Source organism: Bufo bufo, chromosome 6, assembly GCF_905171765.1.
Source record: "Bufo bufo chromosome 6, aBufBuf1.1, whole genome shotgun sequence".
NCBI lineage: Eukaryota > Metazoa > Chordata > Amphibia > Anura > Bufonidae > Bufo > Bufo bufo.
The window spans coordinates 100,117,325-100,189,413 of NC_053394.1; the positions used below are offsets into that span (position 1 = coordinate 100,117,325).

At 46.0% G+C, this 72,089-nt stretch overlaps 1 protein-coding gene across 1 annotated transcript; it reads left to right on the forward strand.

Moving 5' to 3' along the window:
* The first annotated feature begins 26,348 nt into the window (after positions 1–26,348).
* Positions 26,349–47,967, forward strand: NRBF2 (nuclear receptor binding factor 2). The gene is made up of 4 exons (XM_040437140.1): positions 26,349–26,556; positions 39,860–39,944; positions 41,969–42,009; positions 46,672–47,967. Exons 1-4 carry the CDS (start codon positions 26,527–26,529, stop codon positions 47,410–47,412), a joined length of 897 nt encoding a protein of 298 aa, XP_040293074.1. The 5' UTR covers positions 26,349–26,526; the 3' UTR covers positions 47,413–47,967.
* Positions 47,968–72,089: the final 24,122 nt, after the last annotated feature.

A 72,089-nucleotide genomic window follows, 5' to 3' on the forward strand; every position in this document is an offset into this window, starting at 1 on the left:
GCATATATGGTATCACCTTAGACAAGCCCAGGATCCTACCTTCAGAAACACAACAGTTTGTTAACAATCTGACTGTCATGATGTGGTGGACATCACGTCACTAAGATGTCGTCATCGATGTGACGATATGTGATGTTAAAGAGGACCTGTCGCCTCTCCTGACATGCCTTTTTTAATGGCTTCATGAAGTCCCCATGTAATAACAATTCTGGAGCATTTATTCTTATGGCTCGAAGTTGCGCCATTCCTTTATTATTTCTACTAAAAGTTTTGAATGAATTGCTAGCAGTCTGCAGTAAGGGTACAGAGGGGTGGTAACTAGTTGGGGGTGTGTACCTGCACAGACTGACAATGGCAACACTGATTGGATAGAGTTAGTGTGTGCAGGTACACCCCCCCCCCCCCCCCTAACTTGTTACCACCCCTCTGTACCCTTACTGCAGACTGATATCAATTCATTCATAACTTCTAGTAGAAACAATAAAGGAATAGCACAACATAGAGCCATAAGAATAGATGCTCCAGAATTGGTATTACATGGGGAATGCATGACGCTATTAAACCAGGCATGTCAGGAGTGGGGACAGGTCCTCTTTAAAGATCTGCACTAGCAAAGTTTCTAAAAATTTAAAGTACTGATTGGTTATTTCCCTATTTCCCTTTTAATTATGTTCCCTTTTCATCTTATTTTCTATATTGTATGTAATTATAGATAACATATACAAGGGGCGTGGCCTGGTGCTCTAGTGAATGGACGCTGGAAACTCTGCTCCTCTGACAAAACCCAATCTACGGAGATCCAGTGCCTGAAAAACCCATCATACCTTGAAAAATACAGATAAAAAAATAATGGCTGCACACATATATAAGCAGTAAAGCTGAGAAATGGGGATCATTCTCAATTAAAGTGGTATTATACCTACTATAAATGGATCAATGGAAGCTCTTAGCGCACATTTTGATCAAACTTGTGTCGGGCCCATCTACCAAGCGTCAAGGTGACACAAGTTTGATCAAAATGTGCGCTAAGAGCCTCCAATGATCCATTTATAGTAGGTATACTACCACTTTAGTTTCAATAGATTTTTATTGTCAGAGTAAATGCTCATGTCATAAAATTACATTTTACAGACAGTAAGGTATATTGTTGGGCATGAAACTCCATTTCTTTCTTTAAAGTGCTTAAACAAATAAAGCATAATTTCACAAATTATCGTACTAAAATCATAATGTACAAACAAAGCAAAACAAAACCAAAGTCTAGGTCGTGTCTTCTACTCATCATTAAGATACATATAGTCAACAGAGACAATCGAGGTTATGCATGTACAATCCAATCCAATCTAACCCCACACACCCCTTTCCCCCGAGCAGTTATTCACTCCACCCCATCCTCTCCGGAACTGCTGGACTCAGACCTCCCCATGATTCCCATAACCGAATATGACGGCTTACTTGGAAAGTTTAATGGGCCATCATGTATTCGTATGATTTTGTTGTATCTACCATTCCGATAATTGTTAGATTTTACTAGTCTATGACGTAAAGTCATGATTTTATGAAAGACACGGAGGCGAGTATTGATTAATCTTCCTTTACTGACAACCACAGCAGCAAAGAAAAAATGAACATATTAACATATTGCCATAGCAACCGTCCCTCCCCACACAGTAGACCCTATATAATGTCCACCAGTCCTCATAACTTCCTCTTTCTTGGCGAATGCCACCTCTACCGGAACAGATCCTGGATACTTTCAAACGGAGACCTCAGGAAAACTGCAAACCCGCAGAATTGGAAAACCGGAGGGACCACAACCAAATCCTTCCTCGGAACAGACGGAAACAAGGGAGTCCTCCTGCGAATACGTAACTGCCGAACTGGAACAGGCAGAAGACACCCCATAGGAACACCTGGATGTAAATCATCATTCTATTCAACCTGCAAGAGAATAAAAATGCATGAAAGGAAACGTTCCATCCGTATCAAAAATCTGCAACATGTTAATCAATCAAACGACAGTAACATTAATCATCCAAAATGACACTGTACATAATAAATAAGCAATAACCCAAGGGAGGGAAAAATACAAAGGGAGGGCAATACTCGCCTTCGTGTCTTTCATAAAATCATGACTTTACGTCATAGACTAGTAAAATCCAACAATTTTATTTCAAGACACGGAGGCTCCTACTGCAAGTTCAAAGCTGCACAACAACAGAAGAAAATGCATGACGAGCAGGTCGAAAGTAAAATTCCTTAAAAGTCGAAACTCGAGACCAGTCGGCAATCTTCATAATGTCCTCCAAACGAGCCCCAGACACCAACATAGAGGTGGAAGCTGCACTCCTAGTTGAATGAGCCGTGAACACCGAGGTATCCACTCCTGCCAAAGACATACACCATTTAACCCAATGAGCCAGCGTGGGAGTCGCAACCGGAGCAAAAGGACGCCGATAAGAGAGAAACAACTGAAAACTTTCAGTCGACCTATGCAAAGAGGTTCGAGCCTCATACTCTTGGAGACAAGCAACCGGGCAAAGGTTTGGAATGGTCGGAAAACTGGGATAAGAGACCAAGCGAATATGCGTCTTTGTTCGGCGAGAAATATTGAAAGTGACCCCATCCGGGGAAAAGGACCTGGCATCGAAACCCAATGCCCTGACATCGGAAACCCTCTTGCAAGATACCAGGCAAAAGAGGGTAACCAGCTTGGCAGAGAGCTGGCGTAGAGAAAGCAGAGAGTTAGACGGCCAAGCCGTGAAAAGATCCAAGACCAAGGAAACATCCCAGGTGGAAGAAAAACGCGGCCGAGGGGGCCGCGACAAACGCGAACCTTTAAGGAGACGACAAACCAGAGGATGTTGCCCCGCAGGACGACCCTCAAAACCCTGATGGAAGGAAGAAATTGCGGACCGAAAGAGGTTGATGGTACGGTACGCCTTACCCTCCTCGAATAAAGAAGTCAAAAACTCTAAAACGTCTGAAACAGGAGCTGAAAGGGGATCCACACTCTGTGCAACGCACCAACTAGTCCACGATCCCCAGGCCGCTCTATAGGCCCTTCTGGTGCCAGGAGCCCACGACTGCTCCAAGAGTCTTCTAGCAGCGTCCGAAAGCTCCTCGCCTTGTCCGAAACGCCTGATATTCTGCATGCCAACAGACGGAGAGATCCCTCCAGCAATAGCGGGTGTTGTGCGCCTCCGGCGTCTAAGAGAAGCTCTGGAAGATCTGGTAGGAGCAACGGTGGCAGGATGAGAAGGTCCAGCAGGTGAGGGAACCATGACTGAGAGGTCCAAAACGGCACAATCAACACTAACTCCGCTTGCTGCCAGCGCACCTGGGTCAGGACCCGTGGAAGCATCGCAAACGGTGGAAATGCGTAAAGTAGAGGTCCGTGCCAATCCTGCAGGAATGCGTCCACAGCCTCTGCGTCTGGATCCGGGCGCCAACTGAAGAAGCGTGGCAACTGAGTGTTTAACCGAGAGGCAAACAGGTCGATACAGAACGGACCCCAGAGGGAGGAGATGTGAGAGAACACCAGACCATCTAACTTCCAATCGCTGCCATCCCTGAGATACCGAGAGTTCCAGTCCGCCTGGACGTTCTGCAGACCAGGGAGATACTCCGCCACCACGGTAACCTGCTGGTTGAGACAGAAGGACCAGAACTCCTTGGCCAAGTGAGATAACATGCTCGAATGGGTACCTCCCATGGAGTTGACATATCGGACAGCCGACACGTTGTCCATGCGTAGGCGAATGCAGGCACTGGCACTGTGCTTGGCAAAACTGCGGATGGCAAAAGATCCGGCCAGGAGCTCCAGGGCGTTGATATGGAGTGAGGCCTCCTCCTGAGACCAGGAACCTCCAGTGGAAACTCCGCCGCAGTGGGCCCCCCACCCGAGTAGGCTGGCGTCGGAGTCGATGGTGAAATCCGGACGAAGACCGCAAATCGCCTTCCCATTCCACGCCTGAAGGTTCGAGATCCACCAACGCAACTCGTCCCGAGTCTCGGGATCCAGCGAGATCGTATCCGCATACGAAGCCCCGGTCTGAAGGTGAGCGTGCTTCAAGCGCTGAAGAGCCCGGTAATGGAGAGGAGCCGGAAACACCGCTTGAATGGAGGAGGAGAAGAGTCCTATAATCCGCGCCAGGTGGAGAAGCGTAATCCGAGGAGCAGTCAGCGTCTTGCGTAGTTCCTTGCGTATGGACCGGAGTTTCGCCAGAGGGAGGCTGAGAGTCTCTGAGACGGAATCCACTGAGAAGCCGAGGAATTCCATAACTCTGGAGGGGTCCAGGGAAGACTTCTCGTAGTTGATGAGGAAACCTAATCGGGATAGGAGGTTCATAGTTACCTGTAACTGCGAGCGGAGAACAGCGGGGTCCTGGGCCATAAAAAGGAGGTCGTCCAGGTAGATGATCAGCCTGATCCCGCGACTGCGGAGCCAAGCTACCACCGGGCGCATGATCTTGGTAAAGCACCAGGGAGCTGAGGACAGGCCGAAGGGGAGACAAGTGAAACGCCAAACCTGATCCTTCCACAGGAAACGGAAGAGATCTCTGGATGGCATCGAAACCGGGACAGTCAGATAGGCATCCTTCAGATCTAACTTCACCATCCAATCCCCTTGAAGAAGGAGATCTCTGAGTAGGTGAATACCCTCCATTTTGAAGTGCCTGTAACGAACAAACCTGTTTAGAGGTTTGAGGTTTATGACGGGGCGCATCTGCCCCCCTTTCTTTCGTACAAGGAAAATACTGCTGAGCAGACCCTCCGAAGGGTACGGAACCAGCTCGATTGCGCTCTTGAGGAAGAGGTCTGTGAGTTCCTTGTCTATGGCTAGCGACGCAGCCCCGGAAGCTGGAATAGGTGGGGGAGCAGGAAGATGATAAGGGGACTGAACTAGTTCTATCTGGAAACCCTGGATAGTGGCTAACACCCAGCCGTCCGACGTGATTGATTGCCAAGCATGAGAAAAAAGTCGGAGTCTGCCCCCTACACAAACTGGAAAAGAAAGAAGACGAGGAACACTTACCAAGGGGACGACGGAACCCGGAGCTTCCTCTGAACGGCCTTCGGCTAGGAGCACCTCGGGATGGGAAGAAACTCTGTGATTGCCTTGCGTCCTGGAAGGAGGATCGTTGATTAAAGGGTCTTTGACCGTAGGAACCTCTGCCCGAGCCCCGGGCATGGAAGGAGGAGCGGCCGGCAGAACGGCCCCTGAAGTTGCCGGCCCTTGAGGAAAAACGGCCCTGGAATACCTTCCTCATGGAAGATTGAGCCTTGTCAAGAGCCGTAAAGGCTCCAACGAATTTTCCCATGTCCTTAATAAAGGAATCCCCAAACAGGAGACCCTGAACATCACTTCCGGCCTCAGTGAGGGACAAGTTCACTAATTTGGGCTCAATCTTAAATAAAATAGCCTTACGGCGTTCAATAGACAGGGAATTATTCACGTTGCCTGCTATACAGATGGCCCTTTGGATCCACCCACGGAGTTCCTCCGGATCCACAGATGTATTGGACTCTCTGGCGATCTCAGCCATCTCAAAGATTTTGGCCAGTGGGCCGAAAACGTCCAGGAGTTTGTCCTGGCACGCTTTTAAGGCCGAGTCCAGGCCCCTTCTGGGGTTCCACCCTGACTTAGATAAGAATTGGATCATTTTAGGATCCACCGACGGGGTCTCACAAACCTTATTCGCCACAATGTGTCTAGGGCATTCTGCTTTCATTTTATTGCGAGCCTCTTTAGACAGAGGGCAACGAACCCGAGCCTCCAGGTATTGTGCCACATGGTCAAGGGGAAGCCATTCGGCAGATCTAGGGTGATGGAGACTGTCAGGGTCAAAGAGGGGTTCTCCAAGAGGGCCGGTTAGGACGCCAGAAGGCCCCTGTATAGCGTCCGAGGACGAAGCGCCCAGAGGCGTAGGGGTGGGTGCCGAAATGAGGTCGGCAGGGGCAGAATCGGACAGCTCGTCCTCAGGGAAAACCATGTCCTCAAATCTCACCTCCTCATCAGAGTCGAACTCAAAGTCGATCTCAAACTCAGGGTGTGCTCTCGCACACTTCCAATTCCGCGCCCGTTCTGCCTGGCGGGATGAGGCTCTTTTACGCGATAACGCGCTCTCTTGGGTGGCATTGGACTCACCAATCAAAGTGGTTCTGGAGGCGTGAGGCACAGGTAATTCAGCTTGTATTGTGTCACTAGAAACACTAGGGCGTGCTGAAAGGGCGTCAGAAATGGACCTAGTGAGGGTGTTGGTAACGGACCCCATAGCAGCCATGATGGCTTCAGACACAGACCGCTGGAAGGCTTCCGCAGAGAATGCGGTGCCAGCAGCTGCAGGTGCAGGAGAAGAGACCTGTGCGTCTCTCCCTGTCTCAACCACTTGTGAGGGATGCCCAGTATGAGACATGATTGGCAGAATGATATATATATATGCCCAGGAAGACAGTGGCCAGCAAAGAACACCAGATGAGTCAAGCTACACTAAAGGCAGGCAAGCACAAAGGGGGAAAACCGCCTAACAGCTTAACTGAAACTTGGGACAGGAGGCACACAGAGGGTAGTCACCCAGCTAGTGCGTACGTAGGAAAAACAGTCAGAACGGAACGAGCACAGGGCGGAAGTGGGCGTGGCTACAGACGGAAGAGAACAAGCCGCGCTAGAGGGAAGAACTGAACAGGAGAGGCGCCGGAAGAAAAAGGCCACAAGAAAATGGCCGCCGAAAGATCGCAGGCGGCCGAAGTCCCGCGAGATTGCGGCCACAGCACCAGACACCGGCGGTAAACGGGGAGAGACAAAGCGGTAAGCGATACTAAAGTCCGGGGCGCTTGGCCCCCACCAGGAATAGAGGGGAGACGGGGGCAAGCAGGGAGACCGCGCAGGGGAGAAAAAAGGACAAAAAATTAACCCCTTCGTCCTCCGAACCCGCTCCCAGAAGGGAGACAGGAGCGAGAAGGAACAGGGAACAAAAGGTGAATAAACGGCCAGAAAAAACCTAGGAAAGAAACCTACCTAGGTATATCTCAATATAAATAAATGTTCCCCCCCCCTCCCCCGCAATAACAGGATAATGGAGAATAAACAAGCACAAAACGAATTAAAACACTTTAAACAGATGCTGCAAGATCAGAGTATACTTAGCTTGTGGCAGCAGCAAAGAAAGAGGAAGTTATGAGGACTGGTGGACATTATATAGGGTCTACTGTGTGGGGAGGAACGGTTGCTATGGCAATATGTTAATATGTTCATTTTTTCTTTGCTGCTGTGGTTGTCAGTAAAGGAAGATTAAGCAATAGGAGCCTCCGTGTCTTGAAATAAAATCTCCTGTAGATCAGGGATATTGTTGCTTTTCCAATTCCTTGTGATTGCTAGCTTGGTGGCAAGCAATAGGTGCAAAATGATAACTCTAGACTTAAGTGGAATTTTATCCAGATCTATCAATAGCAGGGCAAGGGCTGGGTCTGGAGAAATCTGATATCCAGCAATCCCAGATAATTTAGTGAATACTCTCGTCCAAAGAGAATATATCCCTGGGCAAGCCCAAAGTATGTGTAACAATGTCCCATTGCAACCGCAACCTCTCCAACACTTCACACTTGTGTTCGGGAAGAACGCATGTAGCCTGACCGGGGTATAGTACCATCGAAGTGTAGTTTTGATGTAAGCTTCTAGGTGCGAGGAGCATTTGAGAGTGGAAATAGCGAGCTTGTTTGCAGCTGACCATTGTGCTGGAGTAAATGTTTGTCTTAGATTTGCCTCCCATGCTAGTAGTGGAGCTGTTTTAATAAACCGGTCTTTATCTCCTAAGTACATGTATAGGAATCTGATCCCTGTGTGCACAGAGTTCGTCGCAGACCACCGGATTAACATCTGAATGTGACCTTTAAAAGTGAAAGATGGATTATTCCCCAGCGTATGTCTAATTTTAAGATAAGAGAATGCTTCTTTTGGGGGGATATTAAAGGTTTGCATAATAGTATCAAAGGGTTTCAAGTCTGAGCCTGACACTGGGTCAGCTACTGTCCTAATACCTCTGTTTCTCCACAACCTGAGGTTCAGATCCGGGGACAGATATTGGAGAGATTCAATTGGGGCGAGATGCACCATTGATATAGGTGTATCTCGTCCTTTTTCATGGAATGTTTTCCACAAAGCTAGAGATTTGGAAACATAATATGCGGGTTGAAGGCCTATATAGCAATCATGCAATGCGGCCATGAGTAGGGCACGTAAGTTGCGGCCTGGTATTTGCGACTGCTCTATATGCACCCAATGTTTCCCCGTATCTCCTTTCCACCACTCCTTTAGCTGATTGATTCTGGAAGCTAGGTAGTAGTCATAAAGATTGGGCAAACCTAAGCCCCCGCTTCTTTTATGTCTATACATAATACTTCTAGCAACTCTCGGTCTGGCCTTATTCCAAATGAAGGCGTTTAACATTTTATTGGCTAAATAAAAAAATGACACCGGAACTGGAATGGGGATAGTACGAAATAGATATAATAACTTTGGGAGTGTATGTTGTTGAAAAGCTGCAATACGTCCCAGCCAGGATAATTCTGATTTGGCCATATTATTAAGCTCTGGTTGGAGAGACTGCAAGAGGGGGGGGGGAGTTGGCTTTGTATATTTCTTGAGGGGTGGCTGTCACTTTAAAACCTAGGTATTGAACTGTGAATTTCTGCCAGTCTAGTGAGAATTCCTCTTTCATCTGGGATAAGATTGTTTCTGGGATCCCCAGTGGGAGGGCTTGGGATTTACTTTAGTTAATTTTGTAATATGAAAGAGCCCCGTAAGAACGAATTACGTCCATTACTACCTTCAAGGACACCCGGGAGTTCGTTAAGGACAAAATTATGTTGTCCGCGTACATAGATATGCAATGTTGTCTATCTCCAATTCATACTCCCTCCACACCGTTCGAATGACGGATTGCTTGCGCCAGTGGTTCTAGGGATAATATAAATATTAGGGGCGACAGGGGGCATCCCTGTCTTGTGCCATTAGACAGTGCAAACGGATCAGACAATACCCCATTTGCTAACACTCTGGCGAAGGGTCGGAGTAAAGAACCCGTATGGCTTGTAATATGGACTCTGGAAAACCCATCCTGTGGAGTACAGAGAAGACAAACGACCAGTTAACTCGGTCGAAAGCCTTCTCCACGTGCAGTGTGACCAACACCGTCGGTGTTCTGGTTCGATTAACAAAGTCGATCAAGTTCAGTACTCTCCTTGAGTTATCCGTAATTTGGCGCCCCTTCACAAACCCCACTTGATCTGGGGCCACTAGGGTGGGGATAATATCAGCTAATCGGGTTGCTAAAATCTTTGCATAGATCTTAAGATCTGTGTTAAGTAAGGAGATGGGGCGGAAGTTTTGTGGAGTTGAAGGATCTTTCCCGGGTTTGGGCAGAGTCACAATAACCGCCTCTAGCTTTTCCTTAGGCATTTTCCCCGTTGTCATGGCACGAGACAGGGCTGCATGAAGATGCGGGAGCAGACAATCAGAGAAAATTTTGTAGTAGGAGTTTGGGAGCCCATCTGTGGCAAGCCAGCTATTACTCTAGAGATTTCCTCCTGAGAAATGGGAGCACAGAGGGATTCGCTTTGGGCTTTATCCAAGGAGGGAATTGTTAATGAACTCAGAAAGTTATCTATATCACCGGGGGAAGCGGGAATAAAACCTGGTTCCTCCTTTAAATTACATAGTTGGGAGTAGTAAGACATGAATCTGTTAGCTATAGCCTTCGGGTGATATAATTTGTATGATTTAGAGGGGTCCCAAAGAAATGCTATCTTTGATTTTAAAGCCCTTGCTTTTACCCGGTTTGCTAGCAACCTCCCTGCTTTATTGGCCTGTGAATATTATCTGGCTTTTGTCTTTTTAAGAGAGAGCTCATATAGTAACATAGTAACATAGTACATAAGGCCGAAAAAAGACATTTGTCCATCCAGTTCGGCCTGTTATCCTGCAAGTTGATCCAGAGGAAGGCAAAAAACCCTGTGAGGTAGAAGCCAATTTTATCCACTTTAGGCCTCATGCACACGACCGTTGTGTGCACCCGTGGCCGTTGTTCCGTTTGACGTGATTTTCTGCGGTCCCATTGACTTTCAATGGGTCTGCTGAAAACTCGGCTACTGCACCGTTTTGTCACCCGCGCCCGTGACCCGTGTTTCCTGCCGTGAAAAAAATATAACCTGTCCTATTTTTTTCACGGTCAACGGTTCGCGGACCCATTCAAGTCAATGGGGCCGTGAAAAATCACGGATGCACACAAGATTGTCAGCCGCGTCCGTGATCCGTGTCCGTGATCCGTGTCCGTTTTCCCTATCATTTTCAATGCAAACTTGTCTTAGTTTTTTTTTGCACTTTTCATGTCCGTGGATCCTCCAAAAATCAAGGAAGACCCACGGACGAAAACACGGTCATAGATCACGGACCAACGGAACCCCGTTTTGCGGACCGTGAAAAAATACTGTCGTGTGCATGAGGCCTAAGGGGAATAAAAAATTTCTTCCCGACTCCAATCAGAATAACTCCCTGGATCAACGACCCCTCTCTAGTAGCTATAGCCTGTAATATTATTAAGCTCCAGAAATACATCCAGGCCCCTCTTGAATTCCTTTATTGTACTCACCATCACCACCTCCTCAGGCAGAGAGTTCCATAGTCTCACTGCTCTTACCGTAAAGAATCCTCTTCTATGTTTGTGTACAAACCTTCTTTCCTCCAGACGCAGAGGATGTCCCCTCGTCACAGTCACAGTCCTGGGGATAAATAGCTGATGGGATAGATCTCTGTACTGACCCCTGATATATTTATACATATTAATTAGATCTCCCCTCAGTCGTCTTTTTTCTAAAGTGAATAACCCTAATTTTGATAATCTTTCAGGGTACTGTAGTTGCCCCATTCCAGTTATTACTTTAGTTGCCCTCCTCTGAACCCTCTCTAGCTCTGCTATGTCTGCCTTGTTTACAGGAGCCCAGAACTGTACACAGTACTCCATGTGTGGTCTGACTAGCGATTTGTAAAGTGGTAGGACTATGTTCATATCACGGGAATCTATGCCCCTTTTGATGCAACCCATTATCTTGTTGGCCTTGGCAGCAGCTGCCTGACACTGTTTTTTGCTGTTTAGTTTGCTCTTTATTAAAATTCCTAGATCCTTTTCCATGTCAGTGTTACCGAGTGTTTTACCATTTAGTATGTACGGGTGACTTGCATTTTTCCTTCCCATGTGCATAACCTTACATTTATCAGTGTTAAACCTCATCTGCCACTTATCTGCCCAAGCCTCCAATCTATCCAGATCCCTCTGTAGTAGTATACTGTCCTCTTCAGTGTAAATTACTTTACACAGTTTAGTGTCATCTGCGAAAATTGATACTTTACTATGCAAGCCTTCTACAAGATCATTAATAAATATATTGAAGAGAATAGGGCCCAATACTGACCCCTGAGGTACCCCACTAGTGACAGTGACCCAATCTGAATGTGTACCGTTAATAACCACCCTCTGTTTTCTATCACTCAGCCAGTTACTTACCCACATACAGATGTTTTCTCCCAGTCCGAGCATTCTCATTTTATATACTAACCTTTTATGCGGTACAGTGTCAAATGCTTTGGAGAAGTCCAGATATATGACATCCATTGATTCGCCGCTGTCAAGTCTAGAACTTACCTCCTCATAGAAACTGATTAAATTAGTTTGACATGACCGATCCCTCACGAAGCCATGCTGATATGGCGTTATTTGCTTATTTCCGTTGAGATGCTCTAATATAGCATCTCTCAGAAAACCTTCAAACAGTTTACCCACAACAGATGTTAAACTTACCGGCCTATAGTTTCCAGGCTCTGTTTTTGGCCCCTTTTTGAATATTGGCACCACATATGCCACGCGCCAATCCTGTGGGACATTCCCTGTCAGTATAGAGTCTGCAAATATCAGAAATAAGGGTCTGGCTATGACATTACTTAATTCCTTTAGGATACGGGGGTGTATGCCATCCGGTCCTGGCGATTTGTCTATTTTAATCTTTTTAAGCCGCTGATGTACTTCTTCCTGGGTCAGACAGGACACTTTTAATGGGGAATTTATTTTTGCATTCTGCATGTCATCTGACAATTTATTTTCCTCAGTGAATACATTGGAGAAAAAAATATTTAACAGCTTTGCTTTCTCCTCGTCGCTCTCTGCGACTCCCCCCTCATTACTCTTTAAAGGGCCAACACCTTCAGCTTTATACTTTTTAACATTTATATAATTGAAGAACATTTTAGGGTTGGTTTTACTCTCTTTGGCAATTAATCTCTCGGTCTCTAGTTTGGCCGCTTTTATTTGTTTTTTACATGTTCTATTTTTTTCCTTATAGTTTTTCAGTGCTTCCGTGCAACCCTCCTGTTTTAGTGTTTTATATGCTTTCTTTTTGTCATTTATTGCTTTCTTTACAGTTCTATTTATCCACATTGGTTTCTTTTTGTTCCTTAACCTTTTATTACCATACGGTATGTACCTCTGACAATGAGTTTTTAGGATGTTTTTAAAGATATCCCATTTTGTGTCTGTATTTGTGAGGACTTTGTCCCAGTTAGTTTGGCCTATGGCCTCTCTTAGTTGGCTAAATTTAGCTTTTTTGAAGTTTGGTATTTTTGTTCCTCCCTGTAGAAACGCTCTTTTGAATGATAATTGGAAGGTTATTACTTTATGGTCACTATTTCCCAGGTGTCCCCCGACCTGCACGTCTGTTGTTCTGTCAGGTCTATTGGTTAATACTAAGTCCAGTATGGCCGTCCCTCTAGTCGGGTCCTGAACCAGTTGGGAGAGGTAATTGTTTTTGGTTATAGCCACGAACCTGTTTCCCTTATGAGATATACAAGTTTCAGTTTCCCAGTCTATATCTGGGTAGTTGAAGTCCCCCATAATAACCACCTCATTATGATTTGCCGCCTCGTCTATCTCGTTTAGTAGTAGATTTTCTGTGGACTCTGGTATATTAGGTGGTTTATAGTAAACTCCTATTAGTAATTTATTGTTGTTTTTAGCTCCATGTATCGCTACCCATAGTGACTCCACATGTTCATGTCCCTCACTTATATCTTCTCGGACTGTGGGCTTTAGACAGGACTTTATATAAAGGCAGACCCCTCCCCCTCTCCGGTTTTGACGATCCTTTCTAAACAGACTGTAACCTTGTACATTAACTGCCCAGTCATAGCTATCATCCAGCCATGTCTCAGTTATTCCCACTATGTCATAGTCCTCCTCACACATCACTAATTCCAGTTCACCAGTTTTCTTAGTCAGGCTTCTGGCATTAGTATACATACATTTGAGAGGTTTATGTATATTTTTTACCCTACACCTTTCCTTCTGAATTGTTCTAGTCCCTCCTTCCATTCCTCCCCCATTCTTATTACCTTGCCCCCGGTCTCTATCTGCACTATCTTCCCCTCCTATAACGTAATTACCCTCCCCCCCAGTCCCTAGTTTAAACACTCCTCCAACCTTCTAGCCATCTTTCTCCCCAGCACAGCTGCCCCTTCCCCATTGAGGTGCAGCCCGTCCCTACGATAGAGCCTGTTGCCGATAGAAAAATCGGCCCAGTTCTCCAGGAACCCAAACCCCTCCATCCTACACCAGTTCTTGAGCCACTTGTTAATCTCCCTAATCTCCCATTGCCTTTCTTGTGTGGCTCGTGGTACAGGCAGTATTTCGGAAAATACTACCTTAGAGGTCCTTGCCCTCAGCTTTTGACCTAAATCCCTGAAATCATTTTTAAGGACTCTCCACCTACCTCTAACTTTGTCATTGGTTCCGATATGGACCATGACCGCTGGATCGTCTCCAGCCCCTCCCAGTAATCTGTCAACCCGATCCGCGATGTGTCGAACTCTAGCGCCAGGAAGACAGCACACTGTTCGGCGATCACGGTCTTTCTGACAGATTTCCCTATCTGTTCCCCTAATAATGGAGTCTCCCACTACCAGCACCTGTCTGGCCTGCCCTGCTCTCCTGGTTCCCTGCTTACTGGAGCTGACATTCCCCTGACTGGCAGAGGAAGTGTCTGGCTGCAGCAGTGCCGTCCCCGGACTGACATCCCCCTCATCTGCCAAACGTGCAAACTTGTTGGGGTGTGTCAGATCAGGGCTAGCCTCCCTGGCACTCTTCCCTCTACCCCGCTTTCTAACTTTTACCCAGCTAGCTACCTCACTTTCCTCAGCCTCCTCTCTGTCACCCTCCCCCTCATCTACCCCAAAGAGTGCTTGCTCGGTGAGAAGCAAACTCTTTTGCAAATTATCAATGCCTCTCAGTGTTGCAACTTGCCCATTTAGAGACTCGATCTGCGATTCCAAACGGGTAATTTGCTCACATCTAGAACAAAGATATACACCCTCGAACGGCTGTTCCAGGACTGCATACATCATGCAAGATGTGCACTGGACTGCGTTGTAAATTGTGCAACACATACTAAATGGGGATTACAACAGTAAAAAAGTAAAACAGTATAAATGATTTAGATTTAGACCCTGTCTGCTGTAGTTGAAGGACCACGTAAAATTAAGCCAACAACACACAAGGAAATTATATCCAACCTTAGTTTCCAAACTCCTTTTCTTAAACTCCTTATTTTTTAACTCCACTTAATAAGAAGCCACTTAGTAGAGCAAGCCTCAGAAAGAGCAGGCTCTGAAGAGTATAAGTGGCTCAATTTATAGCACTTGGTTGCCCCAGGCACTCGCCTTAATTAAGCAGAGAAAAAAAAAAAAAAAAAAAAAAAAAAAACGATTTTAAATGCAAGTACAAAAATACAAACACTTAACTTTCAATGATCTCTGCTGCAATCCACACTCAGCCACCTGCAATCACTCCCACAAAACCACACACAGCTCTAGAACTCCTTATTTTTTAACTCTACTTAATAAGAAGCCACTTAGTAGAGCAAGCCTCAGAAAGAGCAGGCTCTGAAGAGTATAAGTGGCTCAATTTATAGCACCTGGTTGCCCCAGGCACTCGCCTTAATTAAGCAGAGAAAAAAAAAAAAAAAAAAAAAACGATTTTAAATGCAAGTACAAAAATACAAACACTTGACTTTCAATGATCTCTGCTGCAATCCACACTCAGCCACCTGCAATCACTCCCACAAAACCACAAGCAGCTCTAGAACTTGTGCAAAAAACTTTCTCTAAGTTGAAGTCTAAGGAGTCTGAGCTTTTCAGAAAGTTCTAACGACGGGGAAGTCTTATTTTGTGCTTCTGCAGTTTGAATTTGCGTTAAAAGGTCGGTCTGGTGTTTCTCCCTCAATTTTTTGTGCCTATGACTCAACTTCAGTAAGATGCCCCTAATATACGCCTTATGAGCTGTCCATTTTATGGTGGAATCTGGCACAGAGTCAGCGTTAAATTTAAAGTATTCCGTCAAGGCAGCAGACACCTCCGATTGATACTTGGCATTAGCCAGTATGAATTTGTTAGCCCTCCATATTGGGTTTGGAGGGGTGACAAACTCCTCTGCCAATTCTATCGACACTGGGGCATGATCCGACCAAGTAATTGTCCCAATAGAGGAACGTACAGATGCTTCCAGGGAAACCCCATCTACAAGGATCAAATCAATGCGGGAGTAGGATTGATTTGCAGGTGAGTAGTATGAAAAATCCCTTTCGGATTCATGGTGAATGCGCCAGACATCAAACAGGGAGTTAGCTAATAATGACGGAGAAAATGAAGTAGAACAAGTTCTCGCGACAGAGGAGGAGTCTTGATATGGGTCAGGAACCATAAAAATCCCCACAGATGATAACTCTGCCTTCCTTCAGGGACTGTACTCTTTTAAAGAGCTTGTTTAGAAACCGCATAGGCCGGATATTCGGGGCATATACTCCCACTAGTGTGCAAATGACATTATTTATAGAGCATACGTGTATAATATAACGTCCCCCGGCATCTACAACTGTAGTCTTCTCTGCGTGTGTCACTGAATTTCGAATCGCTAAAAGCACTCCTTTCTTTTTGCCTAAACCGTGGGAATGAATCAAGGTCGGGAAAGCTGGGTGTTTTAACCTCCCTACGTCTGCCTCCACTATGTGTGTCTCTTGTGCACAAAAAACATCACATTTGATCGAAAGAGCTTCCCTCCACATCATCCGTCTCTTGAATGGACTGTTTAAGCCCCGCCTAGGTCTCTGCTTCGCCGGACTTGTAGTAGGGGACCGCAGCGCCGCAGGGTTACCCGGGGATGCACTATTGTGCCCCGTCTTGTCTCCTTTAGTGTTAAACATGCTCTCACCCATCTGGGTATGTCGCGGGGAACCTCGAGGGCTCTGTTGTTGCGAGCTTCCATCTTCTGAGGCTCGAGGAGAGCAGACACTTGCCGAGAATGTCGGGCTGGAGGAGGGCTCTGCATGCAGGTTTCGTATGCCGGCGCCATCTTTGTCCCGATCTTGGCCAAAGAAAAATTCCAGCTTCCCCTGCTTCTTCATGCTTCGTTTTCCTCTAGTAATCATCAGGGATGGTTCCGGTACCAGTTGGCACCGAGAGGTAAAGTTAGAGAGCGAATATAGGGTTCTGCTAGACTGGAACGCTTTGCTGGAGCAGGAGCTCTGAATTCAAGCGGCCATACTCCACTTTAATTGAGAATGATCCCCATTTCTCAGCTTTACTGCTTATATGTGTGTGCAGCCATTATTTTTTTATCAACTATGTTTGCTTTATGGATATGCACCTATGACTATGAATAAGAAGTTGCCAGTCTAAATTTTCTTGTAGTATTAAAAAATCCCGACACAGCAGCCGAAGACTGGCCTGTCCGCTTTCTGCCATTTCTAAAAGCCACATAACTGGGTTGCGGCCTACCACCTGGCTGAAGCCCCGACCTTAAGTACCGGCGGCGACCAGCGCACCTGTCAGAGTTCGAGCGCATTCGCCCCGAGGAAGAAACCCCTGGGACCCGGACCCGTCTGGATTCTGAGGTTCCTTTGGTGGACAGAGCTAAAGCGGGAGGTCCAGAGGCAGAACACAGGAAGAAAGAGTGGAGAGTGGGCCCGGAAGGCGGCGCAAGCTCCCACAGCTGCAGATGCAGCAACTGGTCAGCTCGGTCTGGAAGGGGGGAATTCAGGCACACGGGGCACTAAGTCTGCATGCACCATATTTTCCCTGCGACAATATTTGCACTCAGTGGACAAAACGCTGGGAGACATGCTGTACGCCAGACCATCGTGCTGGTGGCGAGGCCCAAGGCCCGTAGGCCCCTGAGTACTAGAGAGATCCGCTGGAGCGACACCTCTGTGACCACCACACAATAGGAGAGGAGGGAGAAACTCTCAGCCAGGCCACAAAGCTGAAAACTACGCCACTCTTTAGGCGCAATAGCCACCCGCACACATCACCACAGCAAGTCTAACAAGGACTTTTGCAACAAGTCCCCCAACTAGGAGCACCACGCTATCAAATAACCTCCTCTACTACCCTCTACCTCACTCTTCCCATCTGACCCCTATTACATATAGAGAAGAAGCTGAACAAAAGCCCTTTCTTCTTGAATCCTAGGGATCAAATACAATGTGATCCTCTCATCAGTCCAAAGGGGGACCTCAGTCACGCTCCTAACCTACAGGAGATCAATATAGTGAAAATTGGCCGTAAAACACCTGGAATTGAACAAGAGATAACTACAGCGTCTACCAACTCTGAAATGGATAAATTCCAAAAGATGCCAATGCATCAGACTCAGAACAAGCAAGTGATGACAGCGGTGAACATTCTGAAAATAACAAACCAATCTCCAGAGCATTTCTCGCCCGCCTCCTAACCTCCTCCCTAGCCCCTTTACTAATGATATATCTGAGATCAAGCAAGACCTCCAGTATCTGGGACATAGGATTGATACGCTTGAACAAACACAGACATCTATCATAAGCCACTCAGCCGCAGTTGCTTGAAATCTCCAAATACAAGAGGCGCACATCAACAAGTTATATGCCACAATAGAAGATTTAGAAAACCGCAAGAGACGCAATAACTTGAGAGCGAGAGGGGTACCAGAATCCATCGAAGCCACACATTACAACTACCTTAACAGACATATTCTCAGGACTACTTGAAGACTCTGAAAAACAGTCACTAATCATTGAAAGAGCACACAGAGCTTTGAGACCAAAACCCAAACCTTCTGAACCCCCCAGAGACATAGTCTGCAAACTATTGGACTTTGGCATAAAAGAAAAAATCCTTCAGAATGCTATATCTTCAGATTCCCTCTCCTATAACAACAACCAAATAACCATATTCCAGGACTGGCGCCATCTACACTGGCAAAACGAAGATTACTCAAGCCACTAACAGATGTACTACGCCAGAGACAATTCGCGTTTCGCTGGCTATTCCCGTTTGGCATCTCCATCTCGGCCAATGGAAAACGCTACACAGCTCACACATCAGTGAAGAAGAAGTGGTAGCGGTGGCGACAGACCTAGACATCCCACTGGACCCGCCACCAGTGCTAGAAACAGCACATTCGACTATCGACATACAACCTCTACCTGTGTTGTTACCATGGGAAACAGACGAAAAGCCGAAGACTCAAAGAACCAAGAAGTCCCAAAGAACTTAGACTTCACTAAGACGTCTGGAACTGCGTGAGCTGCAGAGACAATCTCCTGAAAGACTGCTACTAACATGATGAGTATCATACCGAACCTTCTTTTACAGGTTCTCACTAGTTAATGTTACTCAGTTCTAAGAGTGTGACTGACAGTACACCCTCTACTATGTTACAAACATTACAAGATTTTTAATTTTATGTTTTTAGGCATAATATACATAAAACCACTTCCAACCACCCCAAAAGTGCTACATACCCCACCTCAACAGTTGACTCCTCAACCTGTACCTCTCCTACCATACGGATTTCTCGTCCGAGTCCATGTCCACAGCACAAACCATTGATCACTACATCCACAGATGGTCACTGACACACAAGACATGACCTTCATCTAATACAGTGTAAGAGGCTTTAACTCGCCCGTCAAAAGATCACAGATTCTTGCACATCTTAAAACGTTACTACAAGAAACACACTTAATCCAATCCAAATCCCCCAATTTCCCCAAATTCTTCTATAATCAGTGGCACCATTCATACTCAACATCTAGGAAGTCTAGAGGAGTGGCTATAGCTCTTAACAAACATGTGCCCTACCAACACCAAGATCTCGCTGACGACCAGGGTCACTATGTTTTCATTAAAGGTAAAATAGCCAACACAAACACATTAGTAACTATAGGAAACCTATATGCTCCAAACAAGAATCAAGACACCTGGATTGCACGCACCATGAGAGAATTCAAGCCATTTATAGAAGGAACTTTCCTTTTGGGAGGAGACCTAAATACAGCTATACACCCACATATGGACACGTCCACAGGACGCTCAATGCTGTCCAAGAAGGCGCTTAACAGAATACATAAAACATTACACTCTGCCCAATTAGTAGATACTTGGAGACATATCTATCCAACAGAAAGAGATTACACTCACTTTTCCCCGTGCAACATTCGTACGGACGCATAGACTACCTATTCCTTCCCCTCCCATAGCTTCTGACTATCAGAGAAATAAACATAATACCTAGTGTGCATTCAGATCACTCAGTTGTACTGTTACGCACTTCACTTGGCAACAGTGCAAAATCCTTGATGACTTGGAGATTGAATAAATCCATTCTCTCTAACCAACAATATAAAAGCCGCATAGAAAACTCCCTAACAGATTACTTTAATCGGAACATTGATGACAAACTGCCCTTTACAACAATTTGGGAAGCCCATAAAACAGTCATTCGAGGCGAATTTATTTCAATAGCTTCACATCTCAATAAATCTAGACAAGAAACGGTAAAAAAACTATATAGTGGGATCCAACAACTAGAACTCGCACACACAAATCAACTATCTCTAGAGTTGGGAATGGTTGGTGATATTAACTTCCTGTTTGTGGCACATTAGTATATGTGAGGGAGGAAACTTTTCAAGATGGGTGGTGACCATGGCGGCCATTTTGAAGTCGGCCATTTTGAATCCAACTTTTGTTTTTTCAATAGGAAGAGGGTCATGTGACACATCAAACTTATTGGGAATTTCACAAGAAAAACAATGGAAGCCTGTGCTAGCTACAGTGAGAGACCTGCCAAAGCTATACACTGCACAACGACGCCTGGATTCCCCAGACCGCTTACACGCCATAGACATACCACTAGAAAACATAATGGAAAATGGAACTGTGAAATCTCTCGCCAACATAAATAACTTAACAAAAGAAAAACCACTAAACTTCCTGGAATATAATAAACTCAAGATGGCACTTCACTCCTATATATCATATGGACAATTGGACAGACAACTGACACAATTCGAAACCCTAATGGCACAATGTAACACACCGGTCAAGGTGCTATCAAAACTCTACAACCTTCTCCTCACTAGGTCTGTCCCACAAAAACGGGCCTATATAGGCCTCTGGGAAAGAGATTTAGGACTTACACTGTAATTTATCACCCACCGCAATCTCCAACATTTACAAATACTCCTATGGACCATCCTCTTATATAATACAAGAAAATTCATACAAGATACTGTCCCGATGGTATATAACCCTGGTTAAAACTAATACTTGGTATCCAAGGGACATATTTGCACATCTGGTGGTCCTGCTCGAAACTAAAAACGTTCTGGAACTCTGTCTTAGAGATTACCAAGAACATCTGTTCATTGAAAACTATACCTTCACCCACTTTGATATTCTTAGGTTGGAATGCAGAGAGCCAAAATGTGCAATATAAATCCCTCCTCTCATTCCTGCTGGCAGCCACTAAACTTCTAATCCCCCCGCTGTGGAGAACGACAACTTGTCCCACAATATCCAAGTGGTTACATAAAGTGAACCAAATTTACGGTATTGAAGAGATTGTCGCATTAACTCAACATACCCAGAGTAGATTTGTGACACTTTGGGCCCCATGGGTTACTTATCGTAATTCAACTCCTTTCCTTAACCACATGTCAGAAGAAATTAAACGCAAACGGTTGCCAATAGAGATATATGAGACGAAATAGCCAATAGTGACAACATTCTCACTTTTTACACCTCCATGTATATTATACAGTGTTCGTGGTCTCGGGCTCACCCCGCCCCCCCCCCTTTTTTTCTATCCCCCTTGTCCCACACATACATACTACACATTTATCATTTTGTTATTCACTAGTTCTCCTATGCATACAAGGCAGTTCATTTAGTTATTAATGTTGCTTCTCGGAAGTCTATAAATACAGGACAAGAGTAAACAAGAACTGTCCCAGACTGCACGAGTCGACGTCCTTTGAAATCCAACATCAAGTCCAGGACTGCAATATTATACTCATAGTCTACTAATGCTAAGGGTTTGACTGTTTGTTATGTAATATTCATCCAAACAATGTAGATTGTACTGTACCGCCTTCTCAGTATAATGCCTTGTATTGTTTTATATCTAATTAATTGTTAAACACTAATAAAAAGAAAATTTTAAATAAAAGAAAAAGTTAAAAAAGAAAAAAAAAATAGATAACATGTACAAACCATCCAACCCAACCCTATTGTGCTGACAAATTCCAGAGTGTTTATCTCAGAAACATGCGTGCTGCACACTGGACATACTTGGGAGGAGGGGCTGAAGGGCATAAACCTGATTTGCACAGACAATTAATTGGCACTCCATTGAGGAACTTCATCCAGGTAGGATGAATTGATTGGAATACTATTTCTTTCTTGTAACACCCTGGGGTGTAGGCCATGTGCTACGACGTGGCAACCAGAGTCCCACCCTATATTGTTTGTGTCTTTATCTTTCTCTTGGTCTTTCTCCAGGGAACCTTTCCTCCTGGCTTCTGAGGCTCTTTGCTGTTTCCTCTTGTTCCAGCAGAGCAGAAAGTGCTCTGCTGGATGGTACACAGCCTTCCCCAAGCAGGGGGTAAGCTAGACTCACTTCTGCAGGGCTCGTCCAGCAGGGACGAGGGCCTGCTGCCTTCCCCATACAGGGGCAACTCTGAACTGCTCCTCACTAACTAAAACTCCTCCCTCTCTAGAGAGGGCTAGAATGGACAGAAGGGTTCCATTCTAGGCTAGGTAGCTCTGTCAGGCTTGCTGCCATCTGCTGGTGAACCAGACACATTACACTTGAATATAACATTACAGGGAAATATGAAAGGCACAGTGTTTGAACCTGGAATAAATACACATGATGACAGTGAATCAACCGTAGGAGATAGTGGAGACGTGTAACAGGTGGTAATGCACCTCTGGGGCGTTACACATGTGGAACAAGTGCCTGCCTCTGAGGGGGCAATTACAAAGGAGAGTGCTGGAGAAATATAAGCCAGTGGAAGGTAACTCTTACATGCCTGTGTTGGACTTTACTGCATAGTGGTGAGGAAGACAGACCTCAAGCCATCTGTTACATGAAAGAGACAGGTTGGCCACCTGTTATAAAACTGCCCCTGCAGTGGAAACCAAAGGAACTGATTGAACAAGAGGTAGCAGCGTCTGGTTGCCAGAGACCCGTTGCCAATGAGGTGGTGCGCCGGAGCTCTCGAGCTTTAGGACCCACCGCCGGCAGGAGCTGCTCTTTCCTCAGCATAAAAGGTCAGCGCCTGCAAGTGCAGGTACTGGTGAATTTCTTGTCCTCTGGCACCCCCTGCTGTTCCTTTATTGCATTGAAGACTCATTTGGCTTTGGATTTCTAGATTTGGTATTGTGACTGTTTTCGGCTTCTGGAGATTTGGTATTGTATCTGATCTCCTGGTTCTGACCTTTTTGGTGTGTTTAGTTTTCTCGTTTGCCTCTGGCGTTTTGGCACTTTATTGTCCGCCTGGCATTTGACCCTTTTCCGTATGACGACTCTTTGTATCTGTCTCTTTGTTTGTCCCTATTTGTGTGTCGCCCTTACACGCATAGCAGTATAGGGACTGTCATCCAGTTGTAGGGTCACTGCCTAGGGTGATCGTGCAAGTAGGAAGGGATAGTGGTTCTGGGCAGTTTTAGGGCTGCACTGTCCGTTTGTGTGTGACGGTGGTCGTTATCCTGACAGAGAGACAAGTTGCATCTCTTGGGCGATTGTGCAGGTTATATAGAAGGAGAGACTCAGAGGGAACTAGTAATCTGCCCACTACCTCCCACACATAACCGTGGGGAACTGCGTACGCCAACTGTAAAGACTGCGCTTAACGTGTACAGTATCTGTGAGAACATGTGAACATTTTGCACTAAAACCAGTCTCATTACTGCACTGCACCATCGTTTGCATCACCATAACTTGCATCCACTGCCCATCCGTGTGTCACGGCCATGGTTTTGGCCGTGACTCCTTGGGAGCCGATACAGTTGCCCGCGGTTTGGGTTGTTGTTTCAACCGCAGCTTGAGGCTTGATGTTGTTTTCCTCAAGTGCGGTTGCCGCGGACAACAGGTATGTGTGCGGTCCCTTTGGAGTTTGTGTGCGTGTATGTATGCACTGTTGTTAGTCTGTGTGCACTCTGTGTATTGTCTGGTGTGCACGGACACCTTTCCTGCACTGTGGTTGCCCGTGGCAACGTTTGTCGTTGTGTACATGTGGTGGCAGTGTCCCGGCCTTAGGGCTGACTCCCAGGACACGGTTGCCACCCATGTCGTTGCCTGCGGCAACAACCACAGTGTGTTTGTTGTGTTGGACACTTTCCCTTTAAGTTGGTGTTTTCCCTTTCCTGTGGTTCTGGAAGGGTTAACTCCCTTCCCAGTGTGTGTGATGCCACTGGGTGTGTCTGACCGTTGGGTGTGGCCTCTTAGGACTATAAAGCCTCTCACTTTGGCATGGCTCAGTAGGTTGCTTCAGTCATGCTTTGCTGTTGCAGCCTCCTGTGAGTGCCATCTTCTTGTAAGGGCCACCCTTCCGGTCATAAGTTCTAATACCGTGATGTGTTGTTGATGTCTTGTGTCTTTGGTTTTTGTGCAGCTATGGATGTCCTGGTCCCAGTGTGTCTTCATGTGTGTGCTGTTTACCTTTGTCTGTGTGGACAGCCTTTCCTAAGCACGGGTTCCAGTCAGCAAGGCTGAGACAGGTTTGGTTGGAACTGTTTGGTTCACCTGTCTTATCCATAGTCATGTTTATGTACCCCCTTCTTCATGCTGCTTGGCCAGTGAGACTCCTGCTCCTCCGTGTCTAGGAGGAGTGGGTTGTCTTACCCTGCTCCTTAGCCCAGGGACCGGTCGGAGGGTAAGTCAGGGATCCAAGGTTCCTGCGCATGGGTCCTCCTACCATCAAGGTCGGCCCATGCAGGTAGGAGACAGGGTCAGCATTAGGGACGCAGCAGGAGGTGACCTGCTCCCTGATTCTGTGTTCCTGGCGAGTAGCGACTGGACATCTTCCGTCACCGCACGGCTGAGGATTTCCCCCATCCTCAGCCGTGACACCGTGGGACCCCTGACTTGCACCCCCAAAACCTAACACCAAGGGCATCTTCACTACCACTTTGCAGAGGGTCCCCCAAGGGGAAGAAGGGTTGCGCTGCTAAAATGGCCCAGGGAGCACTGGAGGGAGAGCTGCTACTGTGAGTACATCTATTCCCATCCTCTCCACCGCCCCTGGATAGGGAATAACTATTAGATGGGTGATGGTCCTACTGCAGGGACCACCACCGATCACAAAAACGGGCACCCTGGCTGCTCCATTCATTTCTTTGGGAGTTCAGGAGACAACAGACAGCATGAGGCTTTTTCTGGAACTCTGATAGAGATGAATAGAGCTGGAATGTGCATGCCTGGCTGACCGTTCGTTCCCTTCATGACGGGGCGCCCTGAGGGTTATGGGGTACCTGTTCTCCGGATCCATGGGGGCTCCAACGATAGGACCCCCACCAATCTAATAGAACTGGAATATCCCTTTAAATCATTCCCAATCTCCATTTTGGCTTCATGCCCCTGGCCAGTCCCACTGGGAATTTTACAGTACTACTCTCAGTAGGGCTGGTTGGGGGCAGGGAGCCTAAATGGGCATTGGAAATGGTAATGTTGGTCTTAGTATACTGTGGGGCATGGGTCTATAAAAAAAAGGGGCATTCCCACAGGTTAGGGGGCATAATACTTGGCTTGGAACTGGCAACAGACGCTAAGTCACTTGTGGCAGCACCCTTAGGCTAGGGCTACGCGCGACACATAGGGCACAACTACACTCCTACTGATGTCACACCAATGTTGCGCAATTTTTATAATAGTCTATGGCGTCGCACTGCTACATGCGACGCCACAATCTCAGAAAAATCTATCCTGGATGGATTTTTTTTCTACTGTTGTGTTGCCGTCGCAGCATATCGCATGTCTCAGTTCGACACCATAGCCTATCATTATAAAAATTGTCGCGCGACAAATTTCCGCGTGTAGCCCTAGCCTTACACTAGTAAGATCCTCATAATGCAGATTTACTAAATAAAATTCACTAAAATTCTGTCAGGATTTGTGCTAAAAAGTAATATTCACGCCATGTGCCATTTTTATTATGTTTTCCCCAATTTTTGCACCTTCTTAAGTTTTGAAGCATTTCTAGAAAAAGTCAGTGTCTGAGAGGAGTCCTTCAATGAACCAAATATATTAGAAGTGTAAAGCAAGAGGAAATGATCTAACATGCTGACATCAAGAAACAGCTGTAGTCTAACTCCAATTCATTTGCATCACAAGATTTATATATTTTTTATTTAAACAATTATGGGGTCATTTCTCAAACTGGTATAAAGTAGAACTGGTTTAGTTGCCCAAAGCAACCAATGAGATTCCACCTTCCATTTTTGACAGCTCCTTTAGAAAATTAAAGGTGGAATCTGATTGGTTGCTATGGGCGACTAAGCCAGTTCTACTTTACACCAGTTTGATAAAGGACCCCATTAGTATTTATTAAATCATAAAGGTTGCAAACACAGGGCAGCGTCCTGCAATCACCATACATCACACCAACGCATGAAACATCCGAAGTCGATTCGCTCATTGTCACATCAGTGTGCGCCCTCTGCTGTTCAGGACGTGAGACACAAGATAGTATTCTGTATAGTAGAGCGGGCCCTCTGCTGGTCTGTACTGGACTCACAAGACGACGCTGCGGCCGCTGCAAATGAGAAATGTTGGTGTGCGCCCTCTGCTGGTTCGTTGGTGATCGGCAGGAGGACGCTCTGGCAGTCTCCCCGGCAACATGTCCCTCCCCGAGTCCTGCTCCGACCCTGGCGAGCTGCTCCGCCCCAGCTACGTGGTGGCGGCGAGGAGAGTGACGCGCTGCTGGGCGGGGCCAGAGGAGGAAGTTGTTTGCTGCGGGAGCTGTTTGTTTTGACACAGCCGGGATCTGCGCCCGGGGTTTCTTCCCGCAGCATTGGTGACAGCGCAGCCAGATGACAGGACCCAGAGCGCCCCCTCCTGTCTAGCAGCCTGCCCTCTCTGCCACATACACGTCCAGCCGGGCTCTATGGAAGTGATGGAAAGTCCACTGAACCTGGTGAGTGCCCTCTCCCTGCTGCACTGCATCACGTAGCAGATGGCTTCCCTGATCGCCACCTCCCTGGCACATGAGGGGCCGGCTGACTGCTGCAGGGTGGTGAAAGCAGAACTCCCAGCAGATCATGGGGATTGTAGTATTTCAGCAACTGTCAAGCTGCATTGTACCCACTGTGACAGTATTGTAACAAGCCCACCTATTGTAACATAGCAGTGCCCACCCTGTGCCTAGCACAGCAGTGCCCATACCTTCACCCCTGCAGCAATGGCCTCTTCATGCCAGGCTGTCTAGTCCTCCAACAGGGCGGCAAATGAATGCATCTTATCTCTGTAGGCCTAAAGATGGGGCCTTCACCCTGCTCTGGACTGTGGAGGTGGCATTGGTGCCCGCTCTGCGTCACCTGAGGTGTAGCATAGACCACGGTATGGGGCCTGTAGAGTGAATCTGCAGAACATCTACCGTATTGGGCCTTGTAGCCCCCGGTGCAGAGGAGTAAGACCCACCTCAGGGTCCTGCGCTGTGATGTGTGGGTGCTACCTGGTAATTCCCAATAATCTGCAGTGGGACTTTTCTTGGATTATCAGGATTTCCAGAGTTTAGGGTGTCGGGTTGTAGGAGCCAATCCTTCTTTTTTACTTGCCCAGTGATAAGAACAGTTACAGACGTAATCCAAAAATGTTGGCACAAGCAGCAGACATATGCTAACTGGCCATTTAGGATCTGCCTGGCCCTGCCCTGGGAGGCCATTCAGGGTGAGAATAGTTTATAGACAGGTCCTACCAATCAGGAGGCGGTGTTATGGGGGTGCCCACCACTGCTCTAGGGGTACCTCATACTCTGCCTATGCAGATGTGACGTTCTGGTGTCCACTGCTGACAAATGCCAATGTCAGAGAGAGTATACATGGTGCCCGCTGCTCCCCAGAACAGAGATGGGAAATCTGGGGCTCAGATACTTTTGCTCCATGTTTGCCCCCGTCTTACCACTCAGGGAGGTTAGTAGCCCTTTTTTGCATGACGAGGAGCAGTTGTACATCTGAGCACCTGATCAGGGGAAATTTATTGACCCCTTGATGTCTGGTGGCATCTGGGGATGTCTGGTCTTTATAGTTCTGATGAAGCTATGTGCTTTTAGACATTAGCATAAGGCCTCATGCACACAAGCGTATTTTGTTTCCGTGTCCGTTCCTTATTTTTTTTGCGGACAGCATGCGGACCCATTTATTTCTATGGGTCCGCAAAAAATGCGGACAGCACACTGGCCGCCTCCATAATCATGGAAATAGAATGAAAAATATCTACAAACCGGAAATAAAATTAGATTAGAAAGAGGGGTATGTGTCACTATCCGGTTTTATCTGGCATAGGGTGCCGAGCATGCGCTCCATTCATTCTCCATGGGACGGTTGGAAATAGGCGAGTGCTGTACTATATTTCCGGCAGTGCCATAGAGAATTAATAGAAAGGCACACCGCATGGTCAACCCGCTGTCCCATTGTGGATCTTCAAAACGCATATCACGTCGATCTTACGTCTAGGGTTGCGGGTATCAAAATATCGATACCCAATCGATACTTTTGTCCCGGTATCGATACGATATCGGGATTTGACATTTATCGATACTAGTCTGCCCTACTGCGCAGCCTAGCATCACAGAACATAAGCGCGCTGCTGTCAGCGCGCACCGTGTTCTCCTCAGCAGCACAGGGGAGAAGGAGTCACTCTCTCCCTCCCCCCTGTGCCACCGCCGCTGCCAAAAAGAAGAGAGACGGGAGGAGGAGGGGCGGACGCACTGCGCCACCAATGATGGTAAAGGACCTTTCATGGGTCCAAACATTGTAAACTAACTATCAGGATATGTAGAGCGGTGCCCAGGGATCTCACTGAACTTACTATTATTCCTGAGCGCCGCTCCGTTCGCCAGCTGTGTCCCCCGGTATATTCTGCAGCTCTTCTCAATGGGCGTCTCCTTCTCCCTGGCTGTGAGCTGTCCAATCAAAGCGCAGAGCGTCACAGCCAGGGAGAAAAACAACTCACCTTCTCCCTGGCTGTGACGCTCTGCGCTTTGATTGGACAGCGCTACAGCCAGGGAGAAGGAGACGCCCATGGAGAAAGACTCCGTCTCCTCCCCATTGCTCCGATGCTAGCAATTAGCATACAGAGCGGGAGAATATACCGGGGGCCACAGCGGGCGAACGGAGTGGCGCCCAGTAATAGTAGTAAGTTCAGTGAGATCCCTGGGCTCCGCTCTACATATCCCGATAGTTTACAATGTTTGGACCCATGAAAGGTCCTCTTTAACCTTTTAATACAGGAGTCAGGTGCCGGCAGCAGAATCACATAGCCGGCACCCTGCCTCTGAGAGGGAGCTGCGATCAGCGGCAGTTAACCCCTCAGGTGCGGCACCTGAGGAGTTAACTGCCGCTGATCTGCTGCCGGCACCCGCCTCCTGTATTAAAGGTTAATTATCATTGGTGGTGCAGTGCGCCCCCCCCCCCCCCCCCCAAGTATTAAAATCATTGGTGGGAGTGGCCACAGGGTCCCCTCCCTTTCTCATTGGTGGCAGTTCTGATCGGAGCCCAGCAGTGTAATCCTGGGGCTCCGATCGGTTACCATGGCAGCCAGGACGCTACTGAAGCCCTGGCTGCCATGGTAAGCTCCCTGCTGCTGTGTGCACTATGTACAGGGCAGCAGGTAGAGTGTGAGATCCTATTCACCCTGGTATCGAATGCTATCGAGTATCGCAATACTTTTTTATGGTATCAAAATCAAATCAAAATTTTGGTATCGCAACAACCCTAGTTACTTCCTTCTGTTTTTTTTTTTTTTTTTTGCGGATCCATTGACTTCAATCGGTCCTTGGTCCATATTTTGGGGCCAAGATTAGGACATGTTCTACCCTTTTGCGGAACGGACACATGGATGCAAACGGCTGCATGTGCAGTCCATTTTTTTTTTCTTGCTGACTCATAGAAATGAATGCGTCCATGTGCATTCTGAAAAAAAATGTGGATCAAACACTGATAAAAAATACGGTCCTGTGCATGAGGCCTTAAATGGGTTATCCAAACCTGAAAATTCCACCCACAATGCCTGGGCCCCACATACAGGGAATACTTACCTGGTCCCGAAGCCTGTGTCCTTCCGGATCCCTCCACAGCCGTTGCTGCATTTCCCCGTTGTGCAGATCACAACATTTGTGTGTGTGGTTGGGGGGGGGGGGGGTGTGCAGCCAATAGCAAGCCACGATGGTTACCTGCCCCCTTGCATCATGTCAACACCACCACTGTCAACAGATGTTGTGATCTGCATGCCGGGGAGATGCAGCGATGGCCATGGAGGGATCCGCAAGGACACAGGCGTCGGGGACCAGGTAAGTATTCTCTGTATGAGGGACCCGGACATTGTGGATGGGTTTAACAGGTTTGGGTAATCCCTTTAAGGGCTCTTTCACACCTGCGTTCTTTTCTTCCGGCATAGAGTTCCGTCGTCGGGGCTCTATGCCGGAAGAATCCTGATCAGTTTTATCCTAATGCATTCTGAATGGAGAGAAATCCGTTCAGGATGCATCAGGATGTCTTCAGTTCCGGACCGGAATGTTTTTTGGCCGGAGAAAATACCGCAGAATGCTGCGCTTTTTGCTCCGGCCAAAAATCCTGAACACTTGCCGCAAGGCCGGATCCGGAATTAATGCCCATTGAAAGGCATTAATCCGGCCTTAAGCTAAACGTCGTTTCGGCGCATTGCCGGATCCAACGTTTAGCTTTTTCTGAATGGTTACCATGGCTGCCAAGACGCTAAAGTCCTGGCAGCCATGGTAAAGTGTAGTGGGGAGCGGGGGAGCAGTATACTTACCGTCCGTGCGGCTCCCCGGGCGCTCCAGAGTGACGTCAGGGCGCCCCACGCGCATGGATGACGTGATCACATGGATCACGTCATCCATGCGCATGGGGCGCTCTGATGTCATTCTGGAGCGCCCGGGGAGCCGCACGGACTGTAAGTATACTGCTCCCCACTACTACTACTTCAACCAGGACTTTAATAGCGTCCTGGGTGCCATAGTAACACTGAACGCATTTTGAAGACGGATCCGTCTTCAAATGCTTTCAGTTCACTTGCGTTGTTACGGGCACCTCCGGCAAATGGAGTACACGCCGGATCCGGACAACGCAAGTGTGAAAGAGCCCTGAGGGGGTTTTCCAAAACTTTAGAACTGATCATCTTGCCTCTGCATAGGTCATCAGTATCTGATCGCTAGGCATGTAACACCCGGGAACCCCGCCGATCATCTGTTTGAGAAGGCAGTAGCGCGCAGTGGCAGTGATGACCCATTCATCGGTTACATGGCCTAGGCGCAGCTCAGCCCCATAGAAGTTATATACTATATACTATGTACGGCGCTGTGCTTGGTAAGCACGGAGAAGGCTTCGGCGCTCACAGGAGCACCTCTGAGCACACGGCTGGCAGAGGTCCCGATGTCGGACCCCCACGATCAGATACTAATGACCTATCCAGAGGATAGGTTTTAAATGGAAGTGTTCGTTACATCACAGACCAAAGTAGTGCATGTCTCCGTGATTTTTTTCACTCACCCACGGTCGGTAAAAATAAAATATTGAGGTGTAAACAAACATATTAAAATGAATGGGTACGTGTGTTGTCCATGGAAAATGCTGACTTCACGAATTAGTGAAAAACGGAAATGTGAATGAGGCCTAATAGAAATACTATTTGTATGTTTTTTAAGACTTTAGCCAAAGGAATAATGATGATCGTATATAGAGATGTGACATCACAAAGATGTATTGTCAGTTACTTGTGATGTCACATTTTTATATACGATTATTGGGGGGACCTTTGAGAAAAAGAGACGTCATTGCAGCCAGTCTGAGTCGGCGGTTCATTTTTGTAGTGAAGTTTCCATCATGAGAGCTGAGTGCTGATTGGTTGCCATAGGTAACCAGGTCAGGTTTCCTCTGCACAAGGCCCGCTGTGCCCACAAACAAGTTTATGATTCAGCCATTTGTTTTCCTCAGTTTGTGTCATGCATGTCGCCCCGAGCATTATGTAAAACCGACCTGAACAGCGAGGCGGGTGCAGAACCTGTGACGTGTGGAGGTTCTTCTTCTTAGTTGCACACGTGGCACTGACCACACAAAGGCTTCTCCACTATTCTTGGCTCCTCAGAGGGATAATTACATCACCAGTTTTTAAAATGAATAAGATCCAAGATGACCGTGAGATGTGATTTCTTGCTTTACTAACAGCTGTCAGCCATTACAAGTGAGACAAAGGGGTTCTCCTCTCACATCTCGCTTTCTGGCTGCTGCAAAGTTGGACTGTAACTGGGCTGTTCATCATAAACCCTCCAGTAGGACTACAGCTCTCAGCATGGCCTTTCTATTCCTAATAGTAGATTCAGATGATGAAGTGTATATTCATTTTGATCATTATTAAGGCTTTGTTACCAGAAGATTAAAGCCTAATTCTCTGAAATGTAGATATCGCTACAGTTTGGCCATAGACTTCATCAGCAGGACTTTTTGACCTGTGAGGTGCTGCCCCCAGAGGTGAAGAAGACCCACCTGCCGCAAGATTGACAGGGCCAGACATTTAGCTGGTCCCTGACCATTTCCTGCGCCGCTGCTCCAATTAACAGAGCAAGGAAATAGGCTATGGCTCGGCTCCGGAGCACAGTCGCTTTAGTAGGCCCCTTTCATCTCACATTTGGGAGATCCGTTTGCTTTTACTTGGATTTTCTCATTTTGAATTGTTACCCATTACGATCAAGTTTATAAAAAATTACAAAAGTCTTCCATGCAAATTTGGCCGAAACCACTCTTTTGCAGGTCTGGCCGACAGTCTAATGCAGTGATGGCTAACCTCCGGCACTCCAGCTGTGGTGAAACTACAACTCCCAGCATGTTCCATTCATTTAGATGGAGAACAGCTAAGGATGTTTACATCTTGGGAGACATAGTTTTACCACACTGGAGTGCCGGAGGTTGGCCATCACAGGTATAATGTATGGGGAGCTTTTCATCCTTAAAGGGAACCTGTCACCTGGATTTTGGGTATAGAGCTGAGGACATGGGTTGCTAGATGGCCGCTAGCACATCCGCAATATCCAGTCCCCATAGCTCTGTGTGCTTTTATTGTGTCAAAAAACCGATTTGATACATATACAAATTAACCTGAGATGAGTCAGAGTTTGAAAATATGACTCTTCTCTGGTCACACAAAATATGACTCTTTTATGTTAATTTGCATAAAAGGTGGGAAGTACAAAAATGCTGAATACTTATTGAATTCGTCTGCAAATTAAATTAAAAGTGTAATTTATATGTTTAGGGTAACACAATGAACATTTAGAAACGCTCAGCGAGGGTAGCACAGTAGAGGTGACAGGTTCCCTTTAAAGCACTTATTAAAACTGTAAAGAAAGGTGGGAGATATTACACTTACTAATATATCTTCTTAAAGGGGTTCTCCAGGAATTAAGAAAATTAAAATACTTAAATATTACTTCATTATAAATACAGTATATTCTCAAATATCTTACATTAGTTATAATGTCTCGTTTTGTCTGGGGAGCAATCATTATGAAAAACAAAATGGCCGCTGTCCTATTAGCACACACAAAACCTGTCCTAATCACACAGCAGGAGAAGTTACTTCACAACACTGAGGTAAAGAGCTGCCTCATCCTCCTCTCCTGCATGTCAGGGATTATCATCCTGAATACAGATTAATATGATCTTCAGCTGAATCTCTGTAGGAATGGAGTTCATGAGCTGATGTGGCTAATGAGAAGCAGCACTTGTATGTATTCTCCATTACCACAGTCTGTCCTGTCCATCATCTCTGTACTTCATGTCTCCTCATGAACTCCATTCCTACAGAGATTCAGCTGAAGATCTTCTCATCTGTATTCCGGATCATTATCCCTGACAAGTAGGAGAGAAGGATGAGGAGGAAGCAGCTCTTCACCTCAGTGTTGTGAAGTAACATGTCCTCCTGTGTGATTATGACAGGCTTTGTGTGCACTAATAGGATGGCGGGCATTTTATTTCTCCTGATTGCTCCCTAGACAAAACGAGCACACACATCTCTTCATACAGTGTACAGGTAGGACACATACAACTATATACTGTTTATAAGGTACCCTTGTACACAGAAATGTGTGACCCCCCCCCCCCCATCACTGTATATAGAGATCCGTGACCCCCTGTACACTGTATATACTGATGTGTGACCCCCTGTATACTGTGTATAGAGATCCGTGACCCCCTGTATACTGTATATAGAGATCTGTGACCCCCTGTACACTGTATATAGAGATCTGTGACCCCCTGTACACTGTATATAGAGATCTGTGACCCCCTGTACACTGTATATAGAGATCTGTGACCCCCTGTACACTGTATATAGAGATCTGTGACCCCCTGTACACTGTATATAGAGATCTGTGACCCCCTGTACACTGTATATAGAGATCTGTGACCCCCTGTACACTGTATATAGAGATCCGTGACCCCCTGTATACTGTATATAGAGATCTGTGACCCCCTGTATAGTGATATGTGGACCCCCCGACCACCGTACACTATATATAGTGATGTGTGACCCCCACCCTACTGTACATAGAGATGTGACCCCCCTGTACACTGTATACAATGATATGTGGACCCCCCACCACTGTATACAGAGATGTGTGACCCCCTGTACACTGTATACAGTGATGTGACCCCCACCACTGCATATAGAGATCCGTGACCCCATCTACACTGTATACAGTGATGTGTGACCCCCTTATACTGTATATACAGATGTGTGACCCCCTGTACATTGTATACAGAGATGTTTGGCTACACTCGTTTCCCTTTTCCCCCAGGTGAAGGGTAGTCATATCTTCATAGATGATTTCTAGGCTGTCAGCTGGGAGCAAGTGTTGTGATGATAGACAGGATGCTCCTCTCTATGTGAGAAGATCGATTTGTACAAATTTATTTATGAGTTCTTGTGCTTGCAGCCTTATTCTGTCCGCGATAGGGACGCAACCAAACGGAACAGAATGCATTTTGATGACCCCCGTTTCGTTCAGTTCAGTTTTGTCCCCATTGACTATGAATGGGGACAACAATGAAGCGTTTTCTTACGCTATTGACATCTTATGATGGATGTGAATAGCGAAATTGAAAACGCAGATGTGAAAGTAGCCTTAGAAAAATTATATTAACTTTAAGCCAGTACATTTGATGTGAATACTTCATAGTAGGGTTGTCTCAATACCAAAATTTAGATTCGGTTTCGATACCATAAAAAAAGTACCGTATTTATCTCCCCATAAGACGCACTCCCCAAAAAAAAAAGTGGCGGAAAAATGCCCCTGCGTCTTATGGGGCGAATGCTTCCATTTTACATCGCAGACTGCGATGTATGAGCCGGGAGAGAGGAGGGGCTGGAGTCCGGAACTAGGGGCGGGGCCCGGTGCAGTCACTGTACTCTTACATCGGGCCCCGCCGCTCACCGAAGTATTTATAAACATGAATCCTTATCCTGTTATTAAGTTTAACTAACGCTGCCCTCTCCCATGTTCCCCTGTATCCCCCTGTATCCCCACAGCACTTACTTAAGCTTCAATAGCAGGCAGAGCGGACGGCAGCAGTAACGTCACTCACTGACGTCATTCATAAAGTGGGCGGAGCAGGCGCTCAACGTCAGTGAGTGACGTTACTGGTGCCGTCTGCTCTGCCTGCTATTGAAGCTTGTTCGTAAGGTGCGGCACCTGAGAGGTTAACTGCCGCGGATCGCAGCTACCTCTGATAGAGGTCAGGTGCCGTCTATATGATTCTACGGCCAGTAACTTCATTGGTGGCGCAGTGGCCACAGCCCCTCCCCTCCTCTTCCCCTTTCTCCTTTCATTGGGGGCAGCAGCACAGGGTGGAGGGAGAGAGTGACTTCTTCTCCCCTGTGCTGCAGAGGGAACATGTCGCGCGCTGAGAGCAGCGCGCTCCATGTTCTCTGATACTAGGCTGCGCAGCCTAGTATCAGTAAATGGCAAATCTCGGTATCGAACCGATATCGGGACAAAATTATCGATTGGGTATCGATATTTCGATACCCGAGCCAACCCTACTTCATAGTTTTGGCTATTGTCTGTGGCACTTTGGATTTTTGATACTTAGGGTGGCCAACCCATTTAATCTTTTCTGTTCTCTCAGGAGATAGCTGCTGATAATTGCCCCACGTCAGTGGTGCCACCGATCACTTGACGAACAAGCAAACAACTGTTTGTCGTGTTCACATATTATATACTTGCATAAAATCCTTGTTTGCCCTGTGTAAACAGAGATTTGCTGCAGGCAAACAACAAATATGTATGGGGGCGAATGATCGCAGTAGTGATCATTCTTCCCCATACAGAGGTGTGATTTCTGCATGTAAATACTATCACCTCTGCTCAACGATCGGCCAGTGTTCTGATAATTGCCATTGAACAGCTGATAACAGCTACTAATCCTCCACCTCTGATGACATTGTTAGGTGCAGGGTCAATGTGAGACCATATTATAAATGATCCGTCATGCGGATACATTTAATTGCAGGTTTGTGAACAATAGAGCTCGATGCTGTCACACCAGTTCTTAGGAAGCTGGAGGTTTTTAGATGTGAATTTCTGGCTTAAAGCTGGGTGGCATTTGATCTCCCTACTGAACCCAAATCTTAGTTAGGGCCGTATTGTTTTGCGGTCCGCAAAACACGGATACCAGGCCATGTGTGTTCTGCAATTTGCTGTCCGCATTTTTTGTGGCCCCTTTGAAATGAATGGGTCTACACACGTTCCGAAAAATTGCGGAACCGATGTGGACTCATTCATACAGTCATCTGAATGAGCCCTTAACCAGAGGCCCGTTTCTTGGTAACCTGAAAGTTTTTGGACTCTCTTGTCACCTACACATTGTGATGTGATATCTGACGTCTTCAGATGACAGGTTGGATTATGGCGCAACTCTGCGTTGGAGGTCATGATCCCTTATCCTTGAGAAACCTTCATAAGTAGGATTTGGGAGGTGTTGTCCATTTCGAAGAGGAAACCGGATAACACAAGCGATCTGCCTGCAGTGAAGAATAAATCATTACTTAGCTGACAGATCCTGCTCTGGTTCTCCCGACTAGGTCCTGTTTAACCGACTGAAGTGGTGACAACTGCAGCAAATCACTGGCCTTTTCGGTGCACTACTGGCTGCAGCGGTCATGTGTTGTAAACGTGACGTTACTGCTACAGCCGGGTAAACGGAGCCTGGCCTGGAGAACCAGAGCGGCAGCATGAGATCTGTCAGATAAGTAATAATCTATTCTTTATTGCAGGCGGATCGCGTGTGTTGTCTGGTTTTCTTCCTAAACTGGACAACCCCTTTAAGTTGTCCATATCTAATGTGTATGGGGGCCTTCTGACTCTGATAAGGTAGGTGCCAGCGGCACATTGGCTAGGCACTTTAGCTAAAAGTTTCATGGGATTTTTTCAACCTTGTCATAAACAAGATGTGAAAATTGCTGCTTAGATCTGTACAGTAGATCCCGATGTTATCACAGGGGTGTAAAGAAATAGACATTGGGAGGTTGGACCAGTTTTAGGGTTCACTTTCCTGGATCTGGGATGGAGTTATGTATTCTTGGTAACGGGGGGGGGGCGCTCTGTCACAACTATAGTAGTGGATGGCAAAATAAAGTGATAGCTGATAGGTTGTGTATTCAGGGCGTGTAGTCATGTGGTTTCTGTGCGGGGTGTCCGTGGGGAGGCTTTTGCGGTCTGCTCTATGTAGGTGTAGGACATTCCTCTGCTGTTTCTCACTTGTTTTCTCCCTGTCACGCTAGGTAAGGTTAATCATTTATGCATTATCCAGGCCGACGTGATACATTGCCCCTGTATCATGTCATCCAGAACTCTATCTGCTCACGTAAGCCTGTTGGAAGGATGCCCTCACTATAATGCCATGATATAATTATCTGTAATTCCCTGTTATTATGAACAATTACCCAGCTGGAAGTGGAGATTTCACCAGCTGTGGATGACCGTGCTGCCGAATGGGAATTGTTATATTAATGAAACGCTAAACCAGAAAGTTTAGTCGATAGGATAACTTTATAGATTGTCTCCCCCTTTAAGGGGTCCTTACAACATTCTGCCAGCCGATAGGTGGTATACAGTAGACATCTCTTTGGCCATAGATAATGCCATTGGATACAATAAAGTACAGTGATCCCTCAAGATACAATGACCTCAGGTCTTTTATGACCCATCGTAAGTTGAAACTAGACTCGGCCTACAATGTCTCAGACTCATATCCAACCAAGGACTTGTCTTGTATATAGCTGTATTAGTTGCTTGTTAGCAGCCATTCCTGACTGTTATATGTATATTATTATTTTCTTAAATCTTCATTTTCTCTTATCTTGGATGACATTTTGTGGCTTTGGAAACGATTACTCAAGTTACAATGGTTTCAACATACAATGGTCGCCCTGGAACCAATTAATACTGCAGCTTGAGGGACCACTGTAAGTAGAATGTGCTGTGCTGCCCATACAGGGCCGTGTGCATGGTCTAGAGGTCCACCAAGTTCCTACGTACTATTAGCTGTAGGCACTCCGTATGGAGCCTGCATATGGCACTGTACTAAAGGGGATATTCCACGTAGAATACTTCCAAAATACATCATGTAAAGGTTCAACCAGACAGAAGAAAACCTCTGTACGGCCTGTATAGAGGCCTGTGGGTTATGGCTCCATAGAACTTGGCGCTTGTGCAGGGCTAGCCTTATGAAAGGGAGAGAATATCTCAAACTGTGCCTGGATGCTGCAAGTACAGTATACATGATTTATGCTCAGCTCAATGGGCCACCTTTAGTAATGTGAATGCACTTAGACCTTGTCATAAATTATCCCAAATTTGGTGTAATTTGGTGCATCTAATTTTGAAAAATCCTCTGCACCCAGACCCTAAAAGAGACATAGCTTGGTGGGAAAGGGGTTTGGTTTTTCAAACTGAGTGGGGCCTAAGATATAACATTTTGCCACAATTTTTTTTCGCAAAGTAAGTTAACCAATGGGTGGTATAAAGTTAGACAAAGTTGACGCCATCTATAGAGTTAGTAAATCGGCCCCACTGTATTCCTGTGTACTTCCGGTATCATGACATCTGCTCTCACAGATGCTGTGCTACTATTAGATAAAGGTCTTCAGTAAAGAGGGACATCAGATCTAGAGGTTCGCTTACACTACTGTAGCCTTGGTCCATAGTTTTAGCATATAGCATATTTTGTCCTGAAGTGCATTCCTTCAGGAATGAGGAGCACAAATATGGCTGAGGTCTTATAAAGAGTTCTAGCTGCTTAGAAAAGCTATGTAAGGGCTCTTTCACACTTGCGTTGTTCTGTTCCGGCATAGAGTTCCGTCGTTGGGGCTCTATGCCGGAAGAATCCTGATCAGGATTATCCCCATGCATTCTGAATGGAGAGAAATCCGTTCAGGATGCATCAGGATGTCTTCAGTTCCGGACAGGAATGTTTTTTGGCCGGAGAAAATACCGCAGCATGCTGCGCTTTTTGCTCCGGCCAAAAATCCTGAACATTTGCCGCAAAGCCGGATCCGGAATTAATGCCCATTGAAAGGCATTAATCCGGACCCGGCCTTAAGCTAAACGTCGTTTCGGCGCATTACCGGATCCGACGTTTAGCTTTTTCTGAATGGTTACCATGGCTTCCAGGACGCTAAAGTCCTGTTTGCCATGGTAAAGTGTAGTGGGGAGCGGGGGAGCAGTATACTTACCGTCCGTGCGGCTCCCTGGGCGCTTCAGAGTGACGTCAGGGCGCCCCACGCGCATGGGTGACGTGATCGCATGGATCACGTCATCCATGCGCATGGGGCGCTCTGACGTCATTCTGGAGCGCCCCGGGAGCCGCACGGACTGTAAGTATACTGCTCCCCACTACTACTACGGCAACCAGGACTTTAATAGCGTCCTGGCTGCCATAGTAACACTGAACGCATTTTGAAGATCCAGCGGGCATCTCCGGCAAATGGAGTACACGACGGATCCGGACAACGCAAGTGTGAAAGAGGCCTAAGAGAGTAGAAGTTGCCACCTTTGGCTTCCATGTACACATCGTCTATACTTGTATACTTGAACATGCTGGGGAGAAGTTCAGTGTTTTTTTATTTATTTATTTTTTAAATAAAAATAGAAGATAGACTTTTACATGAAGCATATTACCAGTTCTTTGCGCTCTTCATGTTCACAGGCACATCAACAAAGCAGAAAAGCAGATCGGTTTCTGGCTACAGGAAAATATGAAGAGGCTATTGCATGTCACAGGAAAGCTGCTGGTATGTACTACGCTTCTACCTGTTATACAGTAATCCACATTTTATCAAGTAAGATACACTGAATGGCCACTTCATCAGAGACACCCATCTAGTAGCGCGTTGGACCTTCTTTTGGCCATTAGAACCACAGCAAGTGGCATATTCCACTAGGTGTTGAAATTGTTCTGCAGAAATATTGTCACATGGATAGCTTCTTGCAGTTTCTGCAAATTAGGTGGATGTACTGACCAGTCTGTACTACCTCATCCCAGAGATGCTTTGTAGGATTACGATCTGGAGACTGTGAAGGCCGGGGAAGCAAGGAGACCTCGCTGTCCTGTTCCTGGAGCCAACCCATGACCTATATGACCCTTGTGGCATGGTGCATTGTCCTGCTGTACGTGTCCTACTACCATAGGGTAAACAGCTGCCAAGAAGGGATTTACCTGGTTGGCATAATGCCTTGGTAATCCCTAGTGTCCAAGCATCCCTCCACAGGTATCAGAGAACCCAGGGTGGACCTAGGAAACATTTCTCACACCATTGCTAGACTTTCACTGGCCTGGAGTGTTCACACCTGACAGAAAAGGGTCAAAAACACTTGTGGGTAGTTATAAAGGATTAAACTGCTCAAAGGCCTTTTCTGTGAAAATCTGCATTCTGACAACTTTAATATCTGTGCTCATGTTATAAGCTGTGGGAAATGGTAGCACATTCCCAGCACACGTGTTTAGCGGTAGATTCCTCTAACAAGGTCACACAAACTTTTCTCCTATTAAATAAATGTAAAGTTTCTGCACATGATTATTTCATAATCTTGATTTGGCACAATTCCTGGAAAAAGCCTTGAGGTAAACCATGCCGGGGCCATGTTACTTCTTCTCAGCCTCATACTATATAGAAGGACAGTGTAATGCAGTGAATACTCGCAAAAAGGAGAACTCTGGCAGTGAGACGTCTCCTGACAATCCCAAACTATGCAGATTCCTGAAGAATCATTAATTCCTGACTTCAGCATTGGATTCTGAGGGTCGACTTCTCCGAATAAATTTGTGTATGCTAAGAAATATACACATTGAGAGGACTCCCTAATGAATAATCATGAAATATTGACTGGCTATCCTTTAAAGATGACCCGTACTCTGCAGACATGTTTAGTAAATACTAGTAGTCTTCATAAGATAACAATTCTGCAGCGTCTTTTCTTAGGATTCTACCTACTGTCGGTCCTCTGTTCTCCCAACTAGACCATTATGAATAAACAGACACCTGTTACCAGTTGGAGGTGTGTCCCTGCCCACTCTTACACTGTCCAATCAGTGCTGAATTTTGTAGGGGGCGACCCCTTTCTTCCTGGGTATTGGTAACAGCCAGTTGTTAATTTATTCATAAAAGTCTAGGAGGTAAAACAGAGGAACAGCACAGTGTGTTACAAAAAGAATCGTTAGTTCATGGGTAATACCAGTCATAAATGTGTAATAAGTGAGACTCATATCTATCAAGAGAACATGCGTGCTGCTCAGGGTTGCCAACCATTATTATTATTTTTTTCTGGGCAACTTATCGCAAAATGACGGACAGACAAAAAATTTTACGGACAAATTGGAAAACCATAATGAATGATAAAGATACATAATCCATGTCTATGGCTCAATATACTGATAAGAACTCAGCGTTTACTGTGACCTGTAAAATGATGATAGTTACCACCAAAATAATCTAGTCCAGTACCATCAGCCTAAAAACAAAAATCACGGACAGATCAATTTTTTTTTCACGGACACAAGAAAACAGTCACCTTTTTTTACGGACTGTCCAGAAATTTCTGGACGGTTGGCAACTCTGGTGCTGCTCTCTCCTTTGTGGTCAATGAGGCAGGGCAGTATCACATTAGGATTGGCACATTGTTTCACAGTGTGTGTGATAAAACCACAGAGTAGGCTCTCCATTCCATAGCAATGTATATGCAAAGAATAAACCCATCTATGTCCCAAGTGTCACCTGCACAGCCTGCTCACATTCACCTATGGTTTTCTTTATTACAGCCTACCTCCTGGAAGCCAAAAGGTTGACACAGTCTGAGCAGGTAAGATGGTATAAGAACGGAGTGGAAGAAAATCATAGTCCACTTTTATATCTTTAAAGCTGAAAGGGGTTGTCCCACGAAAAATATCGTACATTTTTTCAAACCAGCATCTGGATCAGAATACTTCAGTTATTGCATGTAATAAAAAAAAATTGTATAGCCACAGAGTTATTCACTAAAATCTATCTGTTTAGCGCCACCTTCTGTTTGCTCTTTTTCAACTGTTTCTGTCCTGCTCAATGTAATGGAAGCACATGCTAGGTTCCATCCTTCTACTGCCTCCAGCTGCAGCAGAAAGGACACACCCCGTAAGTTGCCAACTTGAAATAAATCTAGCAGCGCAATTGGAGCAATGATTGGAGAGGTCTTTGGATCCATGTGAGGTACAGGTCTGGTTCTAAGTTTGTTCGAAAGAGATTGTCATATACTATATGACATTGGATTTTTATTTTTTACATTAATCATGGGATAACCCCCATTTAATCACTATATATATTATATATATATATATATATATATATATATATATATATATATAATTAAGTTATGTAAAGTTCTAGTATACTTTGTGTTTGTAATTATATTTATTATAAATTAACCCCTTCCTAAGGTCTCAAATGGACTCCACAGTCATTGCAATTTGTATAGAATAGTGGAATTTGTATATAGAAATAGGTTTATTATAGTTCAGTCCCGCCACCTGCTGGCTTGAACTGTAATATAAAAGTAATGAGTCTGAAAGCCTAATACAGGCTCATGCTCATTACAAGCATAGAATGCTTTCTCCAATCTCTGCCGGGGAAAGGGTTCTTGCCCTGATAGCGCACGCATCCTTTTCCATTCAGAATGGCCCTTTCAGACACCTTGGTTACATGTGGCTACGGCGTTTGAGGGGTTAAATGTCCGCAGTCGGCATTACCGCCGATCGCAGACATTAGCCGTAGGTGTCTGCTGTATGAAACTTCAGGCACCCGGCGGCATCTTTTAAGACCTGACATCCACCGTACATGTATGGTGGATGTCGGGAAGAGGTTAAAGACAATGCTTTATATGACAGTGTTTCTTGTCAGTGAATGAAAACATTTTTGTTCACGTTGAGAGACTGAAAATTTATTAAAATTAGTTACAGTGGTGCTTGAAAGTTTGTGAACCCTTCAGAATTTTCTATATTTTTGCATATATTTGATAAAAAAATCTAATTAGTTTTTCATGCAAGTCCTAAAAGTAGATAAAGATAACCAAATCAAACAAAAATATTAGACTTGTTTATTTATTTAGGAAAATGATCCAGTATGACATGACTCTGAGTGTCCATTTTTGGCTCTATACACCACCTCAATGGATTTGAAATGAAGCGAATAAGATGTGCTTTGACTGCAAACTGTCAGCTTTAATTTGAGGGTATTTACATCCAAATCAGGTGAACGGTGTAGGAATTACAACAGTTTGCATATGTGCCTCCCACTTGTTAAGGGACCAAAAGTAATGGGACAATTGGCTTCTCAGCTGTTCCATGGCCAGGTGTGTGTTATTCCCTCATTATCCCAAATACAATGAGCAGATAAAAGGTCCAGAGTTAATTTCAAGTGTGCTTGGAATCTGTTGCTGTCAACACTCAAGATGAGATCCAACTGTCATTAGGCTGAAAAAAACAAAACAAACCCATCAGACAGATAGCAAAAACATTAGGCGTGGCCAAAACAACTGTTTGGAACATTCTTAAAAAGAAGGAACGCACCCGTGAGCTCAGCAACACCAAAAGACCAGGAAGACCACGGAAAACAACTGTGGTGGATGACCGAAGAATTCTTTCCCTGGTGAAGAAAACACCCTTCACAACAGTTGGCCGGATCAATAACACTCTCCAGGAGGTAGGTGTATGTGTGTCAAAGTCAACAATCAAGAGAAGACTTCACTGGAGTGAATACAGAGGGTTCACCACAAGATGTAAAACATTGGTGAGCCTCAAAAACAGGAAGGCCAGATTAGAGTTTGCCAAGCGACATCTAAAAAAGCCTTCACAGTTCTGGAACAACATCCTATGGACAGATGAGACCAAGGTCAACTTATACCAGAGTGATGGGAAGAGAAGAGTATGGAGAAGGAAAGGAACTGCTTATGATCCTAAGCATACCACCTCATCAGTGAAGCATGGTGGTGGTAGTGTCATGGTGTGGGCATGTATGGCTGCCAATGGAACTGGTTCTCTTTTATTTATTGATGATGTGACTGCTGACAAAAGCAGCAGGATGAATTCTGAAGTGTTTTGGGCAATATTATCTGCTCATATTTAGCCAAATGCTTCAGAACTCATTGGACGGCGCTTCACAGTGCAGATGGACAGTGACCCAAAGCATAACTGCAAAAGCAACCAAAGAGTTTTTTAAGGGCAAGAAGTGGAATGTTATGCAATGGCCAAGTCAATCCCCTGACCTGAATCCGATTGAGCATGCATTTCACTTGCTGAAGACAAAACTGAAGGGAAAATGCCCCAAGAACAAGCAGGAACTGAAGACAGTTGCAGTAGAGGCCTGGCAGAGCATCACCAGGGATAAAACCCAGCGTCTGGTGATGTCTATGCATTCCAGTCTTCAGGCTGTAAATGACTGCAAAGGATTTGCAACCAAGTATTAAAAAGTGAAAGTTTGATTTATGATTATTATGTCCCATTACTTTTGGTCCCTTAACAAGTGGGAGGCACATATGCAAACTGTTGTAATTCCTACACCGTTCACCTGATTTGGATGTAAATACCCTCAAATTAAAGCTGACAGTCTGCAGTTAAAGCACATCTTGTTTCAAATCCATTGTGGTGTTGTATAGAGCCAAAAATGTTAGAATTGTGTCGAAGTCCCAATATTTATGGACCTGTCTGTATGTGAACCTTTGCTTTCAGTATCTGGTGTCATCCAATTGTGCTGCAATAACTGCAACTAAACCTTTCCAGTAATTGTTCAGTCCTGCCCATTGGAATGTTAGCCCATTCTTGTGTACAATTCTGTTATGTTGGTGGGTTTCCTCCCTTGAACTGCTCGCTTAAGGTCCTTCCACAACATTTATATTGGATTAAAGTCAGGACTTTGACTTGGCCATTCCAAAACTTTGACCTTATTCTTCTTTAACTATTCTTTGGTAGAACGACTTGTGTGCTTACGGTCATTGTCTTGCTATATGACCCACTTTCTCTTAAGATTCAGCTTACTGACAGATGTGGTGACCAAATTGTTGGTATAATTCAGAATTCATTGTTTTGTCAATGATGGCTATATCGTCCTGGCCCAGATGCTGCAAAACAGGCCAAAACCATGATACTACCACAACTGTGTTTCACAGATGGTGGGATGAGGTTTTCCTTTCTTCAATGCTTCTCATGTAAACCAAAAAGTTTGATCTTGGTCTCATCCATCCACAAACCATTGTTCCAATAGCCAGCAATGTCATTTTTGGGGAGCAGCAGCTTTCTCCTTCAATCCTGCAATGCACCCCATTGTTGTTCAGTAGACTCATGAACATTAACAATAGGTAATGTGAGAAAGGTCTTTAGTTGCTCAGAGGTTAGCTTGGGTTCCTTTGTGACTTTGCGGACTATGACATGCCTTGCTCTTTGCATGATCATTGTTGACTAACCACTCCTAGGAGGGAGGTAATAATGGTCTTGAATTTCCTCCATTTGTACGCAGCGTGTTTGATTGTAGATTTGGGGAGTCTAAACTCCTTCGAGATGGTTTTGTAACCTTATCCAGCTAGATGAGCATCAATAACTCTTCTGAGATTCTCAGAAATCTCCTTTTGTTCTTCAGATCAGACTTTGATAGATCCCTGTTTTTACAATAAAACAGGTTGTCCACTCACACCTGATTGTCAACAGATGACTCTAAGGCTACTTTCATACTAACGTTTTGGCTTTCCGTTTCTGAGATCCGTCATGGGCTCTCACAAGCGGTCCAAAACGGATCAGTTTTGCCCTAAGGCATTCTGAATGGAAAAGGATCCACTCAGAATGCATCAGTTTGCCTCTGTTCAGTCACCATTCCGCTCTAGAGGCGGACACCAAAATGCTGTCCGCCATGTGGTGCGGAGCAAGACGGATCCGTTTGACACAGTAGAAAATTGATCCGTCCCTATTGACTTTCAATGGTGTTCATGACTGATCAGTCATGACTATAGAAGACATTATACAACCGGATCCGTTCATGACGGATGCATGCGGTTGTATTATTGTAACGGAAGCGTTTTTGCAGATCCATGACGGATCCGCAAAAAACGCTAATGTGAAAGTAGCCTAACTTTGCATTAAAATTATTTTCTAATAGTAAACTTTTGCCACTTTCAGACATGTAATATTACATTATTTTCCTCAAATTAATGACCAAACCTAATATTTTTGACTCGTTTATTATCATTGTTATCTTTATCTCCTTTTCGGAATTGTGTGAAAATCTGATGAAATTTTAGACCAAATTTATGCAGAAATATAGAAAATTCTGAAGGGTTCACAAACGGTTACGCACCACTGTGGCTACATGACCATCTCTCTCAGTGAAAATAACACACAAGTCTGCATCCTGACTCATTTATGAATTACCAATTCTTCTATAGAAGTTTGGGGAAGTGTTCTTTTTGAGTGCTGCATTGATTTTATCTGTGTCATTTCTTCTCTAGGCTCAGCTGTCATTAGAGCTGCAGCGGGAGAGTCATATAAAGCAGCAGCTCTTAATTCAGGAAAGGCTGAAAAGAGCCAAACGAGAAGACAAACTCCGAGCTCAACAAAAAGCAATAGCTGCAGAGAAGGATTTGACCGCGAATCTCCAGACATCTTACAGGTCATCTGCAGATGACAACAGCCAAAATGCACTTGTTTCTGCAGGTCAGAAATCCAGTTCTAACCCAGGGAAGTCTTTGCAGGAAATTCACAGTGTCTTTGAGAGAGAACCAGACTCTCTACTATATCTGCTGCAGAAGAGAAAAGAGCCACTGGAACCATACAAGGCAAATCGAGTTCCTAAAGATGACAAAACTAAACTGGAGGAGCAGGCCACTAAGATAAAGGACCTGAACCTGCTGGTGGACACACTATTGACCGAAAATGAAAAACTGAGAAAAGAGAACAGAAAACTTCGGGCAGAGATGGCGAGATTGCAGCAGAATCCCGAGAAAGAGTTGGACATGGACACCGATTTTGTGGAGAAGTCTGAGCTTTGGAGTCTTCAGCAACCAACACCAAGTTCTCCAAACCCCACATCTACTTGGCAGAATTTTGTAGCAAATACCGGGAAGGTGAAGGACATTCCTATACCTAATCTTCCACCTCTAGACATTCCTTTACCAGATCTTCCTCCCCTTGAGCTCCCAGAAGATATACAGTCGCAAATCACAGAATTTAAAGGACTTATGGACAGCTAGGGAAACAACAAATTCAGAGGACAATCACAAGGGAAAACCATCTTGGCAGCAATATTGGAAGGGCCACTGTGTCTTTGCCAGAGTCTACCATAGAAGCTGGAACAGTCCAGTAAACCGGTAGACACGTCACTGTGAAATATTCAATCTGAGGTCGAGTAGATCGAAACGAAATCCTAAAAGAGAAATAAGCGAGCTCTGGAAACAATACGACTTTTCTTTTAAACCAAAAGACTGAAGTAACTTTTAAAGAACCTTTGCCGAAATTTTATATATAAGTTATATATGTGTGAGGTTATATATATAATTCCATAAGAACAATTCAGAGCGTCTATCATACATGATAGCTCTGCATTCTCAGCATACACTTTCTGTCTTGCATTCAGAGTGTACGCATTTTGTTATGCACAGAAATCACGTGTGTACAGCAGACACACAGCTCGACTTGTGCCACATTGCACTCCTAGATCTAACCTCCAACCAACAATGAAATGTACTTTTTTTTTTTTTTTCTGGAACCAAATTACATGTTATTTTTAAATAATCAGTTTACAAAATTGAAAAAAAATCAGGGTGCATTGTACTTTGCTGTATATTAAAGTATGTGTTATGCATTGTTTAAAATACTTACTGAAAAGATATCAGTATCTGAATATAACAGTGCATGGGTGCAAGATATGCTGACTGGCAGTATTTGATTGACAATAATAAAGAGTTTCTATCTGCAGCTTCTGCTCTTTCTGTGTAATGCAGATCAGCAATCATGGAAATAGTTTCATTCTCAGTAACTACAAGCTGACATCGAGAAAGTGCCGCCGTGTGACTATTAGTGTGTGCTGCACATAAGTATATAGTCAAAATTAGCATTTTGTTTTCATGCAAGTCAAAAATAGTATAATGTTGTGCCATGCAGGTTATGGCAAATATCAGCAGACGTAGAGACGACAGGAGTTTTTTCTCTAAAGCCTCCTCTACTGAAGCAAATCAATAAACCTGTAATATCCAATCTCCGGTTGCTGACTCATTCCAAGACATATACAGTATTGAATAATGAGGGGTGACAATCTAATCATTAAGTGGGCAGCCCAGCTGGATTAGTGAGGACAAGGTTTGGGTATGTGGGAATTTAATATGCTCCGTTCCATGCCCTGCCCAGGATTATTATTATTATTTGAGAGTGACATTAATTTCTTGGGGCTGTACATCTAAGGCTACTTTCACACTCGCGTTTGATGCAGATCCGTCATGGATCTGCACAGACGGATCCGCATCAATCATACAACCGTCTGCATCCGTTCAGAACGGATCCGTTTGTATTATCTTTAACATGGCCAAAACGGATCCGTCTTGAACACCGTTGAAAGTCAATGGGTGGTGGATCCGTTTTCTATTGTCAGTGAAAACGGATCTGTCTCCATTGACTTACATTGTGTGTCAGGACGGATCCGTTTGCCTCTGCATCGTCAGGCGGACACCAAAACGCTGCAAGCAGCGTTTTGGTGTCCGCCTTCGGAGCGGAATGTAGGCAAACTGATGCATTCTGAGCGGATCCTTATCTTTTCAGAATGCATTAGGGCAAAACTGATCCGTTTTGGATCGCTTGTGAGAGCCCTGAAACGGATCTCACAAACGGAAACCAAAATGCCAGTGTGCCTAAGAGAGGTTACACATGTGTAATATAAAAACACAAGTACAGTAGGCATGAACTTGTTAACATACTGGTACAGAGGGGGAGAGGACCCTGCCCACGAGAGCTTACACTCTAGAAGGGAGAGTGGATAGACACCGTAGGTGAGGGTAAAAGCTGCTCTTCTGGCTTTGTGGTGGGAGCATGCATTTTGTAGGTGGTAGGCTTTCCTGAAGAGGTGGGTTTTCAGGTTGCTTTTGAAGGTTTGGATGTTGTGGGAGAGTCTCCTGTGCAGGGGTTGCGAGTTCCAGTGTATGGTGGATGCACATGAGAAATCTTGTAAGTGATTGTGCAAGAAACAGATGAGAATAGTGGATTGGAGATTGCCGTACATGTGGGGATGTATCTGGAAAGCAGGTCAGAGATGTAAGGAGGGGACAGGTTTTGCACAGCCTTATAGTTGTTAGTATCTTGAGCTGAATTCACTGGGCAATGGGTACACCGCTTGGCCATCTCTGGCAGTCCACAAGAGTTTGAATGACAATGCGCCTGCTCAATCAGTGTTCAGTTCAAACTGACATGGGTTTCCCTGTTCTCATGATCAGCAAGGGTCCCAGAACCCAATGATAACGCATCTGTCATCGGAGGTGGCAAGTTTGATTATGGAAAAACCCCATTCAAACATGGTGGATCTGCTGCATGTTTTCCGTGTGGATTCTACACAGTAAATCTGCAGCAAATTACTGTACCATACATGTGGATGGATATGTTGAAACTCCATCCACATGAAGAGGAAAATGTTCCATAGAGAAAAATGAACATTCTGCAGATTTCCAAATTCACGGTATGTTCATTCTGTTGCAGAAATGCTGTGATTTCATCCGTCACTGTACAGTATAGAGGGGAAACAATCTGCAGCTAAAGAGCTCCGTGGGGATTTCGCTCTGCAGTTGCTGTCGATTTGCAGCAAAATTCAGCTGCATCTCTGCTTCCCTAAGAAAATCCTGTATTCTCTGTGAGCCTTGTGACACAATTCAAGCGCCTCTGTAGTTCCAAATCATGCTTGCAGCAGACTGTTCCCACATTAGAGCCAAGTGGTGGCACTGAACCTACGCAGTCCTGCTATCTTACAGCTATTGACCACAGTTGTGTGCCAGATGCTGTGTAGGCCAAGTAGTAGTGTCAGGATCGTAATTACATCACCACAATGTTGTCCACTAAGTAGTTTCTTTAAATGAATTCCAATCAGATAGAACATTTACAACAGGGCCCATAAATATGTAAGCCCCTGACAGGGGATTGAGTAGGTAGGAACCTCACAAAATTACCTTGTGGCCACCCACGTTTTATAGTAAAGAGCCTTTTTCAGGCAAACTGTCTATGGGCTAAAGGCAAGACAAAGTAAGGATTAACAAGTTGGCCATAGACATGTAGAGAAATTGACCAATGCTTGATATGAGAATTTCCATCTGTGGGACTTAGAGAGTTCACATCTCCGTTTCATTTTCTGTTCATCTGATCAGAAGAACCGACAAAATAAAAAAAACAAGATCCTGTAAAAAAACAACAGATCCTGTTGCACATTTGGCATCCATTTGAGCCATTTCTGTCAGATACGGTTTTTTAGAAAGGGGAAAAAAAAAGTCCTACACGTAGTACTCCTTTTTCCATCTAAAAAAACGTATCTCATACGGAAATGGCTCAAATGGATGCCAATTGTGCATTAGGCTATTTTCACATCTCCTTTGTGAAGTCCGGCAGGCTGTCCCGGCGGAGAACAGCATGCCAGAATCCTCTGGATCCGGCACTGCCGGTTACAAACGGAATGCCCGCTGGCCCCATGGTCCGGCAGAGATCCCTACGCTGTTCCAGCAGACAAACGGAGAGTGCAGCTTGCAGAGGTGTGTGTCTGGACAATTCTCCATCTGTATGCCGGAACAGCGTGCTGGAGTTTGGAGGTGTGAAACTATCCATAACTGTGAATTCTCCCTTAGGCCTCTTGCACACAAGCTTTTTTTTTTTGCGTTCCGTATACGGAACCATTAGTTTCAATGGCTCAGAAAAAAAATGGAATGTATTCCATATGCATTCCGTTTCCATTTTTGCGTTCCGTTCAAAGATAGAACATGTCCTTTTTTTTTATTTTATTCGCTTTATGCTTTAACACACACAGCAAAAAATAACGACAGTCTCAGTACATGAGACTTCACATACATTGTATACCAATCCTAGCTGGTCTAAATCACTATGTTCTATTCCCCCCCCCCCCCCCCCCCCCCCCGCCACATATTAGATCACCGCTGTTCAGCTTGTTCTGCTCTTAAGGCCTCAGTCAGCCTATGGGCTGAGTAAGCAGTTCTCGGAGATGCGCACCATATCCCCCACACCTTTTGAAATTTAGACATGCAACCCCTATTTTTAAAGACTATATTCTCATATGGTATGATAGAGTTGACTAGTTGTTTCCACTGTGCTAAAGTGGGTGATCTGTCACCCATCCACCTCATGGTGATCGCCTTCCGCGCCAGGAACAATACTTCCCTCAGGAATATCCTAACATGATGTGAGTAAATAGTCTCATCCAGTATTCCGAAGAGACAGGTCTTTGGGTGTAATGTTACTGCACAACCTAGGAGATCAGTGAGCAGCTTAATTACCTCTTCCCAGAATGCATGTACATAGGGGCATGCCCAGATAAGATGCCAAAAGTCAGCATCCACTGACGCACATCTGTGACACTCAGAGTGGGTAAGCCTACCCATCCTATTTAGCCTTAGCGGAGTCAGGTAGCTCTGATGTAGTATGCAAACTTGGATAAACTTATTGTTTATGGCATGTGACACTAGTGTGGGGGATTCTAGAATATCTACCTCATCTTCATTAGTTAAGTCTGGGATTTTAGCTTTCCATCTACTTAATGCTTGAATTGGGACACCTTTCAGCTTAACATCTAGGAGGTGGGTATACAATACTGATATAAAACCACGTGGTCCTTGGGAGCGGATAACTCCAATCATTGGAAAGGTTGACAGTAAGATTGGGGTATCCCTGTAGTGGGTTTGTAGGGCGTGTCTCAACTGCAGGAATCTATAGAATGCCTGTCTAGGGAGTTCATGCCTACGGCTCATGGATTCATAATCGTTGAATACATTATTGCTGTATAAATTGCCCAATGTGACAACCCCATGTTCCTTCCAGAACGTCCCTTCTCGCATCGTCAGTAGATCAGGGAACATGGGGTTATCTCAAATCGGGGTTTCCAACAGATCCAACTCTATTTAGTCTCTTACTAGCTGTCCAAACCTGAACAGCCACCCTATGAATTGTCAGTAGCTTACGTGAGAATAGACTAGGCTGTTCTAGCACAGGCCATAAATTGGCAATACCCAGGTAATCGGCTAGTTGCTTCTGTTGCCTACAGAGACCGCCTCCCAGTGACAACCAAGATCTGATGTTCCTCAGCTGCCCAGCTAAATAATATAGGTAAACATCGGGCAAGGACATGCCCCCTTCCTTTTTAAAACGGGATAGGTTAGTTATCGAAAGCTTGGGTCTATTTGCGCCCCAGATAAAGGGTGACAACAGCGAGCTGAGGTTCTGAAAGAACTTTTTGGGGACTGCATATGGTGCATGCTGTAAAATATATAAGCATTTCGGCAGGACAATCAGTTTTATCAGATTGATCCTCCCCTGCACAGACAGAGGCAGGTTCTGCCATACCCTGAATTTCTCCTTACAATATGTTAGGAGTGGCTGGATATTCAGTATATGGAAGGATGTGACATTTTTGGTGATATGTACACCTAAATATTTATAGCTATGCACAATAGGTAGTTCTCCTGGGTTGAACGTGTCCTCCAGTTGATATAGAGGACATAGTGTCGACTTGGACCAGTTTATCCGCAATCCCGAGAACCGGCTAAATAATTCAATTGTGGCAATTGCCCTAGGGAGTGTGGATTCTGTTTGTGACATAAAAAGCACCATATCATCGGCATATAACCTGACCCTATCCTCCTGTTCTCCTATTTGGGTGCCGTGATATTGCGGGTCCGTCCTAATACGCATGGCCAGTGGCTCTATGGCTAAGGCAAACAGCAGTGGTGATAGGGGGCAACCCTGTCTAGTTCCTCTCCCCAGGCAAAAGCTGTCTGACAGTAACCCATTCACCAATACACCCGCTCTGGGACTTTTGTATAACATCCCAACCCAACGTCTGAATTTGGGGCCAAAACCAAATTTCCTGAGGACCTGGAATAAATATGGCCATTCAACCGAGTCGAATGCCTTTGCTGTGTCCAATGATGCCAGAGCCCATTTCTCCTGTTTCTGAAGACCAATCTGGGTCACCACCTGCACCCTCCTGATATTGTCAGTGGTGGACCTGCCAGGCATAAATCCAGATTGATCTGGATGCACTAAGGCAGTAGCTATTTTACCAAGACGCACGGCCAATATCTTTGCTATAATCTTATAGTCTATGTTCAATAAGGATATCGGACGATATGACCCGCACTCGTCCGGTTCCTTGCCAGGTTTCAAAAGCACGACTATGGTTGCGTCATACATGGATGGCGGGAAGTCTCCATTTCGGAAAGCATCATTGTACATTTTTAGCAGAAGTGGGTTAATGTGGGCATAGTACTTAACATATACTTCTAAAGGCAGTCCATCGGGACCTGAGGCCTTACCCCTAGCTAGTTGTGAAATAGACTCCTGTATTTCCAGGGCAGTTATGGGGGCTTCTAGGCTGTCTACTGCCTCTTGCGACAAAGTAGGGAAATCTAGATCCCAAAATAGTGCATGACATCATCTATCCCGTAATTCACCCTGGACTCATAAAGGTCTCTATAATATTCTTGGAACCTACCCGCTATAGCCTCTGAATCAGAAAGTATCTGTCCATCCAATGCTTTAATGCGTAGTATAGCGGGGGATGCCTGGCTTTGCCTAACGATGTGAGCTAAAAGTTTACTGGACTGATTGCCAAATTCAAAGTACGTTTGTTTGGAGAAAAACATTTTCCTTTGAGATTTTTCCTTAAAGGGAACCTGTCACCAGGGCAACATAAATAAGTGATTGATTCTCTTAGCACAATGCTGGGTCACTTTCTTTAATTGACCCAGTCAATCTGCCAACATCTTGTATTGAAAAGCTCCAGCTGATAATGATGAGTCATGAATAGAGTTGAGCGAACACCTGGATGTTCGGGTTCGAGAAGTTCGGCCGAACTTCCCGGAAATGTTCGGGTTCGGAATCCGAACCCGATCCGAACTTCGTCCCGAACCCGAACCCCATTGAAGTCAATGGGGACCTGAACTTTTGGGCACTAAAAAGGCTGTAAAACAGCCCAGGAAAGAGCTAGAGGGCTGCAAAAGGCAGCAACATGTAGGTAAATCCCCTGCAAACAAATGTGGATAGGGAAATGAATTAAAATAAAAATAAAAAAAATAAAAATGAACCAATATCAATTGGACAGAGGTCCCATAGCAGAGAATCTGGCTTCACGTCAGCAGAGAATCAGTCTCTTCATGCCATAGCAAAGAATCTGGCTTCATGTCAGCAGAGAATCAGTCTCTTCATGCCATAGCAGAGAATCTGGCTTCATGTCAGCGCAGAATCAGTCTTCATGTCATAGCAGAGAATCAGGCTTCACGTCACCCACCACTGGAACAGGCCACTGTCACACATTTAGGCCCCGGCACCCAGACAGAGGAGAGGTTCATTCAACTTTGGGTTGCCCCGCAATATAATGGTAAAATGAAATTAAAAATAGTATTGAATGAGGAAGTGCCCTGGAGTAGAATAATATATTGTTAAGGGGAGGTAGTTAATATCTAATCTGCACAAGGGATGGACAGGTCCTGTGGGATCCATGCCTGGTTCATTTTTATGAACGTCAGCTTGTCCACATTGGCTGTAGACAGGCGGCTGCGTTTGTCTGTAATGACGCCCCCTGCCGTGCTGAATACACGTTCAGACAAAACGCTGGCCGCCGGGCAGGCCAGCACCTCCAAGGCATAAAAGGCTAGCTCTGGCCACGTGGACAATTTGGAGACCCAGAAGTTGAATGGGGCCGAACCATCAGTCAGTACGTGGAGGGGTGTGCACAGGTACTGTTCCACCATGTTAGTGAAATGTTGCCTCCTGCTAACACGTTCCGTATCAGGTGGTGGTGCAGTTAGCTGTGGCGTGGTGACAAAACTTTTCCACATCTCTGCCATGCTAACCCTGCCCTCAGAGGAGCTGGCCGTGACACAGCTGCGTTGGCGACCTCTTGCTCCTCCTCTGCCTTCGCCTTGGGCTTCCACTGGTTCCCCTGTGACATTTGGGAATGCTCTCAGTAGCGCGTCTACCAACGTGCGCTTGTAGTCGTGCATCTTCCTATCACGCTCCAGTGTGGGAAGTAAGGTGGGCACATTGTCTTTGTACCGGGGATCCAGCAGGGTGGCAACCCAGTAGTCCGCACACGTTAAAATGTGGGCAACTCTGCTGTCGTTGCGCAGGCACTGCAGCATGTAGTCGCTCATGTGTGCCAGGCTGCCCAGAGGTAAGGACAAGCTGTCCTCTGTGGGAGGCGTATCGTCATCGTCCTGTGTTTCCCCCCAGCCACGCACCAGTGATGGGCCCGAGCTGCTTTGGGTGCCACCCCGCTGTGAACATGCTTCATCCTCCTCCACCTCATCCTCGTCCTCCTCGTCCTGCAGTAGTGGGCCCTGTCTGGCCACATTTGTACCTGGCCTCTGGTGTTGCAAAAAACCTCCCTCTGAGTCACTTCGAAGAGACTGGCCTGAAAGTGCTAAAAATGACCCCTCTTCCTCCTCTTCCTCCTGGGCCACCTCCTCTTCCATCATCGCCCTAAGTGTTTTCTCAAGGAGACATAGAAGTGGTATTGTAACGCTGATAACGGCGTCATCGCCACTGGCCATGTTGGTGGAGTACTCGAAACAGGGCACACAGGTCTCGCATGGAGGCCCAGTCATTGGTGGTGAAGTGTGTCTGATCCGCAGTGCGACTGACCCGTGCGTGCTGCAGCTGAAACTCCACTATGGCCTGCTGCTGCTCGCACAGTCTGTCCAGCATATGCAAGGTGGAGTTCCACCTGGTGGGTATGTCACATATGAGGCGGTGAGCGGGAAGGCCGAAGTTACGCTGTAGCGCAGACAGGCGAGCGGCGGCAGGGTGTGAACGCCGGAAGCGCGAACAGACGGCCCGCACTTTATGCAGCAGCTCTGACATGTCGGGGTAGTTGCGAATGAACTTCTGCACCACCAAATTCAGCACATGCGCCAGGCAAGGGATGTGCGTCAAACCGGCTAGTCCCAGAGCTGCAACGAGATTTCGCCCATTATCGCACACCACCAGGCCGGGCTTGAGGCTCACCGGCAGCAACCACTCGTCGGTCTGTTGTTCTATACCCCGCCACAACTCCTGTGCGGTGTGGGGCCTGTCCCCCAAACATATGAGTTTCAGAATGGCCTGCTGACGTTTACCCCGTGCTGTGCTGAAGTTGGTGGTGAAGGTGTGTGGCTGACTGGATGAGCAGGTGGAAGAAGAGGAGGAGGAAGCTGAGTAGAAGGAGGAGGAGACAGGAGGCAAAGAATGTTGCCCTGCGATCCTTGGCGGCGGAAGGACGTGCGCCAAACAGCTCTCCGCCTGGGGCCCAGCCGCCACTACATTTACCCAGTGTGCAGTTAGGGAGATATAGCGTCCCTGGCCGTGCTTACTGGTCCACGTATCTGTGGTTAGGTGGACCTTGCCACAGATGGCGTTGCGCAGTGCACACTTGATTTTATCGGACACTTGTTTGTGCAGGGAAGGCACGGCTCTCTTGGAGAAGTAGTGGCGGCTGGGAACAACATACTGTGGGACAGCAAGTGACATGAGCTGTTTGAAGCTGTGTGTGTCCACCAGCCTAAATGACAGTATTTCATAGGCCAGTAGTTAAGAAATGCTGGCATTCAGGGCCAGGGATCGAGGGTGGCTAGGTGGGAATTTACGCTTTCTCTCAAATGTTTGTGAGATGGAGAGCTGAACGCTGCCGTGTGACATGGTTGAGATGCTTGGTGACGCAGGTGGTGGTGTTGGTGGTACATACCATGTTTGCTGGGCGGCAGGTGCCAACGTTCCTCCAGAGGCAGAGGAAGAGGCCGAGGCGGCGGCTGCAGCAGCAGAAGAGGCCGAGGCGGCGGCAGCAGCAGAAGAGGCAGCAGGGGGAGCCTGAGTGACTTCCTTGTTTTTAAGGTGTTTACTCCACTGCAGTTTATGCTTTGCCTGGTCATGCAGGTTGTGCTAAGGTTCAGAACGTTAATGCCTCGCTTCAGGCTCTGATGGCACAGCGTGCAAACCACTCGGGTCTTGTCGTCAGCACATTGTTTGAAGAAGTGCCATGCCAGGGAACTCCTTGAAGCTGCCTTTGGGGTGCTCGGTCCCAGATGGCGGCGGTCAGTAGCAGGCGGAGTCTCTTGGCGGCGGGTGTTCTGATTTTGCCCACTGCTCCCTCTTTTGCTACGCTGTTGGCTCGGTCTCACCACTGCCTCTTCCTCCGAACTGTGAAAGTCAGTGGCACGACCTTCATTCCATGTGGGGTCTAGGACCTCATCGTCCCCTGCATCGTCTTCCACCCAGTCTTGATCCCTGACCTCCTGTTCAGTCTGCACACTGCAGAAAGACGCAGCAGTTGGCACCTGTGTTTCGTCATCATCAGAGACGTGCTGAGGTGGTATTCCCATGTCCTCATCATCAGGAAAAATAAGTGGTTGTGCGTTAGTGCATTCTCTCTCTTCCACCCCTGGGGAAGGGCTAGGTGGATGCCCTTGGGAAACCCTGGCAGCAGAGTCTTCAAACAGCATAAGAGACTGCTGCATAACTTGAGGCTCAGACAGTTTCCCTGATATGCATGGGGGTGATGTGACAGACCGATGGGCTTGGTTTTCATGCGCCATCTGTGCGCTTTCTGCAGAAGACTGGGTGGGAGATAATGTGAACGTGCTGGATCCACTGTCGGCCACCCAATTGACTAATGCCTGTACCTGCTCAGGCCTTACCATCCTTAGAACGGCATTGGGCCCCACCAAATATCGCTGTAAATTCTGCTGGCTACTGGGACCTGAGGTAGTTGGTTCACTAGGACGTGTGGCTGTGGCAGAACGGCCACGTCCTCTCCCAGCACCAGAGGGTCCACTAACACCACCACGACCATGTCCACGTCCGCGTCCCTTATTAGATGTTTTCCTCATTGTTCCCGTTCACCACAATTTTGAGAATGGCAAATTTGGGAATAGTTTTTCAACCCAGAAAAAAAAGTGTGCTTTTACGGTCACTACAAATAACTTGACCAGCTAAAACAGTACAGATTTGGTTGAATAGAGATGTGAGGCCTGTTTTTTTTTTGCGCTGTGTGACAGGTATAGGTTTAATCACAGAATCAGACTTCTATCAGCACGGTAGCGTGTGTCTTAGGTTTTTCTGAATGACACTATCAGTACCTTCAATGTAAGATATTCTTTTTGGGATAGATTTCAAGTAGGCCTCAAATACCAGAAACTAGTTATTTTGAGAATGGCAAATTTGGGAATGGTTTTTCAACCCAGAAAAAAAAAGTGTGTTTTTACGGTCACTACAAATAACTTGACCAGCTAAAACAGTACAGATTTGGTTAAATAGAGATGTGAGGCCTGTTTTTTTTTGCGCTGTGTGACAGGTATAGGTTTAATCACAGAATCAGACTTCTATCAGCACGCTAGCGTGTGTCTTAGGTTTTTCTGAATGACACTATCAGTACCTTCAATGTAAGATATTCTTTTTGGGATAGATTTCAAGTAGGCCTCAAATACCAGAAACTAGTTATTTTGAGAATGGCAAATTTGGGAATGGTTTTTCAACCCAGAAAAAAAACTGTGCTTTTACGGTCACTACAAATAACTTGACCAGCTAAAACAGTGCAGATTTGGTTGAATAGAGATGTGAGACCTGTTTTTTTTTGCGCTGCGTGACAGGTATAGGTTTAATCACAGAATCAGACTTCTATCAGCACGCTAGCGTGTGTCTTAGGTTTTTCTGAATGACACTATCAGTACCTTCAATGTAAGATATTCTTTTTGGAATAGATTTCAAGTAGGCCTCAAATACCAGAAACTAGTTATTTTGAGAATGGCAAATTTGGGAATGGTTTTTCAACCCAGAAAAAAAAGTGTGCTTTTACGGTCACTACAAATAACTTGACCAGCTAAAACAGTACAGATTTGGTTAAATAGAGATGTGAGGCCTGTTTTTTTTTGCGCTGTGTGACAGGTATAGGTTTAATCACAGAATCAGACTTCTATCAGCACGCTAGCGTGTGTCTTAGGTTTTTCTGAATGACACTATCAGTACCTTCAATGTAAGATATTCTTTTTGGGATAGATTTCAAATAGGCCTCAAATACCAGAAACTAGTTATTTTGAGAATGTCAAATTTGGGAATGGTTTTTCAACCCAGAAAAAAAAGTGTGCTTTTACGGTCACTACAAATAACTTGACCAGCTAAAACAGTGCAGATTTGGTTGAATAGAGATGTGAGACCTGTTTTTTTTTGCGCTGTGTGACAAGTATAGGTTTAATCACAGAATCAGACTTCTATCTGCACGCTAGCGTGTGTCTTAGGTTTTTCTGAATGACACTATCAGTACCTTCAATGTAAGATATTCTTTTTGGGATAGATTTCAAGTAGGCCTCAAATACCAGAAACTAGTTATTTTGAGAATGGCAAATTTGGGAATGGTTTTTCAACCCAGAAAAAAAAGTGTGCTTTTACGGTCACTACAAATAACTTGACCAGCTAAAACAGTACAGATTTGGTTGAATAGAAATGTCAGGTCTATTTTTTAGGCGCTGGGTGACAGGCTCAACTTGCCCCTGATGTAATATATGGCCAAAAAATAACCACACTGTTGATGGTTAAATGCACTTGGGTGACACAGGCTCAGCCTGCACCAGATGTAGTATATGGCCAAAAAATAATCAGACTGTTGATGGTTAAATGCACTTGGGTGACACAGGCTCAGCCTGCAGCTGATGTAGTATATGGCCAAAAAATAACCAGACTGTTGATGGTTAAATGCACTTCGGTGACACAGGCTCAGCCTGCAGCTGATGTAGGATATAGCACAAAATAACCACACTATCGATGGTTAAATACACTTGGTGATAGCTTGTGCTGGCGCACCACAAGTCACAAAATGGCCGCCGATCACCCCAGAAAAAAAGTGATCTTAAAACGCTCTGGGCAGCCTCAAAAAAGTGAGAAAGTCAATAATAGCACTTCAATGATCCACAGCTGCAGATCGATCACAGAATGAAGTCTTTTGGAGGAGTTAATCTGCCTAATCTCGCCCTAACGTCGCAGCTGCAACCTCTCCCTACACTGATCATAGCAGAGTGACGTGCGGCGCTACGTGACTCCAGCTTAAATAGAGGCTGGGTCACATGCTGCACTGGCCAATCACAGCCATGCCAATAGTAGGCATGGCTGTGATGGCCTCTTGGGCCAAGTAGTATGACGCTTGTTGATTGGCTGCTTTGCAGCCTTTCAAAAAGCGCCAAGAAAGCGCCGAACACCGAACCCGAACACGGACTTTTATCGAAAATGTTCGGGTTCGGGTCCGTGTCACGGACACCCCAAAATTCGGTACGAACCCGAACTATACAGTTCGGGTTCGCTCATCCCTAGTCATGAATATTCATGAGCTCCTGACTCTCCCCGCCCACCTGCTGCTGAATGACAGTTTGTTTCCATATGAACCAGCAGCAGGTGGGCAGGGGAGTGGCTATAGCTCTGAATTAAATATACGCTGGACTCAATGACATCACGCCGGACTCCAATCAGCTCATTAGCATGCGGCATCTTTGTGTGTCTATTATGAGATAACCATCTGTCACACTAGTAAGTGAATACATCTAAGGTACTTTTTAGTAGTTAATGATTGTAAATAATTAGTCAGATTATAATCAAATATCCACATGACAGGTTCCCTTTAAGCAGAGCCAGGTATTGTCTCCCCTTAGATAACCACGCCTCCTTATTTAAATCATTAGGATCGGCGACGTATGCCGCCTCCAATCTAGAGCAATCTGCCGCCAGGCCTTCCTCCTGCCTAGCCGCTGACTTTTTAATATATGATATAGTAGATCTGAGGCAGCCTCTAAGATATGCTTTCATAGTTTCCCACAATAGTGTACTATTAGGCTCCTCCTCATGCCCTTCCATGAACACCTTCAATTGATCAGGGATACGATCAGACAGTCCAAACAGGGTCAACCAAAAGGGATTAATCCGAGCTGCGCGTCTGATCACATCCCCGCCTAGCCTCAATGTTAGTTGCACAGGGGCGTGGTCAGATATACCCCTCGGTCCATACTCTATATCATACGTTAAAGAGCACATAGACGGGTTGCCCAGGGCGTAATCTATTCGCGGCAATGCATTATGACTAGTGGAATGACATGAGTATTGTCTGACATCAGGGTGTTTCAGTCGCCACAGATCCATCCATCCCACCTCTTCCACTAATTAAGCTAGGGACGTCTTGTTATTAGGGCGGCTATCAGCAGCCTCCACCTGGTGATGCCTATCCAGGTCCCTGTCTAGAGTCATATTAAAATCACCCAGGCTAACTACACGGGCTGACGGGTATGCTGAACTACCTGCAAGGAAAAAGGCGGGGGGATGTATATACCAATAATAACGTACAATACACAGTTAATATATGCAGCTACAAACACATTTTCCCGTCTTATCTATCTGGCATGTTTCCAACTTCTACCTGAGGGATTTGTGCACCATGAGAGACTCGCCTCTAGACAGGTTCGTATAGCATGAGTGTTGTGCCCATTGAGCCCAGGGCTTTTGTATGCGCCTCGTATTATCCGCTGTTAAGTGGGTTTCCTGCAGGCAGAGGATATGCGGGTTGAATCTCCTGACTGCAGAAAACACCATGGCTCGTTTCCTGGCAGCACCCACTCCCCTGACATTCCACGACATTATACGTATTTCTGACATGTTGATCTGATGTAAAGGACCTTAGTTACCTCCCATCCCTCCCACCACTTTGCATTATGACTGATACAGCACAGAACACATAACATTTGAACCGTCAGGCGTATCCTGACATATACTACGAGTGCCTGCATGGTGTAACCTTGAACCATTCGCATCACTCTTGTCACATGAAAAAACAATATACCTCGTCTGTTAGGTGGCACTTCAAGTAAACGGGGTGTGCTTAAGGTAATTAACTAGTAGCACCACAAATCTTACAACTTGTATAGAAGTGGTTCTTAACACAGCCAAGGACCCAATCCCTAACTTCTAGCGGGAGCCCAGTTCAGAACATGAGCATCTGGGCCAACGAGGGGACTCTTTGGTGAACTAGGTAACACATGTGTCGCTCAATACCTCCCCTAGCATGTGTGATAGCATCCTAATCCTGATTACTATCTTCCTACCACATTTGAACACTCGTGGCTGTCTATGAACTGGTTTAGTCAATTACACTTAAGGATCAAAGCAGACCGGTATTAAACAAATTCCTGAGCGTCTAACAGAATGTATACTTAGTCAGTCCAGATGTTACCGCTGGTCCCAATGTCCAGTCCCCGGGGTCCCTCTTCCTTTTTGCAAACAAAGAAACAAGGGAGTATTCACATTTTTATCTTGGGGCTCTTGCGTTTCTTCCCCTTCCGTCCAGCCAGTTAGTGGCTTCCTCAGGATTATTGAAGAACCGGCTCATATCACCATCTACTACTCTCAGACGGGCTGGATACACCATGGAATAGGGCAAATTCCTCTCGCGTAGCCTCCGTTTCACCATGCTGAACGTGGCTCTGCGTTTCTGCAGTTCAGATGAAAAATCCGGAAAAATCATAATGGTGCTGTTTTCAAACTTTAGCTCCTGCTTGGTGCGCGCCATCTGTAACACATGATCTCTGTCCATAGAGTTCAGTAGCCTAGCAAGTAAGGGTCTTGGAGGAGCACCTGGTGAAAGGGGTTTGGCGGGAACGCGATGCGCTCGCTTAATGATGAATGCCGCAGAGAATGTCGCATCTGGAAAGGAATTCCGGAGCCAGGTAGTGACAAACGCGCACGGGTTATTGCCCTCAGCTTTTTCAGGCATGCCGATTATCTGCAAGTTATTGCGTCGCGTGCGGTTATCATAATCATCACATTTCTGTTGCCAAAAATTGACTTTTTGCTCCAATTCCTGTATCTTTGCGGGAAGTGGTTGCAGGCGGTCTTCCACGTCAGAGATCCTGTTTTCTGTCTCCTTAACGCGGTCCCGAATGGACTGCATGTCATGGCGGAGCAGGCCTATATCCACCTTCACTTCCTCCAGTTTGCCCATCATGGACGTGCCATTCGCCACTGGTGCCCTGTGCTCTTCACAGATGAAAGCAGGTTAACACTGAGCACATGTGACAGACGTGACAGAGTCTGGAGATGCCGTGGAGAACGTTCTGCTGCCTGCAATATCCTCCAGCATGACCGGTTTGGCATTGGGTCAGTAATGGTGTGGGGTGGCATTTCTTTGGAAGGCCACACAGCCCTCCATGTGCTCGCCAGAGGTAGCCTGACTGCCATTAGGTACCGAGATGAGATCCTCAGACCCCTTGTGAGACCATATGCTGGTGCGGTTGGCCCTGGGTTCCTCCTAATGCAAGACAATGCTAGACCTCATGTGGCTGGAGTGTGTCAGCAGTTCCTGCAAGACGAAGGCATTGATGCTATGGACTGGCCCGCCCATTCCCCAGACCTGAATCCAATTGAGCACATCTGGGACATCATGTCTCGCTCTATCCACCAACGTCACGTTGCACCACAGACTGTCCAGGAGTTGGCAGATGCTTTAGTCCAGGTCTGGGAGGAGATCCCTCAGGAGACTGTCCGCCACCTCATCAGGAGCATGCACAGGCGTTGTAGGGAGGTCATACAGGCACGTGGAGGCCACACACACTACTGAGCCTCATTTTGACTTGTTTTAAGGACATTACATCAAAGTTGGATCAGCCTGTAGTGTGTTTTTCCACTTTAATTTTGAGTGCGACTCCAAATCCAGACCTCCATGGGTTGAAAAATTTGATTTACATTTTTTATTTTTGCGTGATTTTGTTGTCAGCACATTCAACTATGTAAAGAACAAAGTATTTCAGAAGAATATTTAATTAACTCCAATCTAGGATGTGTTATGTTTGTGTTCCCTTTATTTTTTTGAGCAGTGTATTTACAAAAATGATCATTGGCACCCTATTAACAGATTAAACTATGATCATTGTAATGGGAATACCCCTTTAATCAGTTTCCAAATTATACTTGGTCACAAATTATAGCTCAAATCAGGTTTTTTATAAAATATTCTGATCGTAGCAAAATATCATTGCATGGATGTTCAAATAAAACTTTTCCATGATCGTTGATGTGGCTTCTGAACGTCATAGAATTCAAGAAGGGGCAGGGAAGGGGGCGTGGTTATCTTGACTTAAAGCAAGGAGCCCACTGCCCCATTGACTTCAAGCCTGACTAGAGAAGCGCAGGGGATAAAAGAACGTTTTCTGAGCTTTAGCCGCATCGGCCTTCAGCAAGAGAATTATCGTCGGAAACATGCTGCTGGCTACTGTCAGGTACTGCTGGCGGCTTGGGACGGTTTTTGGACGTGACAGGTTCCCTTTAAGGCATGTTTGCTATATTATATTAAATCTGACCCATTGAGTCTACCAGCACAGGACATAATCTTGACTGTCTGTTGTGGCTCTTAGATTGCACCCAAAGCAAGCCCCCCTCCCCTGCAATATTGTCCACGTCTAGTCACACCTGGTTATGGGTGCCTTCACAAGACGCAGATATTGTTGCAGAATTTCTGAAACTGAAAAATCAGTTCAAACCGTTCTATTCATCTGAATGGGGTTGTTTTGCCATATGATTTTGTGCAAACCCCATACAGATGAATGGAACTGCTTTTCAGTCACAGACATTTTCTGCACCCCTACGGTCAGGAGTTTTTCTCTGATGGAGCCACCACAGACTTTTGAGCAGAACCTCAGAGTTTGCGGTGTGCCAGGCTATCGGGGTGCCATGCTGTGCATCAGACTGGTCATTTTGCTTCTCTCCTATAAACCATCTGTGGAGTGACTGCTCTGTGGTTTCCCATTTCTAATTGTAGAGTGATTTTCCATCACATGACATTGTGACTTTTTGGTCCAGTGCTGAGGAATAAGCATGCCAAGTCTATCATGGGCTGAGCTTTACTGACCAGGCATTGCTAAGAGGTCACTTGTCAGCTGGCCTATCTGGCAAGGGACCTTCTCAGATGTGACATTTGTGGACAGGAAATAAGAAATGTCTCTCGCAGGCTGGAGAACATCTGGGTTCTACGGATGAAGTAAAAGTGTGCAAAACAATGAATGAGGAATGCTGGGACTTTTATAGGTAGGAATAATACATTTGTTGTCTGACTGGTCCTTGATCCTAGTAACAATGCATAAAAATAATAAAATAAAGGAACAGCACCTTCAGAGATAATCGCAGGTGCAAGCTACCATAGCAACTATGTAGAAAAACAACTAAGTAACAGCACACCACTAAATGCATAGTAAGTATGGTAGTCATGTATTTAACGCTGTTCACACATTCACCTGTTTACCCACCCTTAGTGCATTTAGTGGTGTGCGGCTACTTATTTGTGTATATATACAGTATATAGTGAAAAGATTAAATGAAAACAAGAAGGTGTGCTGTTTTATATTATTATTATTAATATTATATACTAGTAAAACTACTGAAACTAATTTTAGGCTGTTTGTCATCGCAGATTATATTATCACAGCCTGATGAACGTATTAAAAGATTTATTTTCTTTGAATACGTTCATCAGGCTGTGATAATATATAATTCATGAACGTTAACCAGCTTTATTTGATTAGTGTGAGATTGTTTGTCATTGCAGCACTATGAAGGTGGAGGACGACTTTAAACAAATGGGAAATAAAATTGGCGTACAAGACTTTCTAAACACATGGGGGGGGGGGACATTTCCTAGAACTGGTGCTTTATATGGTGGTCTTTATATGGTGGTCTCCTTAACAATGATTTCCACAACACCCTGCCCCCTTAACAGTGGCCTCTACAGCAATCTTCCCCTTAACATTGACAGTTTTAGGCCGGACAGTCTGGCTTTCAGACTCCCTGTCCTCCGTCCGGCGCAGGGCCTGGACGGACACAGGGATGTCCTTTTGAACAGCTCACTCTGTGCTGTCTAAGTGTAAGCTGCAGGGAGAAAGTCACCCTCCCTCCCACCCCTGCAGCTGACAGAAGTAGATTTTTACTTTCATTTTTTCAATCCTCGTCGGCTGTGGAGTGGGCGTGGCCTAACCGGGTCGGGGGCATGGCTTAGCGGGACCTGGGGGCGGGGTTTTAAGTCCATCTTTTGAGAGTGGCCTAAATTGCCACCCTACCTGCCCCGAACTGTGACCTCCACAGTACTCCGCTCCCTTAGCAGTATCACCCACAGCACCCTGCCCCTTTAAAGGAAATCTGTCACCGGGATAACCACTATTGAAGTAAAGCCATGGCCTAATAGCACTTAGTACCTTATTTCTAGACGTGCCCTTGTTTCAGCAATAGATGTTTTCTATCTTCTGAAAATCCAGTTTATTTGGTATGTAAATGAGCCAGTAAGGTGCCCAGAGGGGCGTCATTCTTGCAGGAAGGAGCCCAGGCACGTCTCCTGCTAGTGCCCAAGCCTGCCCTCATTCTGGGAGCAGGGAAAAGGGGGGGGGGGCAGAGTTATGGCTTGAATGTGATGTAGGAGGGGTGGGTGGACACATTGTGGCAGGAGATGTGCCTGGGCTCCTTCCTGCAAGAGTGACGCCCCTCTGGGCACCTTACTGCCTCATTTGCATACCAAATAAACTGGATTTTCAGAGAATAAAAACATCTATTGCTGGAACAAAGGCACATCTGGAAATAAGGTACTAAGTGCTATTAGGCCATGGCTTTACTTCAATAGCGATTATCCTGGTGACAGATTACCTTTAAAGCTCACCTACAGCAGTGAAGAAAAATGGCTGGGTTGTTATGGAAACCTGGTGTAAAACTGTGTGTATGTGGAGACTAAGGGCCTGCAAGCTTATATTGGCTGATAGGGTCATGTGACCAGGCTTCTATTGGCTAATGCATTTTTTGGGAATATCTCAGGAACAGTACGTCCTAGAGAGCTGAGACCCAGTCTAAAACCGTCCCGGACACCTTGTGTGCCAAGTTTCGTGATTGTTAATACACACATACATGCACTCAGCTTTATATATTAGATTATGTTACATTATATTACGCTACATTCTACTCCATTACATTCGATTACTTTACATTACAATATATCACATTAGTCGGATACCAGATATAAACTAACAGTGACTGGGAGGATTTCTTCCTGTTGCTCTGTATACATGGATATTCGCTCTGTGACCGTTGAATAGCTGTCTCTAGCGTTTGGTGGTGATGGCAGTACGAGGAGACCCCGGATTCGCTGTCTCAGCATGCTGTTGTGAAAGCTCTACTTAGTGTAATGGGCAGAATATTAATAATTTGGATTTTTGGTTGTCAGCCAGCAAATCCTTTGTCATCTAAAATATCTAAGATATTTAAGACTTTAATTCGAAGCTCATTTACAGTAGAAACGAGAAGTGCGGCTCCTGAGACGATCATCTTAATCCTTCACCGCATTAAATGGCTTTAAGCACCAATGATTCCAAATACAATAATTGTTTTAATTACATGTTTAAAATAAAACTTTACGCCTGTCCTTATTGCTCCATACACCGCCCATTCCCCGGTACTCTGCCTGCTGCAGGCATCTCCGCCACCACACTTCCCTATCTGTTCCACCGTGATGATTCTATTATTCGTAGTTCTGTCCATCCTGTAACGTCATAATTTCTCCATGTACAGATTCCCATCAGAGCTGGTGCTTGCACACAGCATATAAACAAGCAGAAATGCAGTGTAAAGCATGGAGCAGTGACAGAGAACGAACAAGTATCTTGCCTTACCCGTCCACTGCTATTTTTCTCTGGAGTCACAGACAAGACAGATTATTCAAGGTAGTGAAGGTGTTAACTACCAGCAGCCCTTTATAGAACTGCAGGCTATACTTACTCTATCTCCTAGGACATGGCTCCTGACAAATTAGGTGCATAGATGCTTCCATATCAGCTCTCAGCCAATCACAAACCAGCTCATTCAGATAACAGGAAAGGAGGATCGGCACTCGCTGTTAGTCTATAGAATTGCTCTATTTATTGTCACACCTCACTGACTAACAGCGACTGCCGATCCTCCTGTTATCTGCATGGGACGCCAGCCCTAGGACGCGTGCACCGCCACACTATCCTCACCGCTGTGCCGATCGATATATGGTAACCCAGCTCATGCAGTCATAGAGGTTCTCTGGGAGCTGATGATGGGGGTAATGAGAGGGCAGTTTCATTATGCCTTAGATGCTCTGTGATTGGGCGAGAGCTGATGAAGTAGTGTCCGTGGACAAGAGCTGCTCTTCGATTGGCTGAGGGGTAATGAGAGGGCAGTTTCATTATGCCTCAGATGCTCTGTGATTGGGCGAGAGCTGATGAAGTAGTGTTCGTGGACATGAGCTGCTCTGAGATTTGCCGATGGAGACCATGATGAAGGGTAAAGCGGCAGGGTTTTGAAATTGATATGCTGCAGGATCGGGTCGGGATTCCTGCTTCTCATCGGTCCTGCGGAGAGAACCGGCTGGTTCCCATACCTGTGCTGGAGTTTTACCCCTCCATGTATTGCCCACTAATTTTCACCTGTTTTACACTGCCAACAGTAGTTCCAGCAAAGAACAGTCTGCCAAAGCTCTGTGGATCTGGCATTGCTAGAGGTTATTAGAGTGCCTGCTGGCTTCATTGTACCCAGAGGTCCCTGGCAGGTTGTTCTCTGCTAGAACAGTTTGCTGGACTTACTGCCGGCAGTGTGAAACAGGCCTAAACTGGTCATGATGAGACTTGTAGTTTTCTTTTCACTATTTTGATGTCCTGCAGCAGCTGAGGTGTTTATTAGGCTTTGTTCACATAGGAACATTCGTTGTTCTGCTCTGTCATAGAAGCACAACAATAAAAATCATGGTAGTGCCAGATCTGGCACATCTGGACATGGGGTCCCAATTCGGATTCTTGCTATGGGGCCCAATGATGTACACCCTTGCGTTCCTTCCAGACAATTGTGCTAGTGTAATAGTGGTCCAGGACAGCCAATTGAGACGTTTCAGCACATGGACATACCCCCTACCCTATAAATAAACCCAATCTGGCAGCCATTTTACATTCAGTCTTTTGCCAGTGTAGGGAGAGGTTGCTGTGTGGAGCAGGGACAGGCTGTTAGGGACACCAAACGATAGCTAATAGGGCCACCAAAGTCCTTTTAAGGACTGATATAGGTGTGCTATCGATAGGTGTGACATACAGAGTGGTGTGATATACTTATAATATACTTTCTAACATAGAAAGTATATTATAGTGCATTTGTATTGTGCAGCAGTTGTGTGCGGTTCTGCTGCGATACTGCAGCTAGATAGAGGGACAAACGCTATTGGAATAAGTAATTGCAACAGGTGTGATATACCTGTTGCCCCCCCCCCCCAAAAAAAACTGATTAAGGGGTGCGATATACCTGCTTCCACAAAATACTGATTGAGGGGTTTAATACACTGGCTTCCACAAAATATTGATTGATGGGTGTGTTACACCGGCTTCCACCAAATATAGATTAAGGCCTGCGATACACCGGCTTCCACCAAATATTGATTAAGGGGTTTGATGGCTTCCAGCAAATACTCATTATTGGGTTCTATATACCTGTTTCCACCCAGCAGTCTGATGACAGTACCCAGATCAGCCCAATGAGGGTGGTGCCCGCTGTTGCTGCCTACTCCGAGATCTCTAATGTCAGTGGTGGTGAAGGTGACAATGATGACGTTTCGATGGACGTCACATGGGTGCCCACAAGAGAGGAAGAGGAGGGGAGTTCAGAGGGAGAGACGAAGCAGCATATAGGGAGGAGAAGGAGGAGAAGCAGGCAGAACTCACAGTCTACAGGAGGCAAAAAGCAGACTGCAAATGCATCTGGAGCGAGCCATCCACCATGCATGGTCACATCTAGCGCTCTGCAGTGTGGGCTTTTTTTTTAACATGTCAGCTGCTGACAATAGTGTTGCCATCTGCAGCCTGTGCTGTCAACGCATAAGTTGCAGTAAGCCCAACACTCACCTAGTGACGACCGCCTTAAGAAGGCACCTGGCCTCCCATCACCGAGCCCAGTGGGAGCAACACCGTCAGAACCCACGAAGCCAAACTCCTGGCGCTCCATGTCCTGCCTCTTCTCCTTCTCCTCTCTCAACGCCTCCTCCTCGGCTGACTCCTCCTTTTCCACTGCTACTGCCTCTTCCGTTGCACTCCCCCAGCTCCCCAGAACCTATTTGACGTGCCAGGTGAGACGTTGCCATGCTGTGCTGCGGCTGTTGTGCCTGGAAGCCAAGAGCCACACCGGTCCAGCATTCCTTTCAGCTCTGCGGTCAGAGGCCGATCAGTGGCTAACCCCGCTCAATTTGACAGTTGGTAAAGTGGTGTGCGACAACGGTGCCAATCTGCTGAGCGCGCTGAAACAGGGTAAAATGATACACGTGCCATGCATGACACACGTCCTGAACTTACTCGTGCAGCGATTCGTTGCCAAATACCCCGCGGTCCAGGACGTCTTGTGGCAGGCCAGGGAAATCTCTGGCCATTTTAGAAGATCTTACACGGACATGGCTCGCCTTGCTGACATTCAGCGGCGACACCACTTGCCCATCAGACGTCTGATTTGTGACTGCCCGACGCGCTGGAACTCCACCTTGTATATGCTTGATAGGCTGCTCCAGCAGAAACGTGCTGTTAACGACTACCTGTACGAACTCTGCAGCAGGACAGGTTCTGGGGAGCTTGTTTTATTTTTCACCTCGCCAGTGGATGCTCATGATGAGATCACCAAACTGGTCAGTCGCAGCCAGGGCACCATCAGTGACATCGTACCTTACGCTTTCTTTCTGGAGCGTGCATTGCGTCGTGTCATTGATCAAGCCGTCAAGGAGCAGGAAGGTGAGGAAGTCGCAATGCTGAATGAATTCCCAGGGGGGGCTACTCCATCTGAGACAAGTCAGCAGGAGTCTGAAGAGCAGTCAGAGGAGGATGGTGGATGGGGGGAGGAGGAGGAGCAAGAAGAGCAGGTTTTAAACTTTTCTGGCATCCCTGGTGTTGTCCGTGGCTGGGGGGAGGAGACATTCTCCTGGGCGATGAGCAGGAGCCAGGCCGCTCCACCGCTTCCAATTTAGTGCAAATGGGGGCCTTCATGCTCCAGTGTTTTAAGAGGGACCCCCGTATAAAAAGCGTAAAGGGCTAGGACCAGTACTGGGTGTCAACGTACTTAGACCCCCGGTACAAACACAAAATGGCGGACATGTTACCAGCATCACAGAGGGCTGTAACAATGCAGCATTTCCAGGCCTTGCTTCGAGAGATGCTGCGTTCTGCTGTTGCGGGCGCTGGCAGAGGAATATCCATCCTCAGAGAAACTGTTGCGTGTACCAATCCTACAGCGCATGCAAGAAGAGGGTGGTTTGAAGATGTGTTGGTCACTTCAGATATGATATCGTTCTTGCAGCCAACCCATCGACAGCCGCCCTCCTGATCCAGCCTCAGGGAACACCTAGACCGACAGGTGTCCGACTACATCGGGTTAACAGCCGATGTGGACGCTCTGAGAAGCGAGGAACCCCTTGACTACTGGGTGTGCAGGCTTGACCTGTGGCCAGAGCTGGCACAATTTGCCATGGAACTCTTGGCTTGCCCCTTGTCGAGTGTCCTGTCCGAAAGGATGTTCAGCACAGCAGGGGGGGCTCACGACAGTGTGGACTACCTCACATTTCTGAAAATGAATAAGACATGGATCTCGGAGGAATTCAACACCT

Bases quoted from the DNA above. Each gene is read 5' to 3' on its own strand.
- NRBF2 (XM_040437140.1), top strand. From the start codon at position 26,527: ATGGAAGTGATGGAAAGTCCACTGAACCTG. The intron at 39,945-41,968 runs GTATGTACTACG...TCTTTATTACAG, and splicing joins ATGTCACAGGAAAGCTGCTG to CCTACCTCCTGGAAGCCAAA. The intron at 42,010-46,671 runs GTAAGATGGTAT...TTTCTTCTCTAG, and splicing joins GGTTGACACAGTCTGAGCAG to GCTCAGCTGTCATTAGAGCT.